This window comes from Gopherus flavomarginatus, chromosome 2, assembly GCF_025201925.1.
Source record: "Gopherus flavomarginatus isolate rGopFla2 chromosome 2, rGopFla2.mat.asm, whole genome shotgun sequence".
NCBI lineage: Eukaryota > Metazoa > Chordata > Testudines > Testudinidae > Gopherus > Gopherus flavomarginatus.
Window position 1 is genome coordinate 286,537,116 of NC_066618.1, and position 72,089 is coordinate 286,609,204.

Genomic DNA, 72,089 nt, shown 5'->3' on the forward strand with positions numbered 1-72,089 from the left:
TGATTATTTTGAAAGAGTGCTGAATGAGCAGGAATTAAGAATGTGTAAACTAAACCAGGGCATGACAGATTGCATACAGGAGGAAGAGGTTGCAGAGGCACTTGAAAAATGAAAAAGAAGAAAGCAACCTGGGCCAGATAAAGCACCAGTGAATATGGTGAAGATATTGGGATGGGAAGGCATCAAGTGTCTTACCAATTTGTTCAATTGTATTTTTAAGAAAGAGAAATTCTGGATGAGTGGCATCAAAGCTTTGTGATGTATTCTTTAAACATAAAGGAGATGTTAAACTGTGTGCTAATTATCACTCAGTTAAACTGATATCACATGCTATGGAAGTATGAGAGAAGATTATGGAAAAGTGTTTGTGGATTGGTTGAAATTTGGTTGCTATGGATTCATGGCAAGAAGGAGTACAATTGATACCATATTTGGGCTATGAACCCTCATGGAGAATTTCAGAGAAAACAGACAGCAACTGGTTATGGTCTTCAAGGATATGGAAAAGATGTACAATTATGTGCCAAGAGAACTAGTTTAGTGGAGTTTGCGATGGAGAGGTGTGCCAGAAAGAGATGTCCTTCTTATCCAGGATTTGCATGATGGAGTGACCATTGTAGTCAAAACTAAATGGGGCTACAGTAGAGAATTTCAAGTAAACATTGGCTTGAATCAGAGGTTAGAGTTGAGCTCCTTTGCTTGTGGTTGTTATGGATATAAGTGAGAATACACAAAGGAAGCAGCCTTGAAATATGCTGTTTGTTGATGAGTTAGTGATTTATGTGGAAGACTCTGAGACTTGCAAGCCAACTTTTAACAGTGGCAATATAGTTTTGAGCAATCTGGGCTTAGAGAAAGTTGATAAAACAGAATATATGACAACTGAGCAAGGAGGACTCCGCCACAAAGGATATGATAGGCAGAGAGTTTAGAAGACTGAAAAGATTTAAATACCTAGAATCAGTAGTTGCTGACAATGGTACCCTCCTGAGTGATGCCTGGCATCATACTAAAGCTGTGTGATGCAGATGGCAGGAGTTGACCCCAGTTCTGTGATATAAAGATGAAAACAAAGTTCAAAGGTTGAGTGTATAACACTGTAATTTGACCCATCTTAATGTATAGAACAGAAACTGGCCAGTCACAAGAAAGGAAATAAGTATGCTCTCCACCATGGAAATGAAGATGTGAAGCTGTTCAGTGGTTGGACACTCTGTGATAGGGCCTTTACAACCTCATTTCATTTCCTAGGTGGGTTGCTCCAACTGAAGACCAGCTGAGGGAGTCTAGGTGGTGTTGGTATAAGTATATCCAGCAGAGACCTGAGAGATGGCTCTTTCAATGACTGTGGCCAGAAGATGACCAAGAGGGAGACCAAAGACTTGACTTGTGGGCTGGATATCAGCTGCCCTCAGAGACCAATCTTCATGGCAGCCTGGTGTACTGTCATGAGTTTTGGAAGAAGGCTATAAAAGTTGCTAACCCTGAATAGGGAAGTAGCAAGAAAGAACAAGAGACTAGAGACCAGAATACAGATGTGGTATTTGGATCTGTCTGAGTTAACAGCCAAAGAAAGAATAACTTATCACCATGGATGGGAATTATATGAATCTGAGAAATTTGGACCCTGTTTCTAGATATATTTGGATGACAATGTTGAGATGGCTCAAAGAATGCCAGACTTCCATCCCACTTAGTCCCTCCTCTTCTTCCCTTTCTCTCCTCTGTTCCTCTTCATTCTTCTTCTCCCCATTCATGTATGCCTTCTCCTATTTTATTATTGCTATTCTCATTCTAATATGTTTGATCTATGTAGTGTTGTCTGATCTTGCCGCTTTGATGTGTGTAGTGAAATTGCATTTATCTTTGAAAATTCGTAGCGATCGAGGGAGGTCCCAGATGATTGGAAAAAGGCAAATATAGTGCCCATATTTTAAAAAGGGAAGAAAGTGAACCTGAGGAACTACAGACCACTCAGCCTCACTTCAGTCCCTGGAAAATCATGTAGCAGGTCCTCAAGGAATCGATTTTGAAGCACTTTGAGGAAAGGAAGGTGATCAGAAACAGTCAGCATGGATTCACCAAGGGCAAGTCATGCCTGACCAACCTGTTGCCTTCTATGATGAGATAACTGGCTCTGTGGATATGGGAAAAGCAGTGGATATGATATATCTTGACTTTAGCAAAGCTTTTGATACGGTCTCCCACAGTATTCTTGCTAGCAAGTTAAAGAAGTATGGGCTGGATGAATGTACTATAGAGTGGATAGAAAGCTGGCAAGATTGTCGAGCTCAACAGGTATCAATGGCTCGATGTCTAGTTGGCAGCTGGTATCAAGCGGAGTGCCCCAGGGGTCTATCGTGGGGCTGATTTTGTTCAACATCTTTATCAATGATCTGGCTGATGGGATTAATTGCACCCTCAGCAAGTTCACAGATGCTGAGGGGGAGAGGTAGATATGCTGGAGGGTAAGGATAAGGTCCAGAGTGTCCTAGACAAATTGGAGGATTGGGCCAAAAGAAATCCGATGAGGTTCAACAAGGACAAGTACAGAGTCCTGCACTTAGGAAGGAAGAATCTCGTGCACTGCTACAGGCTGGGGACCAACTAGCTAAGCAGCAGTTCTGCAGAAAAGGACCTGGCAATTACTGTGAACGAGAAGCTAGATATGAGTCAGCAGTGTGCCCTTGTTTCCAAGAAGGCCAATGGCATATTGGGCTGTATTAGTATGAGAATTGCCAGCAGATCGAGGGAAGTGATTATTCCCCTCTATTTGGTACTGGTGAGGCCACACCTGGAATACTGTGTCCAGTTTTGGTCCGCCCACTACAGAAGGGATGTGGACAAGTTGGAGAGATTCCAGAGGAGGGCAATGAAAATGTTTAGGGGGCTGGGGTACATGATTTATGAGGAGAGGCTGAGGGAAATGGGGTTATTTAGTCAGCAGAAAAGAAGATTGAGGGAGGATTTGATAGCAGCTTCAGCTACCTGAAGGGGGAGTCCAAAGAGGATGGAGCTAGGCTGTTCTCAGTGGTGGTAGATGACAGAACAAGAAGCAATGGTCTCAAGTTGCAGTGGGGGAGATCTAAGTTGGATATTAGGAAACACTATTTCACTAGGAGGGTGGTGAAGCACTGGAATGGGTTACCTAGGGAGGTGGTGGAATCTCCATCCTTAGAGGTTTTTAAGGCCCGGCTTTACAAAGCCCTGGCTGGGATGATTTAGTTGGTGTTGGTCCTATTTTGAGCAGGGGGTTGGACTAGATACCTCCTGAGGTCCCTTCCAACCCTGATATTCTATGATTGGAGGTCAAAGACTCAAAATGCATTCCTCATTCTCCATCCTTAAAGGAAAACCTCATGTTGCTAGTGACCCTGTCAGCTTGTTTTCTGAGAGAAGAAGCTATAAGAATGGAAGGAAAGATCCTTCATCTCTGGACTGTTTGGATTCTAACAGGGCAGAATAACTGAAAGAGAAGATGGAGATCCCCAGAGTTATTAGGGGTAGCCCTGAGAGACTTTTGGAAACTGACAGCTTACTACATCTTACTAGATTTGGAATTATAGACTTTGACTCACCTGTATTTATATATTTTACCTGCTTTAACCTCTCAATAACTCTCACTTCCCCCTTTTTAGCTAATAAACCTTTAGTTAGTTTACCATAGAATTGGCTGCCAGCATTGTCTGTGGTGTAAGACCTAGGGTACCAATTGATCTGGGCCAGGGGACTGGGCTCCTGGGTATAGGAGCAACCTAAATGTGATGTGATTTTTTTTTTCTGCCCTGTTTTCTGACAGTCTGCCCTGAGGTAGGCTCAGGGTTGTGAGCAACTCCCAACAGCATGACACTCAGTGTGACAACATGTTGTTCCCCCTATGTGCTGACAAGCTGTGAGTGCTTCCTGAGGGAGAATTCCTCCTGAACCTCCCCAGAGCTGTGAGCTGTGCCTTTAAAGGTACAATTAAAAGTGTATACTTACTAGTTCATAACACTTTCTAGGTCAGTTTCTGCTTTTCCTAAGGGCTCACCAAATTTAAAGACCTTGAATGAGAAAATAAAGCAGAAACAGGGCATGAATATACTAACGTAGCCTCTGCCTGTTGCAAGCTGAAAGCCAGGGCCTGAGTGGGGAGAGCCTGATTTCTACTTTCAGATTAATTAAACAGTAGGAAAGAAGCTACGTTTGTAAATATCTGATTATCAGCACATTCAAAGTAGAAACATGCAAATATATAGAATTATGAGCATCAGTCTGCATCCCTGCACTGCCCTGAGTCCTCTGGTCTCTTCTGGAATCTCTGAGCAGACTTGTCCATCCCAACTGGGGCCATCTGCTATTTCAAAATGGCGTGAGTTCTCAAACTCAAAGCCACTCTCTGGTTTTTAAGCCTCACAATAACCCTGAGAGGTAACTCTATATTATCCTCATTTTGTAGATGGGGAAAGTAAGGCAGAGCTGGTTACGTGGCTATCCCAAGCCCACAAGAAGGGCCAGGCATTCTGGGCCACCTCTGTCCCTTGAAAGGCCAAAGCATAGAATTTAAGCCAAATTCAGCAGGGGTCCTGATAAGCCAGTGGTAAGGGTCTTGTAAAAACCAAGCTGAAGTTTCTGAGATGCCCTTATCACTAATTCAGTGTAAGCGCCTCTGATTTAGATAACTGGATAGTATAGTTCTTAGTGATTTGTTTCATTTCAGATCCCTATAGTGTAAATAACCTCTGTCCAAGCATTGTCAGCAGAAATGCACTTTTCTTGCTTAATACAATATAGTTCTCTTTAAAATGGATATTTTCTTCTCACTAGTGAAATACACAGTGCCGTCTGTGCAATAGGAGGTCTCTTCCTCAAGCTAAATAGTATCAGCTGGCCTGATATTTTGTAGAACAGGAGGTTCCTTGTTTAATTTTCTATAGAATCAAATCCCTTTCAAGTTGTGCAGTAATTTTCACCAAGTCGAAGTGGGTGTAAAGTGCTACCATCCTGGTTTAGATGTACTGCTTGTCAGAATGTGAGTGACTTCACCAGCAGCAGGGCAGTGAAGAAGCTAAAGACAGAAATTACCCATTATGTTACCCATTCTATTCCACAGCTAGTGCAGGATTGATTCCCTGTTGAACACCTGCCAGTGCTCTGTCCAGGCAACTTTTAGACTTGCCACATAATGGAGTGAAGCTTATATACTTTCTTTTGGGGGCTTATAAAGAGGCTAATAGATCTTGGTGTCAGGAAGCTTTGCTTGAAATCAGCCTAAACTTTCCCTTTCTTATTACATCACATTACTCCCAGTTAAACCTTGTTGTAACATTAGGAAACATTCCTCTCCCTCTGTGGTGTGTACACCATTCAGATATCTGTAGCCAGTTATATTCCTGCAGTCATCACTTAGCCTCCTACACATAACTTAACTCTTCTAATCTTCCTTCTTGGTCAGTCTCTCCAGCCATTTGTGTTGGTCTTCTCTGAAATCTCTCCAATATGTCAACATTTTTTCATGACCAGAACTGAATGCAACACTCCCAGATACTTTTACTGCCATGCCATATACTGTGGACAATGTCTACACTGTTACGGTGATGTCCTCTTAGTGCAATCCTGGCTCTCGATCATTTTAATTGCTAGTCCAGCATTTTGCAAACTCAGAGCTAACTTTCTGTCTGCTACCAGGCTTTTCCCTCTCCTATTAAATATCTGCATTGCATCCACTCCTCTAAATATCATTGGCTGTACTTTTCCAAGCAGGATTTCACAGCACTTATCAAAAGTTTTCTACCTAAAATGTTATAGATTGAAATTTGGATTTTCAATTAATGACAATGTAATGACCAATGTCACGGGAGCCAGCAAATAGAGCCAAAATGGGGGAGTTTGAGTGAAGATCTGTTGAAGGGTTCAGCCCCTATTTCAGAGGAGCAGTGAATGAGTTTTTGAGAGTGTTTGTTTGCTGGTTTGTTCTCTGTTTTTCAGTTGGGAAAGTCTGGTGGGGGCAGTGTGTTGTGAGAGAAGCAGTGCCTTTGACCACAGCTGTCCCTTGATTGGGGGCAGGTTTTCCTAGACAGCAAGCCTGTAAAAGCTGCCAACTGGTCAGCCAGCAGCATAGGAGCCAGCAAACAGAGCTGAAAACAGGAGAGTCTGGGGAAGAGTGAGTATGATGTGTGTGTGTTTTTAATTCCTTATTGACAGGCGTGCAGGAGGGAAGGCTATGACAGCTAGCAAGGCAGTAGTGGTAGTGACCCAAGAATGGAAGAAACAATGAAGGTGACTGGATGTGGAAACTGTGAGATATATGTTATTCTGGAGAGGGGACCCAAAAGGTGCTTTGTTTATATGAAGTGCTACCTGAGAGAGAAGGTCCAGTGTTTGGAGATGCAGCTAGAAACTATGGCTGAGTTTCAAAGGGGGTTTTGAGTGGATGATGGAGGAAAGAAGAAGGCTGAAGGGAAACCTCAAGACTTGGAGATAGATGCTGGACCAGAGAACTGTGAGCATACACTGCTAGATGAAGAAGACATAGGAAAAGACTGTCTAGCAAAGGAGAAATAGAGCTGATGAACAACTTCACTCAGTTGGAAAAAGAAGGGGAGAGGCAGGCAGTAAAATAACATTAGATTTTTCTAAATAAATATTTTCCCATCTCTGAACATTGTTATTTATATCGCACATGCCCCAACCAAGATCATTGTGTGAGGTGCTGTACAAGTAAGACCTTGTCCATATTGTACGCAATTTAAAGCTGAATAACCAAGACAGACAGAGGAGGGAATGAAGACATGTGGTGTTCTTTCTAGGCATGGAGCGCTTGTATTTAACAGCCAAGATATCTCTATTTAAAGGTTATAGAGCCCAGCAATGAGTACCTGGTGTAAGCTCCAGCCAGTTACTGTCTCGTCTGCCCCCTGCAGTCCCCCAACCCAGCTCCCCAAATGGAGGATGATCTTTGGTATCTGCAGTCACATCCCACACAGGATCATAGTTTGACAGTGCTGATAGTCCTTCAATTCCCTTCCCACAATTCCCCCCCAAAGGACAGACCATTTATCCTGCAACTGACAGGGAAATAATCTAGAGTGTCTCAGCACAAAGAACTATGATATAGTACAGAAGCGGGAGTGCAGAAACAGTGAAGATGCAGTCACGCAGGTAGGGCTTTGCTATGAGGATGCTCTCACCTGGACTAGACAAATGCAGGTGCCAATCACTCAGATTAACTGTACCATGTAGACACAGCATTAGACTATAAAGGAAGGAAATAGAGAAGTGATAGCAGTGTGCATGACGCCCCAGTGTTTTCCATCAGTACAAAACTAGAGAAAAGCAACAGTTAGAGAAGTAGCATAGGTGAAAGGACTGTTGGGTTTAGCCATTGAATTGGGTTGGTCACTTAATCTTTCCATGCCTCATTATTCACATTGCTAAAATGGACACAATATATATCTTACTCATGGGTTTCAGAATCACTCAGGAGGTTTCAGAATCACTCAGAGTTGGCACAACTCTGCTCCCATTAAATTCAATGGGTATGCCTTCAGTGTTTAATGGTAGTTATCCTGTTTGGGGCAGAAGGGATGGATAGCATTGGCTTGCTAAACCCAGGGTTGTGAGTTCAGTCCTTCAGGAAGCAGACTTGGGGATTTAGTTGGGGATTGGCCTTGCTTTGAGCAGGGGGTTGGACTAGATGACCTCTTGAGGTCCTTTCCAACCCTGATATTCTATGATCCAGACTAGTAGGACTCCCTTCAAGTTAGCTTATGGAGAATACGTCCATCAATGGTTATTAGCCAAGATGAACAGGCATGCAACTCCATCCTCTGGGTGCCCCTAGACTCTGATTGCCAGAAGTTGGGACTGGACAAGAAGGGATGAAGCACTCAATTGCTCTTTTCTGTTCATTCACTCTGAAGCATCTGGCATTGGCCACTGTCGGAAGACAGGCTGCTAGGCTAGATGGACCATCCTCTGACCCAGTATGCTCATTCTTATGTTCTTAGTATAAGAGAGAGGAACAATAGTACAGAATAACAGTCAAGTTGCTGCAATGTGCTGCATCCACACAGGCACTGCATTAATTTGTGTGTGGCTCTAAACTTCTGGGGCACATCCCATCATTCTTCTCACCCCAATAAACTGAGCCACTCTATGAATTCCTTCACAGCCAATGGTGGGAGAACTGAAGGGAGTTTTATCTTTGACTTCAGTGGGAGAAGACTTAGGTCAATGCTGAGCCCTTGTGAAATCTCAGCCTTACTGTTTATAAGGGGCTAACACTTGTTATATTCTCATGGCCTCTGAGTCATTGCTCATATCACCTGTGATATTCTAATTTCTGATTTTGGTGCAGATCACATAGGAATTGAGCAGCTTTTTCAGGCATTTGCAAACCATGGTGTTGTTACCAATGCTTATCCTGCCCACCCACAGATTATTTTCTTGATAAAAAACCAGAAACATCTTTTTTTAAAAGTGTGCTCTCTTAACTAGGTTTTATAATCTTTGCCACCGAAGCACCCACATAATATGTTGCATGCTGCTGCCATCACCTCTAAAACAGATCTTTGATCCTGTATTTTTCTACCTTCCATTTCTGGGAAATCTAGGTCCCAAATCAGAGCCAAGAAAAAACAAATTGCTTTGCAGTTGTTGACATTGTTATTGTGTCAGATGTTCTATAGACGTAAGAGTTGTGTTGATGATGCATCTCCATACAGTGCCTTGCACCACGAGGCCTTTTTCCTTGGCTAGTACAGGCAAGGCTGTAATGCAAATAAGATTTTTAGCAACTGTTTTACCCGTGGAAGAAAGTCCAGAGATTTCAGGGGGATAATACAGTATATGAAAGGTTTTGACACTTGCCAGCCAGGTGTTTGCTGGGGTCAGTGGCAGTTCTCGGCATCGTTTTAGATGCACCACAAAGTCTTCTTAGCTTCACATACACACATTTAATGAGCATACTTTTGAAAGTATCCCTCTGTTCTTTATAGTGTCTACCAGCTTGTTCAGTATAGTGTGGGTGCCTTGCTAAAGTCCTGCTTCTTTTTTTGGAGTCCCCTAAGTGGAGACCAACTGAGGCCTTGAAGTCTCTGCCCAGTTTGGAATAGTTAGCTGAAAGAAGAAAACTTTATGCAGCTAAATTAGTAGATGTGAATTGAATGGTGCTTGGAACTGGGAGGAAGGTAAACTTGTTTTACCATTATTTTGTTTTCTCAGCTTCCCGAATGGAGATGTGCTGAAGGGAACTGGGGGGAGGAGGAGAGGGTTTATAAATGCAGAACTGGTTGTAGGATTAGAGATTTAGGAGGAGAAAGTTTAGTTGTATTCTGGGCACCCTATCTTCTAAGGTTGATTTTATTGAATATAGGAGATGGAAACTCACAGTATTTGCATTTATCAAAATGCTGATTCCGCCACCAAGCTGCACTCTGTCTTTATAGCTATCCACAACTCTTGGCTGTCTTTGGATGTTATTATAGTGGCAGAAGAATTCAGCCCTGCTGAATGATTTTTACAGTTGTAAGCAATTCTTTTATAAGAGGATATGCTGAATGTGACAGTGTTAGAAGTGAAAGAGGGACTGACCCTGCTGTCTTGTTCCCAGAGTAACTCCACTGACATCAATGGAAATACACCAGTGAGAAGATCAAAATCAGGTGCAGAATGTTGAAACTACTATTTATATGGTCCAGTTTCATTTTAAAGCCCAAATATTCAGTCCATTCTGGGACATGGTGAAACGGATGTAATAAGAGTTGTGATGATTTATAGGACCCCTGGCTCAATAGAAGCACTTTTCTTATGGCACTGTAAATCCACGCGTATATGCAGTGATTCAGTTGCTGGCATATCTGCTTCCAAAATAACATGGGGAAGTATGCATTTCAATTCCCTGAACCATTCCATACTGGGATAATATTTTGAAAAATAATTTGAAGTAATGGATGGAAGGTAATTTTGGTAAATTGCTGGTACTTTATGTGGCTGATACAAAATGTATATCACCAGAGAAGCACTGGAGATGGCAATCACATGGGGAAGAATGATCTGGGTTCTTGCATTTCTGCAGTGATAGATACAATGTTTCTTTCATTGCTTAACTTATAAGAACAGATGTCTCTCCCAACAGAGTCACAGACTGTTCCCCCCCCACTTTTTTTTCACGGTGAAGTCACATTGTGCTTTTATACTGAGATCTTGATGTAAGGCCCTCTGTAGTTTTTAGCTTGATATAACTAATAGAGGTAAGGGGGTATAGGGTTGACATTGGTTAGCTCCATGGAGGTAAAACCTACCTATGCCTTCTCTTCAATAGGATTTTAGCTCTACGTATTTCTCACCGCGAACACATACCTCCTTTTGGAGTGAAGACCAAACCACAGTACACGATACACATTGGTACAGCACTGAATTTTTGAAAAACTCATCAGCTTCAGATGTAGAATAAAGTTTATGGACTTGATTCTCCACTTCCTTGCATCCTTGTTTCATCATTTAAATCTGTGCAGAGTGACGACAATGTAGGCGTGCAAAGCACAGCCAGATCCAAACTGTAGCATTTCACATTCTCTTTGGGGAAATATAAGTGACACTGCAAAAAGTAAGGGAGTAGAGAATCAGACCCTTGTGTGCCTGCACACGTATGTGTCTGTGTTGAGTTTTCACCAAGTCAGCAGCTTATTGACCATTAAGATGGCTAAACCTATTCTCTATCAAAGTGAACACATAAATGAAATCTCTTTCATTACAGGATTCAGAGCCATCAAGTAAAGTTCTTTTTATGATTCTGTAAATATCTAGCTGCTGCTACAATCCTAAATGAACCCCCTTGTAAGGTACTCTTGGGTTAATATAAAACATCTCCTTCGCCTTCTCATGCACATGCAAAATTTCCCACTGTTCCTCTGGCACTGAGCTGTTCTCCTCCAGCAAGGTGAAGAAAGATGTAATTAACAGGCAATTCTTACATTACCTTAGGAAAGAGTTTGCTCTGAGTCGGAAGTTGCCGTTACTTAGATGAATTGATCGAAGCCATGTATTGTAGATTCTGCATCAGCTTTATTCCAGTAACGGAAACATTTAGCAGGCTGGAATGATTTGCATAATCTTTGATGCCTGATTGAACAATGAAAATTGTTAAAACAAAGTGACACATTCTGATCTCACTTCCACCAGTGCAAATCCAGAACAACTCCATTGATATCAATGAGTTTATTCTGGATTTATACCAGTATAAAGGATATCAGAGTCTATCCCAAAAGAGGATTTAGTGAAAGGAAAGATCATTGTCAACTTTAAATTTATGCCCACTGTGATGAATTATTGGCACAAACAACAACCACTTAACTTCCAGTTGTCATCTCATAACGCAAATATTAATGGATTTCTTATCCTAACATCTATGTGAAGAAGGTCAGTGTTATTCCAATTTTATAGACAAGGAACTGAGCAGAGAGAAGCAAATGCAAAGATTAACAAGTGTCCATTATGCATCTAAACCTTGCATAGGATGAAAAATTAAAATGAATATTACTCACATGCCTGAGATTTTTGTTACGTGGATGTGAGGTGTAACCTTCCACTTTGAACAAAAACCCAGAGACTTAAAATGTAGACATCTTTCCTTCAGGATGACTGACGTAATGTGTAGAGCAGAGATAAGTTGGCGCCACTAAATCCAGATCTAAATTCAAACTCATTTTCTTCTGGTCTATGCTACAAAATTATGACAGCATAACTATGTCAAGTAGGAATGTGAAAAAAAATCATACCCCATGGTAGACATAACTGTGCTGGCAAAATCTCCAGTGTAGATGCAGTTATGCAGACAGAAGAGTGCTTCTGCTGGCATAGCTAGTGGTGTTCAGGGATGTGGGAAATCTCCTGCTTCCATTGCCATATTCTGAGTTTACACTGGGCGGCTACACTGGCAAAGCTATACCAATATAACAATGCTGGCATAGGCTTTGTAGTGTAGACATGGCCTTTACATTCCAAGGACGGTCTTATGGGAAAGGATCCAGGACTTGTGCTGGGCAAATAACAGATTTTTCAATTCACTGGCAATTCTAATGATTTTTTTATATAAATATTTTTGGAAGTCAAACAAAAAATAAACATTTCTGAAAATATCCAGCAAATCAAAAAGTCAAAACCATTGCATTCTGAGTCAAATGAAGCATTTTTGTTCAGCAAATCTAAATTTTGAATTTTCAACCATTTAAAAACACTTTTGTTTTTAATAAAATGAAAGGAAATTTTGAAAAGAAAAAGGTAATCTCAAACCAAAAAAAATCAAAGCATCTTATTTTCAAAGTATCAAAACGAAACATTTAAATTTTTTTCATTTTTTTTTTAGAGTTTTTTTCTCCCCAACCAAAATAATCTGTCAAAATCTACACAAGTTCACAAAGTGTGTTGGTGTTGCTGAATCCACATTTTCACCAAAACATTTAATTCAGCTACATTCAGGAGATCTGGGTTCAGTAATCAGGCCCACCACAGGCTCCCAGTGTGACTTTAGAACATAAGCATGGCTATAGAGGGTCAGAAAAATGGTCCATCTAGCCCAGTATCCTATCCTCCGATAGTGTACAGTGCCAGGAGTCCCTTAGTCATTTTCTTTCTAAAATGAACACTCCCAGTCTTAATCTCTCCTCATACAGAAGCTGACACCTCTAATCATTATTGTTGCCCTCCTCTCTATTTTCTTTAATTGTTATATAAATATAATTTCAGGGTGACCAAAACTCCATGCAGTATTGATGGTGTGGGTGTACCATAGATTTATACAGTAGGATTATATAAAGCCTAATGTTTCTTAACATTCTGTTAGCTATTGCACATTGAACTGATATTTTCAGAGAACTATCCACAATGACTCCCAGATCTCTTTCTTGAGTGGTAACAGCTAATTTAGACCCCTTCATTTTATATGGATAGTTGAGATTATGTTTTCCAATGTGCATTACTTTGCATTTATCAATATTGAACTTCATCTGCCATTTTGTTGCCTGGTCACCTAGTTTTGTGAGATTCTTTTGTAGCTCTTCGCAGTCTGCTTGCGACTTAACTATCTTGAGTAGTTTTGTATCATCTGCAAATTTTGCCACCTGGCTGTTTACCCCTTTTTCCAGATCATTTATGAATATGTTAAACAGGATTGGTCCCATTACAGACCCCTGGGGGACACCACTACTTACTTCTCTCCATTCCGAAAACTGATAGTTTATTCTTACCCTTTGTTTCCTATCTTTTAACCAGTGACCGACCCATCAGAGGACCTTCCCTCTTATCCTCTGGCAGCTTACTTTTTTTAAGAGCCTTTGGTGAGGAACCTTGTCAAAGGCTTTCTGAAATTCCAACTATAGTCTATTAAACTGAATCACCTTGTCCACATGCTTGTTGACTCCCTGAAAGAATTGTAATACATTGCTGAGGCTGATTTCCCTTTACAAAAGCCATGTTGACTGTTCCCAAATATACTGTGTTCAAATGTGTCTCATAATTCTGTTCTTTTCTATAGTTTCTATAGTTGCTTGAACTGAAGTTAGGCTTACAGCCTGTAATTGGCAGGACTGCCTGTAGAGCTTGTTTAAAAATTGGCATTACATTAGCCATTCACCAGTCACCTGGTACAGAGGCTGATTTAAGCAATCAGTTACACATCACAGTTAGTAATTCTGTAATTTCATATTTGAAATCCATGGTTGCCTTTTTTGGTCCTCTGACTGTTTTTTTATATTTTGGTGTACATAAAGTTTCAGCTTCTTTTATGGTATTTTAAACAAGTTTCCAAGAAATTTGCAGGAATTTCACTCTCGTGACTTTACCATTTTAATTTCTGTTGAACTAGTCTCCTTATTTTAGTGCAGTTCCCCTGTTTGAAATTAAATGCTACTGTGGTGGGTTTCTTTGGTATTTCCCCCCATACCAGAATATTACATTTAATTATTTTGGCCACTATTACTGAGCGCTTCAGCTATATGCTCCTCTTGGACCAGATCTTATGCTCCACTTAGGACTAAATCAAGAATTTACCCCTTGTGGATTCCAGGACTAGCTGCTCGAAAATGCAATCATTAATAGTGTCTAGAAAAATGTATCTCTGCATCCCATCCTGAGGTGACATGTTTCCAGTCAATATGGGGAGAGTTGAAATCCCACATTTCTATATGGTTTTCTGTTTTTATAGCCTCATGGATCTCCCTGAGCATTTCACAATCACTGTCATTAGCCTGATCAGGTGGCCTGTAGTATATTTCTACTGCTATACTCTTATTAGTGAACTATGGAACTTCTATCCATAGAGATTGTATAGTAAGATTTTTACTATATTTGACTATGCTTTTCTTTCACAAATAGTGCCACTCTCCCACCAGGACAACCTACTCTGTCTATCCTATATATTCCCCCCCACACACACACACACAAAAGGATGTTAAATGTAATTATATTTTGTACATTAATCTATGTACTTATGAAGGTACCAATCATGTAAGTAAAAGATGATGGCATGTAAACAGAGTTTTTGCAGCAAAATGAACTACAGTTTATTAGTAGCAGAAACCACAGAGACCACTTTCTTTGTATAAGGGTTTGGCATGGAGTCCAGTTATGACAACAGGTCTTTACTCTGTGTTATCTATAGCACCTGGGGTCCAGAGTGTAATCTACTTGCGGCACTCAGAAATAAATAAACTCTTACTGACAGTGCTTGTGGATTATTATAGGATTGTTTTAGAATAATTTTGTTTTGGAAGGAGGTGAGGGGAGTCATCTGAAGTGTCTTGCAGACTTGCTAAAAAAAGCCAGAAAGTGTCTCTTATCCTTCTCCTTTCAGAGAGTGGACATAGTTGTAAGCAGCTGCTCAAAAAGTCAAATACTAGTTAGAATTCTCTTAGAAAATTTTAAAAAATACATAAGGAGGGGGAAGTTCCCCTCTCAAATAATTTGGCCTTAATGACAACATATATAGATGTATTTTACTGTGACCATAGCTTTGTAAAGGAATGACCCTGTTTTTTACTGTGGCAGAGGGAAATTCTTCTGTAGAACACAAAAATAGGTAAAAAAAGAAGTAATCCCTTAAACTACCTTTTCAAATTCTTTCTTTTACATGTATTAAATTATGGTGCTGGAATCTAGATAGTTCTGCAAATAAGCCTATCAACAACATCGGATGTTTTTCTAAAAGATCTGCTCTAGGAATTACTTTGGGAAAGTTGTTGGCTTGTGTTATACAAGAGGCCAGACTAGAGGATCACAATGGTCCCTTCTGATCTTGGAATCTATGAACTAGAGCTAGTCAAAAAATGTTCAACACTTTTTTTCCCAATTGAAACTGAAGTGTTTCATGGAAATGTATCAATTTCAACAGAGAAACAGTCACCCCCTAGGAAATCCAGTAGCCTGAGGGTTTGGTCACTCTCTCTCAATTTGTCCTACTGGAGCTGGTACAATTTGCGTAAATAATTACCTAGTGATTGGGGCAGAGAAAGAGTGAGCCCAGTTCTGTAGTCCAGGGAGTAGGGCACTTATGTGGGATGTAGGAGATCCAGATTCAAGTCCCGACTCCAAATCAGGCAGAACAGGAACTTGAGTCTCCCACACTGCAAAAATGGTATTTCTAGAAGTGTAAATGATGAGTGATAGTAGCACGAGTCTTTTGGCCAGCTGCCAAGCAGAAAAAGTAATTGTTATGTGAGTGTGATGGGTTTGGCCACAGAGACCCCCCTGGGACAGTCACCTGATGTACTGAAACTACCTCTGAGCCTGTTTTCTTTGCCAGCCTGGGACTTCAGAACCCTGTCTTGTTGAGCCAGACACACTAGCCCACTGCAACACAGACCCAGGGTCCAAACCATGCCCCACAAAGCTGCAGACTAAACTGAAAACAGCTCAGCAAGTACTCCTGTCTCCAGCACCCAGACAACCAGCTCCCCATTGGATCCAAACCCCAAATAAATCTGTTTTACTCTGTATAAAGCTTATACAGGGTAAACTCATAAATTGTTTACTCTCTATAACACTGATAGAGAGATATGCACAGTCATTTGCTCCCCCAGGTATTAATCACTTACTTTGGGTTAATTAATAAACAAAAGTGATTTTATTAAGTATTAAAAGTAGGATTTAAGTGGTTCCAAGTAATAACAGACAGAACAAAGTAAGTTACCAAGCAAAATAAAACACGCAAGTCTAAGCCTAATACATTAAGCAATTGAATACAAGTAAATCTCACCCTTAGAAATGTTCCAATAAGATTCTTTCACAGAGTAGACTCCTTCCTTGTCTGGGTCCAATCCTTTCCCCTGGTACAATCCTTGTTAGTTTCATCTCAAGTAGTAACTAGGGGATTGCTCATGACAGGTCCCTCATTGTTCTGTTCCATCCACTTTGATAGCTTTGGCACAAGGTGGGAATCCTTTGTCTCTCTCTGGGTCCCACCCCTCCTTCTACATGAAAAAGCACCAGGTTAAAGATGGAGTCCAATATCATGTGACATTCTTCCAGGACTGGCAGACACCTATGCAGAGGAGGCTTGCAGGTAAACAGAGCCACCTACAGTCAATTGTTCTAGTCAATAGGAGCCATCAAGATTCTAAACCACCATTAATGGCCCACACTTTGCATAATTACAATAGGACTTCAGAGTTATACTTCATATTTCTAGTTTTAGATACAAGAATGATACATACATACAAATAGGATGACCACATTCAGTAGATTATAAACTTTGTAATGATACCTTACAAAAGATTTTTGCATGAATCATATTCCAGTTATGTTGTATTCACACTCATTAGCATATTTCCATAAAACATTCGGAGTGCAATGTCACAGTGTGGTCCATCTTTTGTAGGCCCAAGAGCATCATATTGTTCGGAGCTTGACAACTTGGGAAATGGGGAAGTTGGAACTGACCTGGAACATAGACCTCTCAGTGTCCACTGGTCAGAAACCCCAACTTTGCAAACCACTGCTTTTTGGAGGCTTCATCTCTTTCTTCCTAATTTCAGAGATCTGACTCTGTTTTGTGACGTCAGCCTAATGAGCTGGATGTGGTATGGTACGTGTGTTGCTTATAGAGCCATTTCCTCTTTATCTCATTAACTATAATTTTATCATAAATGATAAGACTTTTAGTCATGTTCCTAAGAATAACGAAGGGTAATTAAGTAATCATAGACCGTAAACGTTTATTACTCATAGACCATAAAGGTTTATTAATGCAAACAAGTCAAAACAAACCAATGGGAAGGTCAAGTATGTGTACTTACCTGGAGGTTTTATTTAATATCCCAAGTATGGTCCTGAAATAAAGCCATAGAGCTGAACACTCCTAAAATTTGGGATGGGAGAATGTGTTTCAAAATCCAGATCTGGATGTAAATATCTCACATGTATCCTATGTCTGTAATGGAATGACTGAAAAATCTAGATCAGGACAATCCCAAACTATTAGCACGGTTACAGCAGTGCTTATAGACTCCAACCAAGACTGTGCTTTCATTGTGCTAGGTACTGTACGTACATATGCACTGTCCCAAAAAGCTCACTGTGGATAGTTCTCTGAACACATCTTTTTCAATGTGCAACAGCAGTCAAAAAGCTATCAGAATGCTAGCGAACATTAGGAAAAGGATAGATAATACAACAGAAAGTAGCATAGTGCCTCTGTATAAATCCATTGTATGCCCACATCTTGAACATTGCATGCAGTTCTGGTCACCCCATCTCAAAAAAGATATATTAAAACTGGAGAGGGTGCAGAAAAGAGCAACAAAAATTATTAGGGGTGTGGAACAGCTTCCATATAAGGAGAGATTAGAAAGACTGGGACTGTTCAATTTAGAAAAGAGACAGCTGAGAAGGGATATGCTAGAGGTCTATAAAATCATGACTGATGTGGAGAAAGTGAATAAGGAAATGTTATTTACCTCTTGACATAACACAAGAACTTGAGGTCACCTGATGACATTAATATGCAACAGGTTTAAAACAAACAAAAGGAAGTTCTTCTCACAACGCACTGTTAACCTGTGAAACTCATTCCCATGGGGTGTTGCAAAAGCCAAAACTATGAATGGGTTAAAAAAAGAATTAGATACATTCATGAAGGATAGGTCCACCAATGGCTATTAGGCAAGATGGTCATGAATGCAACCCCATACTTTGGTGTCCCTAAACTTTTGACTGCCAGATGCTAAGACTGTCCAATAGGGAATGGATGACTTGATAATTATCCACGTCTGTTCTTTCCTTCTGACGTATCTGACATTGTCTACTGTCAGCAGAAAGGATACTGCGCTAGATGGAGCATTTGTCTGACCCAGTGTGGCCATTCTTATGTTCTTATTATATTGTGGACTACAGGTATGGCAAGGAAGGGGAAGGGAAGTTTGTGTGTTAGATGCTATTGCTTAGCTGTCAGGATTTAGGGGAAAATGGTTAATGGATGCATTAATAGCATTAAAGGAAAACAAACTTGAAACAGTACATAATGGTCTTGCAAATACAGAAATGGGCAAATCAGTTCCTATAGAATAAATGGCCTGAATAAAAAGCATTTTTCTAGCTATGAAAATATTTGGTTCTTGTCCCTCACCTTCTCTCCGACCTGTGAGTCCTGCTCCCCCACCCTCACCCCACAATTTTTTCTTTTTACTGCTGCCTGTGAACTTTCTTGTTTTAGCCAGGACCAGAAAAGGAAGTGCCTGAAATACCATGGATGAGGTATTTCTGGAACAGCTGGAAGCAAGAACTGCTGTAGATTTATTCCAAGCGACTTCCCTCATGAGATTTCCAGTCCAACTTTTCACTCTGAAGTGATTCAGAGAGTCTGAAAAAGCATCTGAGCTGCCGGGTGCTCGTCTGAACAGAGCTGAGTCTCCAAATCGTGGAAGGTTTGTGCATCACTAATCATGTCCTCTTACAGTTCAGTCACAGTGTGATGAGGGCTGAAGTCTTCCCTAAAGATGCGTACTGTGCCAGAGGAGCAAAAGCCCAGGCCTACTAATCAAGGCCAGGTCTTTTACATGACAACCTGCCAGCCACTAAGCTAGCTTCTTTCTTTAAGTTTAAGAAAGAAAAGGATCTGTATGCATAATTATTCCAGCTCGGTCCAAACCAAAACCTGGGATCCAAGCAGCCACAAAGTACCTCTAACTTTGAACCCCCAAGCCCCTGCCACTAGATAAGACTGAAATTCCTACAGAGTAAGGCGGGCAGGAGTTACTGTGTAGATTAGACAGGAGAGCCACACATGACAGAATGAAGGGCCACCCACCTAATTAGTGAAGCTGTGCAGGCATGGCTCCACTAATTAGGTGGAGAAGATGCACATGTAAGGTGAGGTGGTGGCCTTGGGGGGACCAGGGGGTAGGTGGGAGGGGGCATTGGGGTGAGAAGAGGGGGTGGGGGGAATTTGGGATGTGCAGGGCTGCGGCAAACAGAGAAAGAGGCAATTTTCCCCAGCTCCAGGACTGTGGCTACTGGGGAGAGACCCTCCCTCCTTCCCAGCCCCAGCTGAGGGGCTTCCATGATGGGGGAGAGACCCTCCCTCCTTCCCAGCCCCAGCTTAAGGGCTGCCATGGTGGGACAGAGACACCCCCCTCCCTTCCCAGTCCCAGCCCAGGAGCTGCCGTGGCGGGGGAGAGAGGGCACATCCATCGCATTAGAAAGGTAAGACTTCTGATATTAAAATATGAGTTGTGTGCTTTTATTTGTAGAACAAAAAACAATAATTTTTTTTATATAGCGCTTTTATCCAAAGCACTTTACAATAGTTAGCTAATGGTACAAACAATATTTGGAAAGATTGTTAAGTGCTCTGCCGACACCGTCAACAATTTTCAAGTGGTCCGTGGAAAAAAAAAGTTTGCAAACCACTGATCTAGATAGTCTAATCATAACAAAATCTTTAATCTCTTTCCTTTTCAGTAGAACTCTGATGGTCGTAGTTTACCTAGACATATCAGAGCACAAAGTGTCTTTTCAATCTAACACTACCCTGTTTTATTATCCTGTTAGAATTCACAGTAAACAATTTAACTACAATTGTGAGTGCTCCATATCATGAACTAATATTTCTGACAGAGTAAAGTTTGTATTGCCCTGGCCTATATTACTATTGAATGACTGACACGCCCCAGATAACTGCAGAGAAATTAGATGTATATTTCAAACTATGACAGGAGCAAACTCTATGAAAGTAGAAATTAACCCAGTAGTGCTTAGGGGCATCAATCAGAGCCACATTGTGCTAGGTGCTGTACAAATACTTAAAAAATGGTCCCTGCCCCTGAAGAGCTTACAAGTAGCAAATCATCCTTTTCTTTACTATTGAATAGTACTTAGTTATGAGTTAAAAAAAAATCAAGGATCAGCCTAGTGATGGCTATTAAAGATTTAGAGAAGAGTGTGGAGAGCATGTAGGATCTTGAAGAAGATAATGTTCACACAACAGGTTAATAAAATTTGCAGGCAATAGTAAATTAGGAGTAGATGACACAGCCACTAACACAGACTTGGTAAATTAGGTTAATAAAGCACAAATAAAAATCATTCCAATGCTGCACAACCAACAAGGTGAGACAGGAAACAGGCCAGCTGGTACAAAAAATGGCAATTCTTATGGTGTTTGTACTAACCCATCTGTAATTCATTCTGCTAAACGAGTTTCTTCCCCGCCCCTCTCTTTTATCTATTTTGTTAGATTATTATGTAAAGTTTATTATACAAATCAACTATAAATTATCTGTATATCACATGTGGCAAACTCTCACTGCTAGTACAATGCAAATGTAGAAGCTAAGGATTTTTCCATGTTTAGCGGCAATGCACTGCTACTTTGGAGTTTGGAAACAAGGTTAATGGAAGATCCCAAGTTTTAGGAGCAGGAAGAGAAGAATTTTGGCCCTTCTTTCACTGTGAAATGCTGATTGCTGCGGTGTATAGCACAATGATGATCACTTAGACCACGGTGGTCACAGAATTATTACAATATTTGATGTCATAAAGATGGAGAAAATGGAAAGGAAAGAGAGCAAAGGTATTAGATTACTGCAACATGGCCAAGTTAATAATATAGCTCAACCTTTAATGTCAACATTTCTTGACTTTTAAAAATGTTACTCATGCACGCCATATGTTATATTAACACAGGTAATTCCTACCACTCCCACCTCTATCTGCCACTGCTTTGATAATCAGGATCGCATACAACTTCAGTCAATCTCCAACCATACTCAAAGGTTATTGGGATTTTATATTACACAGATGCAGCACAGCAACAATACAACATAGCTCACAGGACGTGTATTAGTTCACATTCACTTACTAAGAGTTTAAATATTATAATTGAGCACAGTTCCAATCTTACTAATCAGAAATCATGCATACAGCATGGAAAATTTATATATAAGCCATGCAAATGTGTCCAAGTGCTGCTCACTTTGCTCATGTAATAAGTCCCAAGGCGTTACTCACCTGAGTAAAAGAAAAAGAATTTGGCTTTTAAAGCAAGACAGTTTCCCTGCCTTGAAGATCTTGCAGTCTATGTACATTTCTCTGTATAACTTCTATTTGGAAACTCCAGGAGAGAAAGGAGAACCAAAGTAAAACTACAATCTATTAAAGTTATTTATGCTCCATTTGATGGAGATAGGAAGGATTCTTTTCTGCATGTCATTCAGGTAACTGAGTCTAGACAGGAATGAATGAGTTATTTGGACTGCTGGGTCACATTCTCCCTTAAGTTCTGTTTAGTAGAGGAGTTAACTTCGCTTTGTTCCAGATATAATGTCTGTTGCTTTGCAGGCACACACAAAAGCAGGCTCAGAGAGCCGACTAAGGTTGGCTGAAGGATGCAACCTTATTCTGGATAATCAATTTTCTTTACAAAGAGGCATCTACAAGGTTGTGAAATGCTGTGACTGTAATGAGCTGTCATGTCACAGCAAGTTAAATATAGTTCAGGAATTGGGAGGTTGTCCTGGGGAGCTGGTAGCTGGAGCCCAAGAGATTCCCTCTCTGGGGACATTGCAAACACTACGTGTTTATACTACAAACTGATATGTGAGGACATGAAACAGTGTTGTACTGTATACAGGGTATTATGACCCATCAAAGCATGTGCCTTCTCCATGGGATCCTTTGCAGGGTAACTGCATTGATTAACATGAAGATCTCTCTGCCTTGTATGTAAACAGGAGAAACAGTTTCTATGGTGATAGATGCAATATGATAAGCAAATGGAGGTAAAGATAAGGAACTGAGGCACAGAGAGATTGTGACTTACCCAAAATCAAACCTGAGAGTTGAACCCAGCTTGCCTGGGTCCCAGCCCTATGTGTTCACCAGAAGACCTTCCCTCTTTGCTGCTATGTGTATTTGCAGTGCCTAGCACGGTGGGGCTCTGATCTCACTTGGCCTCTCTAGGTGGTGTACTAATGATGAATACTATTGAAGTTAAAGGAAGTTTTGAATGAGTGAGGACTGAAGTATTTAGCCCTCTGCCACCAGGGTCTTAAACTTACTCGTACCCTACTGACGAGAAGGGACGCTAAGCCACTGCAGTATCTTCCAAAAAAGAAAAGGGAGCTTTTAATTATAGTAATGTTTTCTCCCAGAGACTCGCAGAGATATTTCAGACACTGAGATATCAATACAGGCAGCTTCTAGGCTAGTTCCTTAATCCCGAGTGATCGAGGGAGTGCAGCATGTTTCACAAGCTTTTCCAAGGAAGCCTGGAGGGTAGTGTTCACTGGAGTTCAAATTTGAATCACCAAGATAACATAATGGCAAAACAATTTCAGTGCAAGTCTAAAGGGATGACATGACGATGTCGTGACAAGGGCAAAGTGATGCCCCTGCAGATCTGAGGACAGGACCACCCTGTGTTGAGAGGATGGGAAAATCTCTCAGTGGAAGCTGGAGTTTAAAAAAGAAAGAAAACTCAAGTCACTTAAATACTTAAATACTAAATACTAAATGTCATATTTTCAGCTAGGCCCAAAGAGCCTAGAAGCATCTCAGGAAGGAAGTATGTAGGAGTCCTTTGTGCTTTCTAATCCTAAATTTGGGATCAGCCGACTCCCTGCATGGATAAGAGCAAGCCATGCCATTCCCAGGAACTAGGGTTGTGCAGTGCAGCGAGAGCTGTGCGCTCCTAGTGGGTTGCCGGTTTCTAGCAACTTTGTGATAACGATAAGACATTTTAACTGCTTGCACAATGTCCTGGGTTCCTAAGCCAGGCAAGGGGCAATTAGATAAGAATACAACAAAAATAGAAACTAATACTATCAATATAGTGCCATGAATAAATACCATGCTGCACCGAAGCGTATCTTGTGCCAAACTGATAACAAGCCTGCTCCTGTTCTGAAGAATTTACAGCTTAAAGATCAGAGCAGCATGGTATTGCACAGGACAAATGAGGGAAGCATTTGGGAACAGTATCTGGACTATTTCACAGAACAGGTGGATTCCTTGGAAATGTTTGTAGCCAGGGGACTCTGTGAATGTTAACCAGGAGCTTTTTTCTTAGGGAGACACAAAAGGAGGAAGAATTATGGGCCAGAGTCATACCTAATGTAAATCAGCATAGGTCCATTGGCTTCTGTGGTTCTCACTCAGTGGGTGGAGCTGCACTGATTTGCACGCTTTGGGGATCTATGCTGGAAATAGACTGGGGTGACAATGGGGATTGCTCAGTTGAGTGAAATGTAAGGAATGGGACAGCAAGTAGGAGGAACAAAGAGCAGCTATAACCTACTGGCCGTATTGTGTCCCAGATCAACAAAGAAGAGGACTCTGTTACATCCCCCATTACAGAAGCTGACTGTTTATCTCAAGCTGTGGAGGTCCCTGTTCCAATCGCCAGTGTCAACCAAGATGGCAGCCATCACCTAGGTATAGACCGGGGGTGGAGATAAAATATAACACTAGTCTACAATTTTTGAGAAGTCGTCTGCTTCAGAGATAAAATGTGATATTTATTATGTATTTTGATGTGCTGAATTCAAATATGACAATTAAAACAACTGATTGGCTACTGTTTCTAAGATATTTAAGTTTTTACATTTTATGTCTATGTATATTGTGCAGATAGTAGAGTTTTAATCATAAATTGTAAACCTAGGTCTTTTCATGTGTTTATGGTTGCTTTACATGATAATATTGCACCTGTCCTGTTTATGTAACACTTTAAAAATCAGCAAAAGGGTTATAGAAATAAAATTTATTATGAAACAAAAGGCAAAAAACTATTATGTACATAGTTTAGTCCTATTCAGTGTCTACTCGGCGCTTCTTGGCTTGTCTCTTGTATTCATTAAATGGAGCATCTCTTGTCACTGTCCAGCAGTAGTCTGCAAGCATTGATGGGCTCCATTTGCCCTGATAGCCTGCCAGGAGATTCCACTGCTGTAGTCCGGAGCCCAACAGCTCTGCCTTACTCTTGGGTAGTTCCAAATCCCTGAGAAGATCATTCAGTTCACCTTGTGTTATGAGGTGTGGTTCAGAGGAGGAGGATGGGAGAAAATGTGGGTCCTGTGACATTGATAGTTCAGGACCAGAAGTTTCATCCTCTTCATCTTCCTCGTCTGACTCAAGTGAGAATGATTCTGGTGCATCAGGAACCGGCAGTCCTTCTCCGTGGGGTACTGGGCGTATAGCTGATGGAATGTTTGGATAATGCACAGTCCACTTTTTCTTCTTTGACACACCTTTCCCAACTGGAGGCATCATGCAGAAGTAACAATTGCTGGTATGATCTGTTGGCTCTCTCCAAATCACTGGCACTGCAAAAGGCATAGATTTCCTTTTCCTGTTCAACCAATGGCCAAGATTTGTTGCACAAGTGTTGCAGCATATGTGTGGGGCCCACCTCTTGTCCTGATCTCCAATTTACAGCCAAAATAAAGGTGATAGGCTTTCTTAACCATAGTGGTTATACTGCCCTTTTGTGATGCAAAAGTCACTTCACCACAAACATAGCAGAAGTTATCTGCACTGTTCACACAAGTACGAGGCATCTCTGCTCACTTTGGCTAAACAGAAATGTGTCCCTTTGCAAAATTAAACACTGACAAAGAAGAGAGCACGACACTGTATGATTTCTAGAGCTGATATAGGGCAATTTGTTCAGCAGAGTGATGTAAGCTTCGTTATGATTGCATCATCCATGACTTCTAGGAATAACATGATGCAATTCATATTGTGTATGACACAACACCAGCTTCAGATTGCATCATTCATTGTTTTGCCTAAAAAGCAAGTACTGTCCAAACCCAGTCATAGATTTATTCATTGATCCAGTCAAAGATGTATTTTAGTCATTTCTGGCTTAAATTGAGATCCCTTCTCTTTATAACTCACTTATCCTCCGCCATTCCCAAGTCAAGGGTCATATATGCTGACCCAATAGCATATCTTGAAAACTAGAGCCAATCAACAATTTTAAGCATCATTTTTGTTCTCAGTGACCCAGAATTAGTAAAGTTGGACTACATTTATTTCAGAAGGATTTTGGCTGTAGAGCAGTGTAATTAGCCATAATTGCAGCTCTGCTCTGTCAGCTTTGGTGCATCTTTGGTTGCAGCACAGCACTAATTCCATTCTGAACAGAGGCTGAGTGCATTCTGCATAGCTTGGAAACATACAGATTCATGTTGCTGGGTTTTTTATTTATTTTTTAAATAATTGACATTGACATTATAGTGCAGTAGAAGAATCCTGAATAGAGCAGCCCAGAGAGCTGAGTGGGAAATGGCTTTCCTAACCCACAAAACTTTTTGATGTTGCAAAAATGTTCCCACTCTGCAGCATGATGAACCTGAGACCTTGAGAACTTTTAGAGATTAGGAGCCCAGAACAGCCAATAGCCTGTTCAGGGAATTCACATGGGAGGTGGGAGACGTATGTTCAAGGCCCTGCTCCGCTAGTCTCCCATATTGCCCCGCAGAGTGATTTGACAACAGGCAAGGGTATATTCTGGGATGAATCTCTCTCATTCTCTCCTGTTGGAACTGTTCCACATTGTGTAAATAATTAAATATTCATTGGAGCAGGGACTTGCACCTGGGTCTCCCACATCCTAAGTGAGCGTCCTAAGCTGCAGGTTATTCTATAGTAGGCTTTTGATTTTAACCAGAAATTCCATCCTGGACCGGAGAAATTCTTCCTGATGAATGTTTAATTGAGACTGGTACATTCATATGAAAAATTTAACAAATCAGGCTTTTCTCACCAAAAAAAAGAAAAGTTTCATCAAAAAATTCCTGACCAGCAATATTCATAAGCAATCTTATGGTAGCAAGCTAATGTACAGGAACAATGGATTGAAAAGCTAGATCAAGAGACAGACTTGCATTTTGGCATCCATTTGATTATTATAAGTAGGATCCTACCAAATTCACAGCAATGGAAAACATGCCACTGACACAATAATCCAGGGTTTGGCCGATTGCAGCTCTCAGTGGCTGCAGTTCGCTGCTCCAGGCCAATGGTGGCTATGGGAAGTGGTGCAGGCTGAGAGATGTGCTGGCCGCCACTTCCCACAGCCACCATTGGCTTGGAGAGGTGAACCGTGGCCAGTGGAAGCCGCGATCGGCTGCACTTGTGGATGTGGCAAGTAATCAAACCAGCCCGGCCTGCCAGGGTGCTTACCTTGGTGGGCTGCGTGCCAAAGGTTGCCGATCCCTGCAATAAGCCCTCCCCCATTAAATCTAGCTATTGGAGGGTGAGGAGAAAGGCTAGGAGGCTCCCCAGCCTGGGTCTCTTACCATTTCCTGGGCTTCAGCTGCTAGTCTCCAAGCTGGGGAGGGATGGGACTTACTCTTTCCCTGCACAGCTGCTGTCAGGTGGAGATCAGAGACACTTCTGGATACTTCCCCCTGCTACAGGACACTCCAGGAGGTTCCTGAAGGTGGAGGTGGATCTGTACTGCAGGGAGCACTCCAGCCGGGGTCTCGTAGGTGCTAGCCCTAACCGGAGTGGGGAGAGATAGGACTTGCTCTTCCCTTGCACAGCTGCTCTCAGAGGGAGATCAGACCCGTCTCCACATACCTCCCCCTGCTGCAGGAAACTCTGGACTAGCAGCTAGGAGCCCCTAGCTGGGGTGCTCCTAGCAGCATGGGGGAGATCAGACCCACCTCCAGGAACGTCCTGCAGCTGCAGGAAGCTCTGTGGCTGCTACCTTCAGATCTGGGCTCTGAAAGCAGCACAGAAATGTGGGTGGCAATCAATCACGCAGCCTCCCTACAACACCTTTGCAATCCCCCCCAACCCGTTTATGGGTTGGGACCCCCATGGTTACACCACCATGAAATCTCAGATGTAAACATCTGAATTCATGAAATTGACCAATTTTCAAATCCTATGGCCGTGAAATTGACCAGAATGCACTGTGGATTTGGTTGGGCCCTAATTATAAGAGCTATGTGTAAACTTGAAAGCTTGTCTCTCTCACCAATGAAAGTTGTTCCAATAAACAATATTACCTCACACACATAGTCTCTCTAATATCACAGGGCCAACACAGCTACAACAACACTGCATAAGTTAAAAAAATAAGTTTGAAATTCTGAATTCCCACGGTGATTGTTAATTTGTTTGGGGTTAATGCATGTATATATACAGTGCACTGTCCTTTCACTGGAAGGAGAGATGAACTGAGGCCAAAGCACCTGCCTTAGGGATGGATGTCACTTACTAAATGTTCAGTCATCATCAGTTTGTGCTTTGTCTGCTAAACGTACTGACAGTAGCTTCCCTGGTTCACAATAGCTTTGTCAAGTTGAAGATTTATGAAAGAGTCAGCATTTTGTTCCTTATTCACTGCATCACTTTGTCACACTGTGTAATGCAACATAACAAACTGATTTGCTGAAGTGATGTCTGCTGACCACTGAAAGCAACATGCAGTGTGCATTTAAGGGGCCCAATCATGCTACCGCTAAACCAATGGCAAAACTCCCATTTACTTCAATGAGAACAAGACTGAGCCCATAATTGTTGCCTAGGAGAGAGGTGCTTTCAATCTCATTTGTCTTCCCAAAGAGAAATGATAATGTCAATATGAGTGAATTTATCACTTGCTCTTATCAAAGCTTTATGACAGGTTGGGATGAACTCTTTAGGCCCTCTCCCCTTCCTGGATAAAAGCACCATGATTAAACCCGGTATGGAAGCAGAGGAATTGCCATCCCAGTAGTCCAGTCTCTAACAGTGAGTACTACCAGTTCCTTCTGAGGAAGGTGCAAGAACCCTGACAATGGTCCATTATAGAGCTGTTCAGAAAATGGTAGTTTGTGTGAAAATTTTTAAAAGCAATGCCAATTTTACATTTTTTTCCTCATAATATTTCTATGAAAAAAGCAAGCATTTTTTAGGTTTTAGAAAATCAAAAGCTGTTTAATTTTTGCTTTTCATCAAAAAATGGAAAATTTCATGAGAGGCTTTTCCACAAAAAAAATATTTTTTAAAAAAGGACCATTTTTCATCAGTTTTTTGACTGAATATTTTTGACTTGCTCTGTTGTGGAATAAATTCCTCTGGGGAAATTATTTCTACCCCCCCCTCCCTCCCATCCACCCGCCCTGGTCAGTAGCTCTCAAGCACGGAGGGATGTAGAAGCACTACCACCACCTGGAGGGAGAAGAGAAGTTGTTTTGGTAGAGGAGGAGGAGGAGGAGGGTATAGGGCACCAGTTTGGGGCAGGAAGACAGGTTCTTCTAGGACAAGTGAGGCAGCTGCTAGAGCTGCATTAGAATTACAACCACTGCCTCACTCATTTGCCCTTGCAAAAGTGTTATTTTTAATTGGAAACAGCTCTTCTGAATCTCCTCATCCAGTTAATTATACAGGCCCATTGTCATGAGCTAGCAGCCGGCATAATGTATTCACGGTGCATTGTGTGCACTCCAGCTTCACGCTTAGTTCAGTACTTTCTTTGGATGTGGATTGTAATTGTAATGGTGTATTAAGTACCCTGTCTGTTCAGATGAATAGATAAGGAATGTAAGTGATGAAAATGAGGGCACTTGTGAGATATACCAGTAGTGATCTTTCCATGTTAAAGTCGATGCTTTGTCTTGAGATGCTGTTAAGGAAGGTACCTGCCTGTGACTGCTGATTCTGCATCAAAGGAGAAGGAGGGAATTGGAGAAGAGAAAAAGAGGGGGTGTTGAATGTTCAGCCCAACAGGACATGAGTGACACTCCCTCTCTGACAGATGCTGAAATTGCTTGCAACTTGGTTCACTCCAGGGAGACTTTTCTACCTACCTTGTTCCCTTTTTAGCCACTCTCATGCAGTTTGATTTCTGGTTACTGTCAGTGTAGCAGTGAAAGGAGGCAGGCTTTTCTATTGTATAGTGAGAGTGTTGCTCTGTCTATGATGTGCCAATTTTGTGGATAAACAGAGAGGACTTATGGGCAAAATGTGGGTGCCCTTAAGTTGAGCCAAGTTCAAAAGTCAGGCCTTTGATCTAGGCACCTAAATTTGGAATTCTGCACCTCTGAACTCCCCTAGGAGCTGCTGATACTTAGCACCTGTGAATAGCAGGTCACTTATGGAGATGCCTAACTTTAGGCACCCAGGTTTGACAATTTGACCTGAGTCTCCAGAGCAGTCAGCCAGGGCTCCTTAACAAGCATTAAATTCACACACAGTTGAACAAAGAAACTCATGCAACTGGCTGTTTTCACTCTATTTTGCAGTGGTCCATAGCCACGTCCTCTCCAGGCCATTGATTAAATATGCAGAGTAGAGCCTTGCTAGTTTCTCACTCTGCTCATTGGCAAACCTGATCATGTTCATCCTCTCAAAAAGGCAGCATCAACAGAGATTAAACAGCAAAGTGCTGCAGTGCATGCTTATCATAATTTAAAAAAAACAAACTTAACTTGCTTTCCTTAGCAAAAAAATATAGCACAATACATTTACCTCCAGCTCTGGAGTCTGCTTCAGATCTTAATATAACAAAGCATTTAAACAAAGGTTAAAATCGACAATAAACTTCATGATCAGTTTGTGTTGTAGCTGTCACCTTCCTATATCTTTTCTTTTCCCATCCCTTGCTGTGTGATACACACCAGGGTCCAGGCAGTGCAACCTAGTGGTGAGAACAGGCATCTGGCCTTGGGCTCAGGGTGGAATCAGAGCACAGAACTGGAGGCATAAGTCAAGGGACAGGCCAACGGTCAGAAGCAGGAGTTCTGAGGAAAATAGGGACTAGGGTTGAAACAAGGGCCTGCACAGAAAGCAGGTCTGGTGCAGCGCAGGCATGGAACACCTTGCGCTGCTCTAGTTACAAGGCTTAAATAGCCATCTGTTGGCTCTTTTGTCCACCCAGGGAGCACAGGCACTTAGCGAGGGTTTATTGGGCCCAGCTGAGCTCATTGGGTCACCAGGCAACTGCACACCGAGCTAGCAGAGTTCCTGACACTGTCTTAGCTAATTGCTCGGATGTTTCCAAATGCATTTCAATGCTTTTTATTACGTAATGCCCCTAGAAAGCTCAACTATTCCTTCTATGGCTAGATCTATAGTCCACTGGCACCAGCAGAAACACTCACATTGACTTCAATGCGCTTTGGATCAGGTTCTCAAGACCCTTTTGAAAACTCATCTCTGCCAGGATGCTCCCAACAAAGCAATTGAGCATTTTCATTATCTTGTATCGTTTCCTTCTAGACATTGAAAACCTGATATACCTGATCCATCATGAAGTGCATACATAGATAAACTATAGTAGCTGCATTAATAGCATCTCTCATCTTTCCATGCCATGTCTCTTCTTTGCTCCTTGCCACCCCGCTACTCATTTTGTTAAATTTGGAGTGTACTCTTTTGGGCCGGGATCTTTTATTTCTTCATGTGCTACGAAGCACCTAACGCACTGCTGCATGCTATAGAATAATAAGGGGTGCTACAAGCAGTGAAGTGTATCTGGGGGCTCTGGATGAGTTCCCATCGAAGTCAGTGTCGGATGTTACTCTTGGCTGGTTTGATCAGGCAGGGAACTGCCACTTGTGAGGAAGTTAGGCTGGAGGACTGCAAGGGAGTGGAGGAGCTGTTCAAAAAAATGAGGAGAAACTCATAAATGTTTCTCTCCATGGAAATGTTTAATAAAAGGCAAAATATTGATATGATCTAAAGAGAAGGAAGGCAGGTATGTTAGCCCTAGAATGATAAAGGCCCTTTTTCCTATAAGCTGAGAAGGGGTTATCTCAGATCAGTTAGGGACATCTGAGTCCAATTAAGAGCTGCCTGAGATCTTTAAAAACCCCTCCTTGAGTCGGGGAGGGAAGTAACGTTCTGGGTAGCAGGGAGACGGGCTTCTCCAGGATGAGAAGCTGGTCTCCATGCTACAGGGAGAAACAACAAAAGCTGAGGCCCTGTTTAGTGGAAGGTACAGATGCCCTGGGGCTAGTAACAGGACAACATCCACCCATCTCTCGAGGAAGGGGTACGGGAAGTATCTTTTGGTTTCAGTTTATAAATGTGTTTCTTTTTGTTTGGTGGAGGATGGGGGGTGCCCAATTCTCAAGGCAGAACCAGTTTCTTATGCTGCCTTCTCCTCCCCCAGAATTCCATGCCTCCCCTCCCAGTGGGGTGCACCTCCCAGTTTGAGAACCTCTGCTCTAAGGTACTTGCGGTTGGGTGGTGGTGGTGTTGGGTGTTTTTTGGTTTTTTTGCCTGTTGATATATCTCTAAAATAGAAACAAAATTTTTAAAGGTTGAAAATAGAAAGCATAAATATTGTTTGCTTGTAAACAAAAAGAAAGATTATATCCATAGGGTTCAAAATTCTGAATTTTCACTATGATCTTTATGTTAAAGATGAAGATATATTAAACTTAGGATTTGCATGAATTGAAACAAGCTTGTCAGCTCTTTCACATGGTAGCCTGTTTCTTGACTGGGCGTATATTTCCAAACACTGACCAGTTTCTTTCACATGCTGCCGAAAATGGAGGAATCTGAAGCAGAAGAGAAGCAAGAGGAATCTGATATTGTATTGTGCAAAGGCATTACCATCATATTGTAGCAGCAATATGCTTAGCAGATTCTCAGTTTGCACTCCTGGAAGAGGTTCTGTATTCTGCAACTTTTGTAAGTACTTTGCAACATCTAGTCCTAAGAGTGTTGCTTGTTTGGTAATCCAGTCAAATGCTGTAACAATGCTATCATCACTAACATTGCTATCTTTGAACCTTGGATCTAAGAGGTTTGCAACAGCATGTATTGGTCTGCAGCAAAATTCTTCCCATCTACAAATAAAGTCCTTCACTTTTACATCATCCTGACTCAAGTGGAGATGCACTAAGATTCTCAAAAACAATTGACTCTGCTCAATTTATGGCCAAGATAATGTCTGACAAATGCTGTCTGATATAGATAGCGAGTTGCTTCTGCAAATCACTGTAGAATCTTCAGAGTTTTGCAGGTGAACCCAAAAGATATCCTCAAAGTAGAGCGTGCCTTACACTTTTAACTACTTTAGATCTTCCATTATCATGATTTCTTGAAAAACTGCTTCATTTTTAATAAACCTTCAAATGACATCACTACACTTCTCCATCTTGTTTTGCTAGAAAGTTTCAGGGTTTCCATTTTAGTCTTACCATACTTTTCTTCCCACTGCTTCTTAAAGGCTGCAGATACAATATGAGTAGTTTTCACATGTTTTACAACTCCTTTTGCTCTTTTATAGATCTTTTCCAGTGTGCCCAACTTCATGAAATCTGAAATTTGAAGCACTTAGGCCATGGGAAGTGCATCCTATTGCAATAACACGTCCATTATGATTTCTTGTGCTGCTTTCCTTTACTGCATTGTGAGTCTACAAAGGAAATACTTTCCCACTTCCAGCCTTTTCTAGTACTCATTTCACTACTAATACACTCTGCTATATGGATTTCTCTCCTGTATTAATGCTCTTGTGTGTTTGATTCTGCCTCAACCAGTTTTTAACATCTTTTTAATAACTTATCCCTGTACATTTGTCCACCCATCTGTAATAACCTTATCCCAGATTTGGACCTTAGCGTCCAAAATATGGGGGTTAGCATGAAAACCTCCAAGCTTAGTTACCTGCTTGGACCTGGTACCTGCTGCCACCACCCAAAAAATTAGAGTGTTTTGGGGCACTCTGGTCCCCCTGAAAAACCTTCCCTGGGGACCCCAAGACCCAAATCCCTTGAGTCTCACAACAAAGGGAAATAATCCTTTTTCCCTTCCCCCCTCCAGGTGCTCCTGGAGAGATACACAGACACAAGCTCTGTGAATCCAAACAGAGTGAATCTCCCTCTCTGTTCCCAATCCTGGAAACAAAAAGTACTTTCCTATTCCCCCAGAGGGAATGCAAAATCAGGCTAGCAATCCAACACACAGATCTCCCCGATTCCTTCCTCCCACCAATTCCCTGGTGAGTACAGACTCAATTTCCCTGAAGTAAAGAAAAACTTCAACAGGTCTTAAAAGAAAGCTTTATATAAAAAGAAAGAAAAATACATACAAATGTTCTCTCTGTATTTAGATGATACAATACAGGGTTGATTGCTTAAAAGAATATTGAATAAACAGCCTTATTCAAAAAGAATACAAATCAAAGCACTCCAGCACTTATATTCATGCAAATACCAAAGAAAAGAAACCATATAACTTACTATCTGATCTCCTTGTCCTTACACTTAGAAACAGAAGATTAGAAAGTAGAACTACTTCTCCAAAGCTCAGAGAAAGCAGGCAGACGACAAAAGACTCAGACACTCAAATCCCTCCACCCAAAGTTGAAAAAATCCGGTTTCCTGATTGGTCCTCTGGTCAGGTGCTTCAGGTGAAAGAGACATTAACCCTTAGCTATCTGTTTATGACACCATCTTTAAATACTTCCAGAGAAAATGCTTTGAGTTTGTTTGTTTTTTTGCAGAGTTTGCATTACACCAGGGATAGGCAACTTCTGGCATGCGTGCCGTGCACGGCACGCTAGCTGATTTTCAGTGGCACTTACGCTGCCGGGATCCTGGCCACTCGTCCAGAGTGCTCTGCATTTTAATTTAATTTTAAATGAAGCTTCTAAAGATTTTTAAAACCTTATTTACTTTACATACAATAGTCTAGTTACATATTATAGACTTATAGAAAGAGACCTTCTAAAACATTAAAATGTATTACGGGCACACAAAACCTTAAATTAGAGTGAATAAATGAAGGCTTGGCACACCACTTCTGAAAGGTTGCTGACCCCTGCATTACATGTTCATATTCTGACTGCAGAAGAGGTTTGTTCAGAGAATGTCTTCAGGGTGCTTCTTCCCCCGTCCAAGGTGACCATACATCCAATTTTGGCCAGAACAGTCTCCTTGTCAGTCCTTTCCCAGCCATCCTGATTTTTTTGGCAAAAGTGGGCATTTGTCCCTTTTGCTCTTGCGAAGTGCTGATCAGCCACACCACCTGCATGGCAGGGAGGCAGAGTTCAGGTGAGAAGCAACAGCAAGCTGTATCAGGGGGCCAGGCAGCAGGGCTTAGGCAAGGAGCTATGCCAGCCCCATGTGGGGAGCAGGCTGGGTTTGGATGAGAGCCCTGTGTGGGGCTGGTGGAGGAACAACAGGGCTCAGGCCAGTGGTTTGGGCCAGCCCCACATGTCGGGGAGGGAAGGTGGCAGGGCTCGGGTGAGTGCTTGGGCCAGCCCCATGTGGTGTCCTGTTTTCACTCTGGGAAATTCCATCACCCTGCCCCCTCTCTTCTCTCCCCCGCATTGTCTCCACACCAAACTCCACTTGCAGGCCAGAAGTCCCCAGAGGCAGGCAGGCAGAAATCCACAAGTAAGAGTCGCTGTACTCAATTCTGTTCTCTAGTAAAGATGGCAGCCTCCTCTAGTGACTGGGAGCTGTAATAATATGCCCCAGGGGGTTACATAGATATATATGGTATCTAGGGCCTGCAGCATATATGAATTGTAATTGCCTAAAGCCATAAGTTTTGAAATAAAATAACTTCATTTGGCACTTATGTTATTAGAAAACATCTTTAAGGACTGAAGTGCAGCAGTAATAAAATCATTTTGAACATTTTTCTAATTTTTTTCATTGTTCATTCTGAAAGAAAATATTCCACGGAAATGTTTCTCTTTAATTTTGCCCAAAATTCCCAATTTTTTAGTACTGGGGACTCAGGAAAAAACACTTCTTTCCTCTTACAGTTTTCAGGTTTTTCCTGGACCCTCACAGTTGTAGCCTGAGCTAGGGCACTCAAGAAGACACTGGAAGAAAGAAACACTAAAAGCCTGCCTTATCTTTACACTTGGTATGCCTGGATTTTGCTCAGGCTGTTGTGACATCGGTGTTTCACCAGTCGGTCAATAAACTTTGTTGGTTTTACGTTTTTATTTTGTTTTGAATGTGACCCTCCATGCATACAATAGCAAATGGCTAACAACCAGGATGCTTACATGTCCCACAAACAGAAAGAAGATTATTATTTTAGATGAGGATGCACAGTGGCTACCAGATTTGATTGATGTGCACCCGTTCTCCAAACACAATGATGGTTTTAGGTACATCTCGATAGATGCTCTGTCTAAATATGGCTGGGTCTTAATCACCATTGCAGCAGTTTCTAAATCCACATATTCAGGATTTCTGTCTCTCTTTGTACAGGGTTATCATTAGGCTTTTTTTTGAGACTGAGTCACCCCTTCCAGCATCCCCACTGGACCCTGGGTCATAAGGGTCAGACAGCGTATCATTAGATTGTACTGAAAACTGTGTTAAAATAATAAGTATAGCTTCAAGTTGCAAGGGGGTTCCTGGTCCTGCTTTCAGGCTATGAGGCTTTGTAGGGAAGCATGAGATCTGGCTCTTCATCCATCAGTCTGGAAAAAAGCCAATCTTGAAAAAAGGTGGGTTGACTTGTGCCTCTCTGCTTTAGGTAGCAGTCTGTCATCTGTTTCTGTAACTGGTTGTCATATGTTACATTTATGGAGTCTAAGAAATAAAGTAGTGTTTGTTGCACTGTCTTAGGATGAGTATTTATTTTTCTGACTCTCTGTATATATGCCATGGACATATCACAGACCGTTACATCCTGAATGTTGGCTAACTCTTTGGGCCAAAGGGGCAACATGATATGTTACTGTCAGCTGCATGAGATCTCCAGCATGTGTCTGTGACTGAAATCTCCCAGGATTAGGCAAATTTTCTTTCCATGCATTACAGACTGGTGCTGAAGGAGCAACTCCTCCTGTTCTCTAGTTTGATACTGTAACGGACCCCCTCCAGTATCCCTTCCTGGGCTTTCCCAGTTAGTATGTCAATCCATATGCATATAAAAGCCTGTGCTTCTGAATTACCCAAACTCTGAAACAGGGTATTAGTGTCTCTAATGTAGAATGCTGCCCCACCCCCATCTTTTACCCACTCTGTCCTGCCTAAACAGGTTATAACCGGAGATTTTTAATACTCCAGTCATGTCAATCAACCCACTAGGCTTTGTCGGAGGCTTTCCAGTCCCATCTCCCTGCTCATTAGGCAGGAAGGTCAGGGTGTGTGTGTATGTGTGAATGAATGTGGTCCTCAGAACACTTATCTGAGTGTCAGCCTGCTCATAAATGAGCTTAGAAGGATTAGATTTTTATTGGTAAATGTTGGTAAACATCAATTTCACTACATACATATGCCGACTAAAAGATATTTCCATGAAAAATTGAAATTTATGGATAAGCTCTCAGACAAAGTAAGAAAAATGCTGCTTATGTTTGATTTAAGGATGTTTACCTGGTATATTTTGACATGTGATGTTGACAATTTGTGTTTTAACTGTTTGACTCTTAACATCTACTGTCATTAAATAACACTTGTCTGACCTTCCCCCAGTGTCTGACACCACCCTAGAAATTCCTGTAACTGTGAAAATTTAAATGCTTAAAAATAAGCTTTGATATTATCTGTGAAAATGGTTAAAAAGTAAACATCAAATACTGCCAACCCTGCTCACAGACTAAGGCACAAAGATCTATAGAAAAGCCTTGCCTGGTCTATCAAATACTATCTTGCATGTTAGGGAATTAGTATGTGGTGGAACTGGGCTGCGACTCACTGTCTCTAAGCCTCAAAATACTTCAAAGAGGATCCAGTGCCTCTCACAGTGGGAGTTTGGATTAAATGCAAGTGGGGCCCTCTCATTTTAGCAGCTGTCTTCCTAAACTGGAAATAGTTCAAAAGTAAGATTCTCCTTGGGAACATCATGATGCCAAGGTTTGTTAGATCCTGGGTTATCTGAGTTCTTAGGGTGGAGAAGGTTAGTAAAACTCAGCAGCTGCGTTTGAAGTTCACAGCAGAATGTGTTACTCTTTGCATGCATTTCTCCTACTAGTGAGTGAACGAGCTGAGTTTATTCAGACCTAATCTTCCTCGCTCCTCCCCTTCCTTCTTTCAGACTAGTTTTATGGAGCATTGAGCAGAATAAGTTTATATAGAAGAAGAAATCAATCCAAAGCTGAAAGGAATTTGATCTTGTTTTGAGATTTGTATATAAAAACGCAAGCCCTGATGTACATAATTATTCTGACAAAACTCCCATTGTAGATAGACAGAAGATTGCTACTGTCCCTGTAGCTGAAGTTGTTCTTATGCTGACCTCCTCCTGTCGGTGTATGACTAGGTGCCCGTACCTGGCAAGATATGTTGATGTAACTTTTAAGTATAGTCTAGCAATTCCCACAGTTTTTGCTAGCAGGATCCCGTTTTAGTGAATTATTTTCTTGTGGGACCCCAGACAGCATGGAGGATACCATTTTGAAGAACAAAATGGCATTCGTTACAGAGCTTGACCTCATACATATGGTGCATATGTAATGCCGACAAATCCTGGTTGGTGGGATCAAACTGGGGACCCCCGAAGCTCGGTGAATGAGTCTCTAAAGCATGAGGTTAAAGCCAACTGTCTGTTAGCTAAGGCTGTAGAGCAGACTCATTAATTTCTCTCTAAGTGGTCTTGGTGCCACTAGATGGGACAGAGCACCACACCCAGGTGGCTTGTGGGTTACACATACAAGGTCATGCTGTGCAGAGGATGCCACTTTGTAGCACAAAAGGGCATCCTCCATGCATTGTGACCTCGCACACACTGTATATGTGAGGTCATGCTTTGCAGAGCAAAATGGCCTCCTCCACAAACTAGAGTTGCCATGACTCCATTGGCTAATAGCACACCCCGTTTGGGAAGCAACCCACAGTTCAGAAACTGCTGATGTAGACTAACTCTATGTCATTTGCCTACAATCATACAGGAAATTTCTGGCAGAGAGAGAATTGATCTTGGGTCTCTTAAGTCCTAGGATAGTGTTCTAAACACTGGACCATGCTTCCTTTTAGATGGTGTTGTCATCTGGATTGGGGTCTGTCATAAACGGATAGTTAAGGGTTAATAGAACAGGATACTTCATGTCCCTTTTTCCTGTAAAGGGTTAACAAGATCAGTGAGCCTGGCTGTCACCTGACCAGAGGACCAATCAGGGGACAGGATACTTTCAAATCTTGAGGGAGGGAAGTTTTTGTGTGTGCTGTTAGTGTTTGGTTGTTGTTCTCTCTGGGTTCTGAGAGTGACCAGATGTGCAACCAGGTTTCTCTCCAATCTCCCTGATACAGGTTCTTATAGATTCAAAATAGTAAGTACTAGGTGATAAGGTGAGTTAGGCTTATGTTTGTTTTCTTTATTTGCAAATGTGTATTTGGCTGGAAGGAGTTCAAATGTGTATTTGGCTGGAAGGATTTTAATTTGTACTTGTATACTTAGGCTGAGAGGGTATTCCCAGCGTCTATAGCTGAAAGACCCTGTAACATATTCCATCTTAAATTTACAAAGATAACTTTCACTGTTTTTCCTTCTTTAATTAAAAGCTTTTCTTGTTTAAGAACCTGATTGTCTTTTTATTCTGGTGAGACCCCAGGGGACTGGGTCTGGATCCATCAGGGAATTGGTGGGGAGAAAGGAGAGAAGGGGGAGAGAAAAGTTAATTTCTCTCTGTGTTAGGATTACTTTCTCTCTCAGGGAGAGGCTGGGAGGGGGAGAGAGAAGGAGAGGGGAAGGTGGATTTTCCGCTCTGTTTTAAGATGCAAGGAGTTTGAATCACAGTGATCTTCCAGGGTAACCCAGGGAGGGGAAGCCTGGGAGAGGCAACGGTGAGGGAAAGGGTTTACTTTCTTTGTTGTTAAGATCCAGAGGATTTGGGTCTTGGGGGTCACCGGTCAAGGTTTTGGGGGGACCAGAGTGTACCAGGCACTGGAATTCCTGGTTGGTGGCAGCGCTACAAGTACTAAGCTGGGAATTGAGCTTAGAGGAATTCATGCTGGTACCCCATCTTTTGGACGCTAAGGTTCAGAGTGGGGAATTATACCATGACAGGGTCTCTGGGTGCTAATGCAATATAAATAATAATCAGACAGAATTTTCATTAGATAATCTTTAAAAAGATGCTTATGTGACTTGCCCAGGGCCACACAGCAGGTCAGGTGATAGAACCCAGAGCTACTGGTTTCCAGTCATGTGCTCTGATCACTGCCTGCTTCACACACTTACTGGAAAACTCACAAAAGCTGATTAGAGTGAGATTTCCAACTCAATTTCTAGACCCTGGAGGCTCAGAAAAGCATCCAAGCCTTGGAATACTTATCCAAACCAAACAGATCTTACAAATGTCTTCACATTCACTCGACATTATTTTCATTAGCTGGATGGCTCTCAATGGCATGAAAGCAACACAGAAGCTTTAAGTCACACAGGGTATCTATCGTTATGGATGGATAGCAAGTGTGCTTTGTACAGCTGTAGGCCTTTTTATCCAAAAAAACCACAAAGCATTGGCAATAACTGGTTAAGCCTTGTAACACCCCAACAAGCTAGGCAAATCATATGTGGAGATTGTTCTCCCATCACATTAGGAATCCACTGCAGCTCCTGTTTAATAGCACATGACAACGCTAGAGAATATCAAATGCCCCCGAACTTCGTGTTCACTGCATTAAAGTTGCCTAGTGGTGCCTTGTGCACTTCCAGAATGACAAGTTCAGCTACAGGGTACGTCCAGACTACCTGCCGTATCGGCTGGTAATGATCGATTTATCGGGGATATATATCAATCCCTGAACGCACTCCCCATCGACTCTGGAACTCCACCAGAGTGAGCAGCGGTAGCAGAGTCGGCGGGGGAGCTGCGGACGTCCATCCCATGAGATGAGAACAGGAGGTAAGTAGGAATAAAATAATTCTACTTCGTATCTTACATCGACCCCCCCCCCCCGCTGCAGTGTAGACCAGGCCACAGTCACACCTCTGAAAACCAGGAACTGCAGAGTTAAGGTACATGCCATCTCTGCTGGAGACCAACTGAAACTGCAAGAGATATTTAGGAAGGCTAAATGTAATCACTCAATCTGGAAACTGCCAGGACATAGAGGTTATGCAGTCTTTACTAAAAGATGCTATAGGGTCTTTAATGACCATGGTGTCCAGGACTTTAGTTTGATCTCTTGTCTGAAAATTCCAATTCCCTCATGCAGTGGTATTACTTTAGAAGTGACTTGGAGAGAAAGATATCTTTTAAAACATTAGCACTAACTCAGAAAGTACCTAGAGGTCTCTTGACTATCTCCTTCCCACTACTGACTCAGCCCACTTTGTGAAATGTGATAAGATCATACCACAATGTGATATATTTGTCTGCCATGACTTCTGATAGTGGGAGGTTGCATGTCCTAATGGACAGAACACTGAACTGGGATTCTGGGGTTCTGTTCTCAGCTCTGCTGCTATTTTCCTGAGTGGCCCTTGGCAAATCACATCAAATCATGCTGTGCCTCAGTTTTCCCATCTGCAAAATAGGCATAATGATACTTGCTCCCATTTTGTGATACTATTGTGAGATCTGTGAATGGAAGATTAAAATAAGAGATAGTCAAGATTCTTATTATTACTTATTTCCCATCTGTAGATTATCTAATAATACTGAATTTGCATCATCAAACCTCTTGAGAGTCTGCTAAAAAGAGTACATCTGATGATCCAATGACAAAGATAAACAGTCATCTCAATAAAATAAATAGAAGAAAAATAGTCCCTTCAATTTAGTTACTTTTCTGATAGTGTCTACCAAAATTTTGTGCAGGACTTGGCTATAAAAGTGATAAGCCCCATACAAATATTACTTGTGGGTATGTAGTCTATATAGGTAGAATGGGGAAACAGCTAACATGATTGATGAACATATAAACATAGGAATATTGAATAGAGTGATATTACCTTTCTATACAGCATTGGTGAGACCAATGCCAGCCTACTGTGTTCATTTTGGTATCTACAATTTGAAAAGGATGTAGAAAAATTGGGGAGAGTTCACAGAACAGCTACAAGAATGATTCAAGGTCTGGAAAACATGCCTTACAATGAGAGATGTAAGTAACTCAATATATTTAGTTTGTCAAAGAAACGGTTAAGAGGCAATTAACTAATTTTAAAGTACCAACACAGGAGAAAGATACTTGATACACTGCAGGGTTCTTTAACCTTTAATAGACCAAAGCATAACAAGATCCAATGGCTGGAAGCTTAAGTTAGAAAAAAATCAAGCTGTAAATAAGATGCAATTTTTTTAACAATGAGGGTAGTCAGCCATTGGAACAGCATACCAAGAGAAGTGTTACATTCATCTCACTGAGAAGTTTATTAAATTGAGATTGGATGTCTTTCTGAAAGATGTGCTCCAGTGCAACCACAGCTTATTGGGCTCAAGAGTTTTCTTTAAGTTGGAGGGAAGAATGATTTACTCTACTGCAGGAATTACTGGGTGAAATTATATATGCTGTGTTATACAGGGGATCAGACTAGGAGTAAAATTTTCAAAAGCCAGCAAGTCCCATTTTCAGAAGTGGTTTAGGAGCCTAAATCTCATTGAAAGTCAAAAGTTTAAGAGCCTAAGACACTTAGGTGCTTTTGAACATTTTAATCTAGATGATCATTATGCTCCCTTCTGGGATTAAATTCTGTGGGTTTGTTTGCACACAGACACTCAGAAAAATTAATTCAAATTAACTAAAGGTATGAATTTCAAGCGGATTACTTAAACCACATTAAACCTCTGTGTGGATGCTCTTATTCAGACTAAGTGTATGTCTACACTTAAAATGCTACAGATGCTCCTCTGCAGCTGCATTGCAGTAGTCCTTCAGTGCAGATGCTATCTACGCTGATGGGAGAGATTCTCCCATTGGCATAGTTAATCCACCTACCTGAGATTTAAGGTACTTAAGTGATCTTAACTGCCCCACTTGGGGGTGTGGATTTTTCACACTCCTGACTGATGTAGTTATGTTACCGAAATTTCCACTGTAGACCAGACCTTAGTGTCCTCCTTAAATCTGCATCCACACAGGGGTTTAATGCAGTTTAACTAATCCACTGTGAAATTAATTCAGATTAACTGTCCTGAGGATTTGTCTACACTTAAAAGGCTTAGCAGTGCAACTGCACCACTGTATTGCTTCAGTAAAGTGGCCATCTACGCCAATGGGAGGGCTTCTCCTGTTTGGTGTGGGTACTCCACCTCCTCAAGAGGCAGTAGCTAAGTCAATGGGAGAATTCTCCTGTCGACCTAGCACTATCTACATTGGCCTTTCCATACCCCTGAGCAGCGTAGTTATATCAACCTAATTTCCTAGTGTAGACCAGGCCTGAGTGTCATCATGTAGACAAGTCCTGTGAAAAATTACATTTTGAGAATACCAGCATTGGAGAGAGCACAAGTAAGGAATAAGACCGACAACCATGCAGTTGCTGGCAAGAGAGTCATCTCCCTAATTTGCTATGATTGTTATGACACTGTTACATTAATAGTTTCATTATACACTGTCAGAGAGAATTGCTTAGATTTTACAGTGAGAAAGAAGTTAGTCTGCATCCTATAGGAATCAGTCACTCAGGTCATTCTTGAAAAAATGGAGCGACATCTAGTTCAGACATTTGTATAGGCTACATATGAAATAATGGAAAGAATAGGCAGTGTGCATTACAGTTACATAAGAGCTTAAGTGCACAGGTGGAACACAACGTGCCAGAAAGAAAAACACAAAAAAACCCACCCTCTTTCAAATAACACTCTATTTTTTATTTTCACTATAATTTCCTATGTACTGGCACTTCTTTCTGCCATTCAAATACCAGCAAGCTGTACGCGGAAATGCACCCAGGAATTTTATTTCTTTTCAACTGCAGCTTGATAAATACATAGTTTGTCTTGCACAGGTTTGACTGCCATGTCAAAACAATTTGAAAATGTGACAGAGATAAGCCAGAATTATACCACCTCTTTTGGCTTGCTGATACACTGACGTCTAGGCCAGGAAGTTCCTGCACGTTGTAATGTATGTCACAACATAGATTTTCCCAATGTTTGTGTGAAGGGCCTTTGTTGTTGATTGGCTGTATAGCACCTGTATATTTAAAAGGTGGTGGTAAGCTGAAAGGTGATTTTTAAAAATGGCATCATGAATCCCATGGATCTCAATGGTGACACATCAGACTTGGCTAATTTACAAATTCAGGTGATTATTTCAGACCTAAAAATGCAGCATACTGAGCCTGAGAGCTGAAAGCCAGACTGTGCTCTGTCCTTCTCACATGTTATCATCACCAGTCAGAGATTATAAATGCCGAATCCTGCTCTCAGTTATAGCTGTGCAGGCCCTTTGTTTCCTGTTGGGTTGCATAGGCATAACTGTATAATCATCCCCTTCCTTTCATTCACACTTTGGTTCATAGTAACATTTGCCCCCAATCATACACTAATCTCATCTCTTTCTAGGAAGTCCTGTTTCCTCACTTTTGCTTTGATTTCCAGTATCTCCTGTGCAACAGCAGCAGCAGCAGCCAGTACTTTACATGTTCTGCATGTTGCTTAGTAACAACATCATTTTCCATTCACGCCACTCGCACAGCTGTGGCTGCACTCTATTTTTAGTGCACTAGTTTGATCAGCGCTAGCCTGGGTGTGACTCCTTTAACTGGGAATTACACCCCAGTTCGAACTGTAGACCAGTGGCTCTTAACCTTTCCAGACTACTATACCCCTTTCAGGAATCTGACTTGTCTTCTCAACCCCCAAGTTTCCCTCACTTAAAAACTACTTACTTCCAAAACCAGACGTGAAAATACAAAATTGCCGACTTTCTTATTTTTACCATATGATTATAAAATAAATCAATTGGAATATAAATATTGTACTTACATTTCAGTGTACAGAGCAGTATAAACAAGTCATTGTATGAAATTTTAGTTTGTATTAACTTCGCTAGTGCTTTTTACGTAGTCTCTTGTAAAACTAGGCAAATATCTAGATGAATTGACGTACCCCCTGGAAGACCTCTGATTACCCTCAGGGGTACACGTACCCCTGGTTGAGAGCTGCTGCGGTAGACATACCCTTAAAGGTGCAATGCACTGAAAAGACAAGGCATCACAATGTAGTAGTGACATGCACCACAAAAGGGAAATCAGTTATGCATTAGTTTTCGATGAGCCCCTCAGTAAAACATATACCACCTTATATAAGCATGAGTGGAACCAGTTTTGCAGGGAAAACAGCAAACCCAAACCTAGCCCTCCTGAACATAACCAAAATGTTGGGGTTAGATAAAGTACCCTGGTGCCCAGCTGCATATTTGTATTCCAGTTCCTCCTCTTTTTTCCTTGCTAAAGTCCGTTGGCTAAAGCCCCTCGCCTGATCGAGTGATCCCATCACTGTATCCCCTACGCTTCTCTTCTTCTCCCCAAAATTCCTTGCCTCGCTCTAACTCCCAATTACTTCTCCCTTGGAACACAGGATTTCCCATGCTGGACCTAGACTATTGTTCTAAAGTCCAGTATCATGTGGCCAACAATGGTCAATACATGCTGGGAATGATTTTTGAAGCCACAAATGGTGGTAAAGTGCCCAACTCCTATGGAAAGTCAACGAGAGCTCTGAGTGTCCAGCTGCCCTCTGATCATTTCCCCTGGTGCCTGCAAAGCACATAAACACATCCACTTAATGAAACTTGCCGATTGCATAATGGAGTTCAACGGAGCTTGTAGGACATCACCATGATATTTGATTACCCTTTTCTTAGCATGCGTAATCACAAACATTAATGGATATTGAACTAACCAGGCTCTTTATAAATCCAGTCATAGTATTTGACTCAATGACCCACTGAGACAATGGATTGGAGAGGCTTGACTATCCCTTGTGAAAAGAGGTATTTCCTTTTAATTTGTTCTAAATTTACCAGCTATTCATTTAATTGACTATGCCCTGTCCCATAATGTGAGAATGGGATCAAAGGACAAACTTCACTCGCTAAGAACTTTTGCTGATATTCCAGTTGTGGGATAGGAGGTTTCTAGCTGGAATATAGAAGTACTACACTACGTCTAGATAAATTCCAGACTGAGACATATTACTGATCCTTGCTTTTATAGAGACCTGCAGCATCTTAGAGTAAACAGAATACTTTCATTAAAAAAGCATTAAAAATGCAAGAAGAAAAGCAACAAGGCAATCTGCAAAATCTCTTCAATACCTGTATTCAATTCAAGTAGTATGGGGAACAAGCAGGATGAACTGGAAGTCATGGTATATAAAGAAAATTATGACTTAATTGGCATTACAGAGACTTGGTGGGACAACTTCCATGACTGATGTACCAGCACTGAGGGATATAGCTTGTTCCAGAAGGATAGATATGGGGGGAAAGGATGTATACACTTGTTCTGAGGTCCAACAGACCTACTGAGAGTCTCTGGATGAGGATAAAAAGGGAAAAGAATAGTAGTGATATTATGGTGGGGGTCTATTTTAGACCACCAACTCAGGAAAAGGAAGTGGATGAGTTATTCTATGAGCAGGTAACAATATTAGCTAACACACATTAGGTTTTTAACTTCCTTGACATCTGTTGGAAGAGTATTACAGCAAAACATAATATGTCCTGCAAGTTCTTAGCAGGTGTAGTGAACAACATTCTGATTCAGTAAATTCAGAAAATAACTAAGGGGTCATCCATTTTGGATCTGGTTTTAACCAAAAGGGATTAATTATTTGCAAACGTGAAGGTGGTCGGGACTTGGGAGGAAGTTATCATGATCTGATAGAATTCAAGGAGAGAGCTAAAATTCAGAAGGATCTTGATAAATTGGAGAACTGGGTGATAGACAACAAAATGAAATTCGACAAATGTAAAGTGCTGCACTTAGGGAAGAAAAATCAAATGCACAAATGCAGAACGGGGGATAACTGGCTTGGAAGTGGCACTGCTGAGAAGGATTTGGGAGTTGTGGTGGATCACAACCTCAACATGAGTCAGCAATGTGATGCTGTTGCGAAAATAGGAAATGTAATTTTAGGTTTCATTAATAAAGGTATAGCTTGCAACTAACGAGAGATACGCTCTACTCGGCACTGGTTTAGGCCTCATCTGCAGTTCTGTGGCCAATTTTGGTCACTAACATATAGAAAGGATGTTGAGAAACTGCAAAGGATTCATAGGTGAGCAACAAAGATGATCAAAGGGATGGAATGAAGCCGTGTGAGCAAAGGCTGAAGGAACTGAGTATAATAGTTTGGAAAAGATGAGATTAAGGGGGGACATGATAGCAGTCTTCAAATACTTGAAAGGCTGCCATAAAAAAGATGGAGAAAAAGTTGTTCTCTCTTGCCACAGAAGGCAGGACAAGAGGCAATGGGTTCAAACTCCAGCACAGCAGATTTAGATTAAATCTCTGGAAAAACTTCCTAAGAACACTACGACAATGGAACAGACTGTCTAGGGAGGTTCTGGAAGGCTGGATAGACATCTGCTTTGGATGGTTTAGACACAACAAATCCTGCATCTTGTCAGAGGGTTAGATTAGATGACCCTTGAGGTCCTTTCTAACCTTATGGTTCTATGATTCTAAATTCTCTAGACCAGATCCTGCTCTCACTGAAATCAGTGGAAGCGCTGATGTTGAAGTCAATGGTAGTACCATCAGGTACCTAATATAGGAAGCAACAGATAGAACAGGGGTTCTCAAACTTCATTGTACTGCGACCCTCTTCTGACAAAAAAAATCACTTCATAACCCCAGTATGGGGGGGCAAAGCCTTAGCCTACCTGAATCCCACCACCCCAGGCCAGGGTCCCCAAGCTCTACTGCCCCTGGCTGGGTGTGTGTATGTGGAAGCCAAAGTCCAAAGGCTTTGCTTTCAACCCTGGGTGGTGGGGTTTGGTCTTTGGCTTTGGCCCCCAGCAAGCCCTGGCGACCTCATTAAAACAGAGTCACAATCCACTTCAGTTTCATGAGCCACAATTGAGAACTGCTGGGATAGAAGAATATTATGCAGATCATTAACATTAACTAGCAGTAATTTTGGCCTATGTAGAAGTCCAACTGACATTTCTCACTGATGATACTAACCTATTTGCCACAAGTCATGGTTTTCTAGTGCTGGACTATGCAAACTATAGTAATGTTTAGCCAGAGGGATCTCCAGACTCATCAAACTCTAAGAGTTGAGTAGATGTCCCCACCTATGGCTGGGTCGCATGACCTTAATGCGGAACCCAAGACACCAGCCGTAAAATGTTTGATTCTCCTGCAGAAAAAAGGAGAATATGGGTTGATTAAGTCTGACTTCAGTGCTACTTTAGTCTGTGGTTTATTCAATTTATATTGGCCTCTCTATGGTGAATACATTACTCTCCTTGCATCACAGGGGTGTCCATTCACGTACAACCCCTTGGCATCCTTTATGTTGTGAAAAATACTTATGCTGAGGCCAATTACACTCCTTTACATGATTCAAAGAGTGTTGACAGGAAATAAGTAATGTCTAATCAAAAATAGGGCATTTCCCAGCAGCACGCTTTGTCATTCTACTGCCAGGAACGTCCTGCTTCTGGGTCCTCCCCTTTGCCCTACTATTAAGGATTTATTTTATTTCATTTATTTTCCCAAACTAGGACCATTAAGGAACTGCAGTTCATCTTTTAGATAAATTTCAAAACAGCTGCTCAGCATTTCACACTAATGATCCAGCACCTACCGAATGGCATAGAGAGAAACAGAATATTGGTTCTTGTGCTGCTGACTGCGATGAAGTAAAATATGAATAATTATCAACAGAGCACTATTTAATGGATTTGTTTATCTGGTAAACAGCATCAGATATGTCTGAGCCTGTAGATTGTTTACGAATTGTTATGGCATTCATTAGCCAACAATTGAAACTTTTGCTCTTTGAGCTTTGTGATTGGCCGCCTACATCACATGCTGTATATTTTTCTATTTCCTAATTGGATGATTTAATCTTTACAAATGACTTCCACTTCTGATGAATGGTACTTTGGTTACTAGTGTGTGTGCATAGTGGATAATAGCACTGTACATATTAGCTGAAATTGTGTTTCTAAAAGGGAAAACTGTTAGCAAATTGGTTTTAGATTATTTGACCAGTTCTAATGAGCATTGACTGGTTGCACTCATATCTGCCTCTGTCAAGAGTGGCAAAATACATTAGAAGTGATGTATTTGTACTACGGAGGTAAAATTTTGTTTACACTATTGTTAGACTCGCTGACAGGTGTAGATATGTGAAGTGCTTTGATACGGGAATCAAACTCAGCTATTCAGCAGCATCTTTTGTTCTTGACTAAAGAACTAAAATAAATGTGCCAAACATTTTAGAGTAAGAAAAGGATAAAAAATGGGGTAGGGAGATGTATTCACTTTTTCCTTTTTTGTTTTGCTAGATTTTTTTTTGACTGAATCATTATGTCAAACAACAAACACACAAAGTACATAATGACCCTTTGGTTTGTACACCTACTACAGAAGGTTATGAAGCAATGCTGTGCTAACTGGAAGCTAAAGGGAAAAATCAGAAAATAACTTCTGTACTTTTGTCTATCAGCAGGGGGAGAAGCTCGGGGAACAATCAGGTTTCCAGTTAGTTGTCCCAAATACTTATCTTTCCATTTCTTAAAACTCACTGATAGCTGGGGTACAACGAGGTGCCAAGAATAACAACAAGGTCTTCATACACTTACCTCTTTTAAAGGCTATTTAAAAAAAAAGGACTTATTTTTGGCATGGCAAGACAATCAATTGTTGGCGTATGGTAGTCACATAGGGAAACCAGATGTCAAGGCATTCTTCCCTCTTGCTGTCACTAACTCCTTCTTAGCTAAAGTGTCCTGAATTCTTATTATCTAGCAAGTAGCTATTCCTTCTTTAGTACACAACGTAGTACACCTAGCTGCTGCAATTATAATTGTACAAGATCATTCCACAACTTGAAGCATCATCAGGAGCTCGTAGTAGGAAAACTCCTAACTCGCAAGGGAGAGAGACTTATGCAGTTGCAGCAATATTCAAGAAGGCCAATTACAGAGACCTTATGATAAAATTATGAGTATTTGAAAACATGGAACTGAGCAATCACAGTAAAGCTACAGTTGGTCAGATAGCTGTGCATATAAAGAGAGATGCAGTGGTCAGATATGTAAAGCTAGATAATGTCCCAAAATCTGCAAACAGTTACAGGCATTTCAGTCAGGGGGGAGACAATGGTGCTCACTTGCTCAAGGGCTTTAGTAGATCAGAACATACTTATGCAGCTGATTGGCTGAAGGACTGTTTGAGTTCTGATGGAACAGCCTGTGTGGTCTACTACTGAAGTTAGCAGAGCTCCCTAGGTCTACATGAAGAATAGCTGATTGGCTGTGAGCTCCACAGATCCATTCATTTTGGATTTTTTTCTTTTCAATAATATTTTCTGTTAAAAACAAAACACCCTAGAAAATTGCTGTTTTACTGTAGTGCAACTAAAGCAAAAATATTTATTTTAAAATAAAGGAATGGAAAAAAAAAGGCATGAAAAAGCACACAAAAATTAAGGTTCCAACACCAAATTTCACCTCCTTGTACATATGTTCTGTTTTATAGTCATGTGTGTGTGTGTCTCCGTGTGTGTGTTGATTAGCTGAATATATCACTTTTCATGTGTCCTGTAGCAGCCTGCATGGAACTTGCAGGGAGGAGCCTGGGTTGCATGAGGGAAGATTTTGGAGAAGTTACCTGGAAGCCAGTCTGTGCACATGGCTTGGGATGCTAAACTGCAGCTGGCGTAGCTCTGTAAATAGTCGCTTTATTAAAGAGCCAGTTTAGTTTAATAAGAATAAAATGTTTATAAATTACTGTATAGGTGCCATTTGGCTTCAGTTGAGGTCCATCATATTTTCGCTACTAGAGAGGCGCTCTGATAGAGGGGCACCGTTGCCAACTTTCATGACTTTCACAATAAGCCAAAAATAATAGAATAACAAGGTTGGAAGGGACATCATGAGGTCATCTAATCCAACCCCTGCTCAAAGCAGGACCAATCCCCAGACAGTTTTTTTTTACCCAGTTCCCTAAATGGCCCTCTCAAGGATTTAAGTCACAACCCTGGGTTTAGCAGGCCAGTGCCCAAACCACTGAGCTATCTCTCCCCCGCAGCTAATCAAGCTAATCCCATTTCAAAACAAGGCCAAAACAAGCCAGTCCCTAAGAACCCCAACACTCTATGTGACTAGATCCCCCTGGCAAGCAGTCTGGGACTGTGGTCAGCCCACTGTGCACCCCTGTTCCCCCCTCCCCGCCCCGTTTTGCCCCCGCCACCCCCTTGGCCGTTCTTGCTGGGAGCCAATCAAACAAAAGAAACAAGCTACAACAAGCTACAAGCCAAAAACTAGCCAACAAGCAACACAAACCAATTAAGCCAATAACAAGCCCTATTCTGCATTTTTGTCACTGATTTGGCATGTCTAGCTGCAGGGAAAAGGGTACATACTTGCACATGTGGTGCAGGAATTAGGTGGTTTGGAGAGGAAATTATTAAAGAGGTTAATTTTATGACAACATGCTTGTTTCCTACAGATCCTCTGACATGCTTACTTAATGCTCCAGTAAAGGATCTACATTTTAAACAGAATGATAAGTTACGTTCTTTTTCATTATCAGCAGCTAGACCAGTTGCGGGTGACCTGCAGCCCGCAGGCCCTACGCAGCCCATCAGGATAATCTGCTGACAGGCTGCCAGACAGTATGTTTACATTTTCATGGCCTCCTGCAGCTCCCAATGGCCACGGTTCACCATTCCCAACCAATGGGAGCTGCAGGTTGTCCACCACTGAGCTCTACCGGGTATTGCATATTATTGGGAAAATGTGACTCTTCCTCTTATGGAATTGTGATATAGTAAAATATGGACTTCCTTGTAATGGAATAGCTTTCACGTCAGGTGAAGGGACAAAACAAGGATAGGTATTTGGAAATTTGGTCAGCCTTTTTAGCCTACTCAGAGGAGGAGAGCTCCCCAGCCAGCTAGCCAGAATTGTTAGCTAGGTTCTTTAATATTCATGTATGGGGTTAACGTTTCATTGTAACTTTGTCTTAATAAACAGGTTAAAAAAAATGAAAAAGAATGGAGTTCTCTCTTATTACCCAGCACATGGTACAGGAAACATGCCACAAAACATTCAGGACATGCTACACAACTAAACAAATGCTCCTATACTGGAACCTTAACTTTCAGATTTCCTGGGGGGCGGTTTCAGGGAAGAAGGGCTGTTTTGTGAATTTACGCTTTGCAGTGGTACAAACTTTTTTCCATTTGATTAAAGTGCAGTCTTTAATTACAGATGGTTCGTAATTTAGTAGGGGCTGAGTGCCACTGTTACAGCAGTTCGTCGTGATTCACTTGAATTTTTTACTGCCAATTGAAGAAGATGCTGCACTTTGCCAGACATTTTTAATGCTCACTATGCTGCTTCCAGTGCAAAGTTTCAGGGAGCAAACCTCCCACTCAGGTAAAGTCCTCTATCTTTGCTGGCGATGGAGGACACAGAAAAAGTGCTTGCAGGCATAGGTGCAGGAACTAGGAGTGCTGCAGCTCTCCCTGACTTGAAGTGGTTTCCATTATATCCTGGGTTTACAGTTTGGTTAAATGGCTCTCAGCACCTCCACTATAAAAATTATTCCAGACCTCTGTTTCTAGGTGCTAATTAACCTACTAAGTACCACATACAGGATTGGATTGAGCTGAAGGTTGCCAGCTTTGACTGAAGCTTCCATGAGATTCCCCCTCCCCAACCCCCCAATATGACGTAATGTCATTTCTTTAAAATTGCCTATTAAAATCTCCTGGATTGCTTTCAATAGTCACCAAGAGATCGATGCTGATTCCGGGAAATCTGTGTGGGTCTCAGAAGATTCTCACAAGGCCAAGGTTATCTGCCTACAAGCCCCATGCCTCTGCACTGGCTCTGTGCCCCAGGCATTCTCTCACATATCCATACATGCCGCTTGTTGGCAGGAGGAATCCAATGAAAGAGCACTGCCAGGGATGTCCCCTGGGCATAGCAGCCTCTAGGACCCACCTTAAAGGGGAATCCCCAACAGATATAAAATATATAAAATAGATTTTAGATCCTGTGGAAAATACGACTTGTGGTCAGATGTTTGGCTGTGTGTGTGCGTGTACTCCCTGTGTGCTGTCCCAGCTCTGCACAGACAGTTGGCACAACAGACCTTGAGCGAACCGCCCAATGACCACAAGATCCATTAAGGTACGAAGGTACCCAGCCAAGTTTATTGTTGACTAATCATGGTAATAGCACCTGACAGACTCTACAAGGATACTAAGACATGTATGCCCATGACAACGGATGCAGCTCAGTGAATGGAGGACTGTCCATTTCCCCCTCAGCTGGCCAAAGATATGCCCTCTGAGATACATCTTTATACCCTGATACAACAAGTTATGTATTGTCATCCTGACCTTATCTTTTAGGCAGGGTCAGTGTATTTCTCGTCTCCTTGGGGAATGTTTTTGTACCATCCTTGATATCGGGATGTCCTTAGTGGTGCTGGAACAATTTTTATAGTGAGGGCGCTGAGAGCCATTGAGCCAAACTGTAAACCCTGTATATAACTGAAACCACTTCAAGCCACGGGATGCTGCAGCGGCCCTAGTTCCAGCACCCATGGATGTTCTGGTACCACTTGATATCGGGAAGTGTTGATGTGAGTACTCTGTGCTTAGCCCTTAGGAATGTGTATTCTGCAATATCAGCCCTGTTCTTTCCAGATTCTGTGAGCAGGTCCTGCCTCAGACCAGGCCTCTGATACAAGGGCTTATGTTTCAGGCTCTCTTCCTACTACACGACTAAATCCAAATAAGTGTTTCTGTACAAATTACATAAATTCTCTAGTGCCTACATTGATTAATTGTGTTCGTCAAAGTGCTTTAGCCTTAGCAGGTTTGCTTCTGTGTGATTAAATCTCTTAGTGCTGTCAGCTGCCTCTGCTAAGGCATTGCGCAGCCCATGAATTATTCTCCAACAATTCACTTGCATTCATTAACTAAACCTTCATCCCTCCTCACTCAGCCTTGCTCACCGTTATTTATGATGATTTTCTGTCACATTGTCCTATCTTCTGACAGAAGCACAGTTCAACATCCTCCTTTAGAGCCAAGTCCCTAAAGGCCACTCTGCTCTAAAATGTTTGGCATCCACTGCACATCAAACTTCCTCTGATCTGGGGACTAAGGTTCAAAATCTATTTCTGAATGTGGTTCTTCTGTAGTAGGAGACATTGCATTCCTAGCATCAGCAGGCTAACTGGAGTATTCTGAATGTGTTGCCTGAGGCAGAGACAGGTCTAACTGCTGTTAAGTCTTCCGAAGAAGCACTTCGGAGCTGTCAGTAAGCTAGTCCCAGATTTGGACCTTAGCGTCCAAAATATGGGGGTTAGCATGAAAACCTCCAAGCTTAGTTACCAGCTTGGACCTGGTACTGCTGCCACCACCCAAAAAATTAGAGTGTTTTGGGGCACTCTGGTCCCCCCAAAAACCTTCCCTGGGGACCCCAAGATCCAAATCCCTTGAGTCTCACAACAAAGGGAAATAAACCTTTTCCCTTCCCCCCTCTCCAGGTGTTCCTGGAGAGATACACAGAAGCAACCTCAGTGAATCTAAACAGAGGGATTCCACCCTCCCCGTTCCCAGCCTGGAGAACAGAATTACCGAGAGTCAATCTCTCTTCCCCCTGACCCAGAGGGAATGCAAAGTCAGGCTAGTACATCTAACACACACAGGTTTTCCCCTGACTTCTTCCTCCCACCAATTCCCTGGTGAGCTGCAGACCCAATTCCCTGGAATTCCTCACTAAAGAAAAACTCCAACAGGTCTTAAAAGAAAGCTTTATATAAAAAAGAAAGAAAAATACATACAAATGGTCTCTCTGTATTAAGGTGACAAATACAGGGTCAATTGCTTAAAAGAATTATGAATAAACAGCCTTATTCAAAAAGAATACAATTTAAAGCACTCCAGCAACTATAGACATGTAAATACAAAACAAAAAACCAACGTTGTACTCACAACTTTGAAACAGAAGATTAGAAAGCAGGAAATAGAAAAATCCTTCTCTAGCTGAGAGAGATTCAGGCAGAAGACAAAGAACTCAGACACAAACTTCCCTCCACCCAGAGTTGAAAAAAGTCTGGTTTCCTGATTGGTCCTCTGGTCAGGTGTTTCAGGATACTTTTTTTTCTCAGGTGAAAGAGACATTAACCCTTAGCTATCTGTTTATGACAGGAGCACTAAAAGCCCAAAAGCATTTCAGGAAACTGCAAAACACGCCCATTGAGCTGATATTTGTTATATATTTGCAAAACACGCCCATTGAGCTGATATTTGTTATATATTTGAGCTTATTCCTTAAATTTCCCCTTCCCTGGTGATCTAAAGGAAATGACATTGACATGTGTAGAAAAAGAAGAGTCATGAGTGTGAGCCAAAACAGCAAAATGAGGCCTCTTCACAGTCAGAAATGAACTGTGATCTGCCAGTTAGTTCGCTTTTCAACCGGGTAGCGGTCACACTTCAGGATCTTGCTTAAATGTAAATGATTCCTGTCAGTTCTAATTTCTTTGGGCCACATCGTTTGTGGATAGTCTCTCCATGACTCGTGTTGACTTTTTTGAAGGGCATCACACTGCGGCCTATTTGTTGTAAAACGGGAAGACCAGGAACTCTGAGGAACAAAACAGCAAAGAATAGAGGAGTTTGAAAATCTCCTGGCACTTGACTAGTGCCAAAGAAATATTCTTAAAGCAAATATGCCAAAATCAGAGATGGTTACACTCCACTGACTTCTATGGTCCTGAGGCAGGGATGGATTTAACACTTTATAGTAGGGGTACTGGGAGCCATTGAACCAAACTCTGAACCCCGTATATGATGGAAACCACTTCAAGCTAGGAGGTGCAGCACCTCTAGTCCCAGCACCTATGCTGAGTTGGGTGAGAGAAACATGGGGATGGGGGTGGCTGAGTTGGGGTGCAGGGACACATGGGGATGAGGGAAGAGAGGTGGCTGAGTGGAGGTGCAGGGATATATGGGCACAGGTACAGATATGCCTGACTGAATGGGAGAAGTTTTGAGTCAGCCAGGGTCTGCAGGGGGAAGGCTCCCCAACTCCCTAACAATCCCTCCCTCCTCCAACACCCTTCTGATCCACTCCGAGGTTCCTTCTAGCAATTACTTCCCTCTCCCTAAACTCCTCCACTACCCTGATTCCCTCAAGACTTTGTGTTGCTTCTCACGGGTGCGGGAAATACATTTCTGTATTATAGTTTAAATGAATTATTACTTTAAGTTCTGTAGTAATATAACTAGTAAGGAATCTATTTGTCAAAAAACATTTCCTGAATCTTTTTTGTTTGTTGCAGATCATATTTGCTGACAGGTATTTTGAAATAAATTACCAAAATAATTGAAACTGGCGTGATTATATTGTTATTTTGACAGATAAAATATGCAGAATTTTGCAGAACTTTAAAATATTGTGCGCAGAATTTTTAAATTTTTGGCACAGAAGTCCCCAATGAGTAAAGTGTGCTGTTTTCATGCAAGCATCCATAGTTATGAACAAAGGAATAAAAATAGAAAAACTGAGATATAGCTAGAGAATAATTTGAGTGCAACAGAAAGACCGGTTGGAGTGTTCAGTTTTGTGCAACCACTGTAATATTTTTTGGGGAGGGGAGGCAGGTTGTCACAGTTTCACAACCGTATTTTTGTATTTTACAAATAATTTCCCACATTATCTAGATCTGTTTTTCAGAGGAGATTAAAGTCCACCATCTACCCCACTTGCTTGTATATTTCTAACTAAATAAAAGCTTGTGCTATGCAAACAATAAAGGTTCTTATCTGGAAAATATTTATTGCCATGCTCCTGGGACACCAAGTAGAGTAATATAAAAGCATGTGTCACAGCTTAGAAAACAGTTATTGCCTTAATCTCTAGAACTTCATGCTACAGCAACTAGATCTTGAACATCAAATCCTGAATTCAGTTACAAATCTTAGCAACTGTGATTTTAAGTAGGTTCTGAATTCACAAAAGCAAGTTCTCCCATTCACAGATTCTAAACGGAATGTTTTGCAAAATTTTCCATGAGGTGTTAGTGTTCTTTAAACAAACCCCTATGTTTCCGAAGTGGTTGATGTCCAAAAGTCAATAAAATCTATAGGAGGTATGTGCCTTAAATGCCCCTCCCTCCCGGCCTTGAAAATATAGCAGAATGAGTCTACATTTAAAGGTTTGGCCCATTACAGTCAATTGCAGATTTATGATTGATTTCAATAGGTATTGGATCAATCCCTAAGGAACTAGTTTCCAAAGCAAAGCAAAAATAGACAGACATAAAAGACATAATTTTGGGGCCAAATCCTGAGGTCCTTATTTAGTTTTTACTTCAACAAAATTTGCACTAAAATAAGCAGGAGTTGTTCCTAAGAAAAGACAAAGTAAAAGTGGAGGGTTCATTGACTTTTAAACATATCTTCCCATTGAAATCAATGTTGCATTTTTTGATGTAAAAGCACACAAAGGGGCAGGGAGCTGAAAGCCTGCAAACAGTGTTCCTGTCTCTCTGAGTCCTCCACAAGCAGAGGTCAGACACAATTGTTGGTCGCTTGGCATCATCTCCAGTACTGGCTTCTATCAGAGTAGCGTTAGATGGCCCTTAAGTATGATATGGCCCTGGGTAAGGTTGTAGGATTCGGTTCACTGGTTTCTTTACTGCTTCTAAGTTGGTCACTTTTATTCTATCCTTTTGTTTTGTTTCTTTATCCCCTTAACTTTTTAATTAGACTGCTCTAATACAACAAGCACATGTTATGAAGCTTGTTTTTCTGCTGGATAGGCAAACATTACAAATATCAAAACATAACACAATGGCAAATACCCAGATGCCCTATATCCGTAGTGATTCATTTATAATGCATTAAAGTTCCACGGCTTTAGGCTAACATAACTGTTCAAACATATTAGGCATCATGCTTGAGATAGCTCCATCTTGGGAGCAGAGACACATTTTGGAAAGTCATATGTTCCAGGAGTTTCAAAAGCATAGAATCAATAGAAGCATAGAATATCAGGGTCAGAAGGGACCTCATGAGATCATCTAGTCCAACCCCTTGCTAAAAGCAGGACCAATCCCCAGCAAAATGTACTGTCATGACCATTTGAATAGGTAATCCAAGATGTAGGCATTCTTGAGGCAAGTTTAATTTTAGTCTCCCAATTGTTTTATCATGTTTATAGCTCAAATTTCCTGAGTGATTTGAAGAGCTCAAACTGGGTTTTTTGGATTCTGCTGAGTAATTTGCCAGAATGTTTGCATTTGTTTTAATGTATGTGATAAAAACAATGAGTGAAAAAGTGAACAAATCTTTGCCATTGACACTATTTTGGGGAAGATAAGAATTTTGTTTAGTTACAATTGTAGCTTGCTCAATTTAGTGGAAATCTTTAACAAGACAGGAAAATGAGCGGACCTAGGCAAAGCTCAACTCTGATAAACCATTCACAGTAAAACTGATTACTGACTTGTTTACTCAGTTCAAACGTTTTAAGTTTGGCAGCCCCTCAGCCAATCAGAAGCAGCTGACAGGTGAGTTCTGAAGGACTTAGCTGTGGATTTTGTGCTGGGAGGTAGTGGGGCTCCGTGAGTGGTGCATTTGGTGTCTGTGGGCTGTTTCTTTGACTGTTTGCTCTCTGTGTACAGACAGTGTAGTTGGGTCATGGTCTGTCTGTGGTACGGGAGGCTCTAATCTTTGGCGCTTTGATCAGATCTGCTGTTTGAAGTCTCTAAATGGTTAATGGCTCCCTGGTAGTGAGCTAAGCAGAGACACTTGTTATAAAAAGTCACTTGCCAGGTGAACTTGAGAGCCATGAACAGAGGCAGCTAGCAGGATAATTTATAATGACTATCAGAATCATAGAATTGTAGGACTGAAAGGGATCACAAGAGGTCTTCTAGTCCAGTCCCCTGCACTCAAGGCAGGACTAAATATTATCTAGACCATCCGTGGCAGGTGTTTGTCCAACCTGCTCTTAAAAATCTCTGATGATGGAGATTCCACAACCTCCCTAGGCAATTTATTCCAGTGCTTAACCACCCGGACAGTTAAGAAGTTTTCCCTAATGTGCAACCAAAACCGCCCTTGCTGCAATTTAAGCCCATTGCTTCTTGTCCTATTATCATAAGCTAAGGAAAACAATTTTCTCCCTCCTCCTTATAACAATCTTTTATGTCCTTGAAAACTAGTATCATGTCCCCTTTCAGTCTTCAGTTCTCAAGACTAAACAAAACCAATTTTTTCAATCTTCTTTCATAGTTTATGTTCTCTAGACCTTTAATCATTTGTGGTGTTCATCTCTGGACTTTCTCCAATTTGTCCACATCTTTCTTGAAATGTGCCACCCAGAACTAGACACAATACTTCAGCTGAGGTCTAATCAGCTTGAAGTAGAGCGGAAGAATTACTTCTGGTGTCTGCTTACAACACTCCTGCTAATACATCCCAAAACAATGTTTGCTTTTTTTGCAACAGCGTTACACTATTCACTCATATTTAGCTTGTGGTCCACTACAAGCCCCAGATCCCTTTCTGCAGTACTTCTTCCCAGGGCTGTCCAGAGGGGGAGGGCAAGTGGGGCAATTTGCCCCAGGTCCCCACAAGAGTTTTTTAGGGTCCCCGGAGCTTCTTCCGCTCCGGGTCTTCGACAGCAATTCAGCAGTGGGGGGTCCTTCCACCCTGGGGCCTGCTGCCGAAGTCCCCAGGCCCCCTGAATCCTCTGGTCAACTGAACCTGAGCTCTGAGTGTGACGCAGTAATTAATCACTGGACCAGCTTTCAAGGGTCATGGTGGATTCTCCATCACTGATCATTTTAAAATCAAAGTGGTCAATGTTCTGCACATTGCATTAAATGAAAAGCTGTTTTTCCCCCAATTGACACTCCATGTTTGATAAGAGGTTCTGATCCAGAATCACTAACTCAAGGAAACTTCCGACTGACCTCTGTGCTGAGGGCCAAAGATTGGAGGCTGAAGTTAGGAAAAGCCATCCAGAGTTCTTGCTTACAAATGACACTGAAAAGAATTCAATACAGGCCCAAGCTGTACTGGCTGAAGACTGTAGAAATTCATGGAAAAGCAAAACATGTCATGGAGATGTGACAATTTTAATTGGAGTTGATTTTAAAATGAAAAATTGAGGGGAAAAGGCATTTTGAGAAGGTTGAAACACTCTATTTTGACCTTGTTGGAATGGAATGTTTCAGTTTTGATTCAATACACAATTTAAACGAAGTCTAAATCAGAACAAAACATTCTGATTTTATCAAAACAAAAGGTTTCGATAGACCTGAAACAATTTATTTTTTCAGAATTTTGTGGGTAATTTTGAATTGTTGGTTTTGTTCAATTTCAGAATGGAAGTTTGTTTCCAACTCTTGGAATTCCCCAGAAAACAAAGCAAAAAAAATGCAGGTCCTGCCTGTCTCTGATTTAGGCTTTAGAATAAATTAATTTCTGCTGCCTTTTTGTCCCTCTTGTGTTTGCTCTCTATGATAGTCCAGCAAATGAGCTTACTTGCAGGAATGTTAAGAGAATATTAATGGAAAATGAACTTTAAATATACTTACTATATGCAATAAGGAATAGCAGTGTCCTAAGTGCTGACCTTAAAACAGAATAGGATACATTCTGTCCATCTGAGTATTCATATTAAGACTCTTCAGCATAGGGAAATAATCTTCTTAGGGCATGTCTACACTTATCTCCAGAGCGATCGATCCAGCAGGGGTCAATTTATCGTGTCTAGTGAAGATGTGATAAATCGACTGCTAAGTGCTCACCCGTCAACTCCAGTACTCCACTGGAGTGAGAAGTGTAGATAGAGTCGATGGGGGAGCATAAGCAGTCGACCTACCACAGTGAAGACACCATGGTAAGTAGCTCTAAGTACGTTGACTTCAGCTATGATATTTTCATAGCTGAAGTTGCGTAACTTAGACCGACTTAGCTTGCCCACCTCCCCCAGTGTAGACCAGGCCTTAGTGAAACTGATTCAGCAGAAATTGAGGAGCTGAAGGCAAAAGGACAATTACAGCTAGTTACATCTTGGTCTTAGTCTCAATCGAACTTGCACAGTCAGCAGTGCTCATTGCTACAGCCTTTTCTCTTTCTTCCTCTGTTGATTTGAAAGTGGGAGATGTTTGGGAGGGAAAGTACTACTGCAGTTCCTCAAGGACTGGTCTTGGGACCAGTCTTATTTAACATTTTCATTAATGACCTCGGTCCAAAAAGTGGGAGTGTGCTAATGCAGATGACACAAAGTTGGGAGGCATTGCCAATATAGAAGAGGACTGGAATATCATGCAAGAAGTTTTGGATAACCTTGAAAACTGAAATAATAGAAATGGGATGAAAATTCATATTGCAAAGTGCAAGGGATGAACAACAAGGTTTTTTGCTAGAAGCTGAGAATTTATCAGTTGGAAATGAAAGAGAAGGAGAAAGATATGGTTATATTAGTTGATCACAGGATAACTGAGCCTCCAACATGATATGGCTGTGAAAAAGGTGAAGTATTTCCAATTGAGACACGGAAGTGTTGTTAACATTGTACAAAGCCTGGGTGAGACCTCATCTGGAATACTGTTGCAATTCTGGTCTTCGGTGTTTAAGAAAGATGAATTCAAAGTGTAATGGGTGAAGAGAAGGGCTAGTAGGAAGATCAGAGGGATAGAGAAACTACCCAACAAGATCTTGGCTTGTTTAGCTTAGCAAAATGAAGGCGGAAGATATGATTGCTTTCTATAAATACATCAGAGGGAGAAATACCAGGAAGGGAGAAATTATTTAAGTTAAGGGCCATGTTAGCACAAGAACAAATGGATATAAATTGAACACCGACAAGTTTAGGCTTGAAATTAAATGAAGGTTTCTAACCATCAGAGGATTTAAGTTGTAAAACAACCTTCCAAGAGGAGTAGTGGGATCAAAAACCCTAACTTGTTTCAAGTTTATAGAGTGGATGGTATGATGAAATTACCTATGGCATATGGCCCATCTGTAGCTAAGCTTTTAGTAAATATTTCCAACAGTTGGAGATGGGACACCAGTTGGGAGGGGGGGACTCTGAGTTACTACCAAGAATTCTTTCACAGGTTTCTGGCTAATGGGTCTTACTCATATGCTCAAGGTCTAACTGATTTGCCATATTTGGGGTCAGGAAGGAATTTTGCCTCGAGTCAGATTGGCAGAGACCCTGGAGGTTTTTCACCTTCCTCTGCACCATGGGGCATGGATCACTTGCTGGTTTGAACTAGAGTAAATGGTGGAGTCCCTTGTGGAGATTAATGGAAGGAGGAGGCACATGTCAGAGCCCTAAGGAGGCTCACATCAGGGCCCTAGTAGGGCTCTGGGTGATCACTACTTACCACCACCCAACACAGATGTAATGAGGTTGAGCAGTGTCTGCAAAAGAAAAACTAAACAACTAATTATTCCTCAAGAAAGGTTTTTAATGACTTACGACTATAATGGCAACACAGACAGAATAAGAAAAACAGAATTAAAGACCAGCACTGAGTGAAGATTAATACAAATGGCAAATTATTCTGGAGACAAGCACAAGTGCAAGTAATATTATGCATTAACTACCTATTTCTTTAAGAGCACATATAAAGGATCAATAATATTGAAAATAGTTACCAGCACATGCAACACTACTATTAAAGGTGTTTTGTTCAGGCTAGACAATGGGAGCTGATCACTCCTGGTTATGGGAGGTGTTCCTTGGAGGGAGCTCACAGTGCAGTTAGGGAGCTTTACTATTTTGGATATCAATAAAGGATTTATTACTAGAATTGGTCTGATAACTACTGAGCTGGGTGTGTGCAAGCGTGGGTTCATGAACAGCTGGAGCAGAGGTCCCCCATGATGCAGTGCTTCCCTGCTTTTCTGGTCCCAGAGTTCAGTGCGGTTCTTGCCTTGGAATCTCTGTTCTCCATTCTCTGTGCTAATGCAGATGCCTCCTTGTCCCACCTTTGATGCACATGAGGCCAGGGAAGTTTCCTTAATCCTGTCACCCTTATCCCAGGGGTTTAGGTGTGTCTCCCACTGCCTTTTCATTGCTTTTTGTAAGTCTTTATTCTGATCAGTTTTGGTTCAAGCAGAGGGTGGGGGTGGGGAGGGGGCAGGTCTTTTGGGAATCAGACAGGTTGGGTACTGTGCCCTGGTTCTCCAAGAACACAGAACTGCTAGGTAACAGGAGATAAACGTGATAAGCTCTTCAGGCCCCTATCAGCTATATATGTCTATTTTTCTAAGTGCCTACTATCCCAGCCAGCATTAATTGGTACTTCCACTGGCAAACTCAGTGAATGAGGTAAAAGTAGAAGGGCCTGGAGGCTGAGCTATCTTGTCAGCCCTAGAGGTGTTTTTTCTGGTTATTATTGAGGTACAGCAGCAGGAAACAGAGTTGGGAGGAGTTATATCCTGGAGCCAGCAAAGAAGGAGATAGACAGACAGATGCAGAGGGAGCCGATGGAAACACAGCTGTCTGCTGTGCTGGGTTTATTGTTCTGACAGCAAAACTAAAACTAACATAAAAGTGAAGCTTTGCACTGGGGAAAGCGGGAAAGCACTGAATCCTCTGAACATTTAAGGAGACAGGACATCACAGAAGGCAGGCACTATCCCATTGTAATGTATTTCTGTGGATAAGGACTTCATTGTTCCTCCCAGCCATGATTCTCTGCCTTCCCTGGAGCTAACATAGTGCTTGGCTATGTGAAAGAATGCTGTTGGGAGAGTATTCTGGAGACAGGCTGCCTTATAGCAGCAGTCATACTCAGGTGTACTTAATTATATTAATTTAAACAGAACAGTGGTTCCCAAACTTTAACAACCTGTGAACCCCTTTGTCATGGTATAATTCCCCACTCTGAACCTTAGCATCCAAAAGATGGGGTACCAGCATGAATTCCTCCAAGCTTAATTACCAGCTTAGTACTTGTAGCGCTGCCACCAACCAGGAATTCCAGTGCTTGGTACACTCTGGTCCCCCCAAAACCTTGCCTGGGAACCCCCAAGACCCAGACCCTCTGGATCTTAACACAAGGAAAGTAAACCCTTTCCCTCACCGTTGCCTCTCCCAGGCTTCCCCTCCCTGGGTTACCCTGGAAGATCACTGTGATTCAAACTCCTTGAATCTTGAAACAGAGAGGAAAATCCACCTTCCCCTCTCCTTCTCTCTCCCCCTCGCAGACTCTTCCTGAGAGAGAAAGTAATCCTAACACAGAGAGAAATAACCTTTCTCTCCCCCTTCCCTCCTTTCTCCCCACCAATTCTCTGGTGGATCCAGACCCAGTCCCCTGGTGTCTCACCAGAATAAAGAAACAATCAGGCTCTTAAACAAGAAAAGCTTTTAATTAAAGAAAGAAAAAACAGTAAAAATTATCTTTGTAAATTTAAGATGGAATATGTTACAGGGTCTTTCAGCTATAGACACTGGGAATACCCTCCCAGCCTAAGTATACAAGTACAAATAAAAATCCTTCCAGCCAAATACACCTTTGAACTCCTTCCAGCCAAATACACATTTGAAAATAAAGAAAACAACCATAAGCCTAACTCGCCTTATCTACCTAGTACTCACTATTCTGGACATATAAGAGCCTGTATCAGGGAGATTGGAGAGAAACCTGGTTGCGCGTCTGGTCCTTCTGAGCCCCCAGAGAGAACAACAACCAAACACTAACAGCACACACACAAACTTCCCTCCCTCAAGATTTGAAAGTATCCTGTCCCCTGATTGGTCCTCTGGTCAGGTGACAGCCAGGCTCACTGATTTTGTTAACCCTTTACAGGCAAAAGAGATATGAAGTATTTCTGTTCTATTAATTCTTACTTATCTGTTTATGACACCCTTTCACTAAAATGTCAAGTCTCACGAATCCCCTCCTAAAAATGAATATTTCCAGGGATTTTCTCAATGATAAATAATAATTAACAATAAATAGCATGTAATAAGCATGTCATAACAACAAATTTTATATTTCTAAGATCAATGCTTTTATAATTTATACTCAGGTAAAGGATTTACAGTATTATTACGTTATGAAAATGGCAACACTCTTCCAAGGTCTAACTTTCATAGCTTGTATCACTTTGAATAAGCCTGTTATAAAACAAGGCACCTATGTTTCATCAAGGAGTATCAGATGTGAAACAGCATGACTGTATTTAGGAAGGCAACTCAGAGAGTTCCTCCTACATAAGCATTCAGGTCTTGATCAGTCCAGGCAAACAACACACATTACAACAAAGCTTAAACTTGTTCTTCATCATAATTTAAAAAACAATACTACCTGCTTATTTCATTTAAAAAACAGCAAAAAATATCCTCCTCCCTTTCCATTTCTTATAAGGAGTATTGAAGTTTAAATCTCCCCAGTGTGACAGATATGCTTAGCTCTTGGAAGTTCAGGGGCTCCGGGCTGCTGGCCACGTGCTGCCAGGGGAGCCTAGGGACAACTCTATCCGCCATTAGGGATTTTTTTCCTCGAGACCCCCTGTAACATCTTGCAAACCCCCAGGGTTCACGAACCCCAGTTTGGGAACCATTGAAACAGAAGAAGCCCAGTGAGCGAATGAGTAAGAGCTTCAGGTACTACACTCAGAAATATGGTCAGGATGGTTAGATTTACCATAATTTTGCATCTAGTTTTCCTCTCCAAATACATAGTGGCTGCATCCAGCAGAGGAAGGGGGAAAAAAAGATGGTGGTGTCACCCCAGTGACTGAAGTGTCATGAATGAGTGTTCTAAACTATAGAAGTCACATGTGAGCGCTAGATTTGGCCACAGAAGGAAATGAAGCATAAAAAAACAGTAGGTGTTACAAACAACAGCTTCCATGATATGGTTATTGGGAGGAGGAGGAAACAATCTGTATTTAAGCAGTAGGGGGATAAATCCATTGTAGGGGAATCTGGAGGTGAAAATCCCAGTGGCTGGGTAAAATCTGGGGCATGTCTACAGAAAACCATTTTTGTTCTTCATGGGACAAATTTTACCCTCTGGTGTAAATGGAGATAGACCAACTGAAGTCAATCTCTCTGCACCGATTTACTCTAGCTGAGGATCTGGCTCTGAAACTGAAAAGAAAATAGAAGTATTTGTGCATACATGCAATTGCGATTGATTAATGATTTGGCAGTTTTTAAGGTGCCATCTGACTCCTCATTGTTTTGGTGGTTACAGACTAACATGTCTACCTCTCTGTGGTAGATGTTATATATCTGTGGTATATGAACAGGCTGTGTACACAGAATTACGCTTGTAAAATATGTTTGACAAGCAATGCATAAGCTCACTCTGCCCTAGACAAAGCTATGTGTATTCGCTTGTCTGACCACCTTGGTCATCAGACAGAGATAGTGGAGGTCCATTTGCACATCAGGTAAACAAAGCATTCAAGATAACAAGCAGGGGAGAAGACAGCATGGCATCTACACCCAGCAAGAGAGCGAATCTTTGTCTGGACTTGCTTCTCAAAGAAAATATTTCAGAGACTATAAAAAGAAGGGGAGAGAACCCCATAGTTATCCTTCATCCGAGGAGACAAAAAAACCCAGTGCTTTGGCTTCTGTGTGTTGAAACCTGGCTAAGGACTAGCCAGCCATGCTAGAAGGACAGTGATGAGAAAACAACTTTGAACAAAAGGCTCTAATTTATTAAGTTGGGCTTTAGTCTTGGAAGCATATTTTTACTTTTGTTTGTTTGTAACCATTTCTATTCCAGTTCCTTTCACTTGGTATCACTTAAATGCCTGGTTTTTTGTTAACAAATTGACTCATGTTTTATTACACAACCATCTCAGTGCAGCGTTTCAGACTGAAGAGCGAAATCCTCAGCCAAACTAACAGGCTGGTGCTGTGTAGTGTCTCTTTAAATGAGCAGCAAACCTGTAAGGCAGGGGTAGGCAACCTATGGCACAGGTGCCAAAGGCGGCACGCGAGCTGATTTTCAGTGGCACTCGCACTGCCCGGGTTCTGGCCACCAGTCAGGGGGGCTCTGCATTTTAATTTAATTTTAAATGAAGTTTCTTAAACATTTTAAAAATCTGGTTTACTTTACATACAACAATAGTTTAGTTATATATTATAGACTTATAGAAAGAGACTTATAGAAAGAGGCCTTCTAAAAACGTTAAAATGTATTACTGGCACACAAAACCTTAAATTAGAGTGAAAATGAAGACTCAGCACAGCACTTCTGAAAGGTTGCCGACCCCTGCTGTAAGGTTTAATGAATGTTCCACTAAGAGGGACTGGACACTTCTGGAGAGACAGTTTTGGGGAAACCAGGGACTTCAGGGGCTGTTGGTTTCAGCTTCTAGGAGTAACCAGGCTGCAGAAGCCAGTGTGAGGCCATTGTGCTGTGAGCACGCTGCTGGGATCAGGGCTCTGAGCCAAAGCTGCACAACACAAAGGCACCCAAGTTACAGCATTTGTCTACACTACACAACTTTTAGCGACAAGGCCGTGTCGACACAGCCCTGTTGCTAAAAGTCAGCGAGTGTGAATGCTCTTTTGCAGTATTTTGTCAGCACTGTTGCTGACAAAATACTTCCAGCCTCGCAAGCCACATTCACAGTGCCGTTTGCGTTGGCAAAATTTCTGTCTTTTGCAGGGGGGCTTTTTTAAGCACCCATGAGAGACAAAAGTTTTGGCGACAACTGTGCAGTGTAGACATACCCACAGAGCAGGCACGACACAACCCCTTACTGGTCTGGATAGAGCCTCAAACCATCACATTGGTGTAGTCAAGCCAGCTTGCCCTTAGACTGAGATTTACACTTTAAGACATTGGTAAAGTAGTTGAAAGTGATTCCCAAGTGTGCCGTCTGGGAAGAGTCAAAGAAAAGTTACAGTTTTACTGTTTACTCTTTGTTTCTTTCGGAAGCAAATAGAACAAAGACAAGTGTAAAGATGAGGGAGCAGCAGAAGAGGCAGGCTGAGCAAAGGAGTGTGTGCTGAGCTCAGCAAGACGCAGTCAGAAGACCTGTGTGCACAGTGAGGTCTGTCAGCCGCTGAGCAGAAGCAATCAGAGCTAATGGCCGTGCTGCACTCGGATGCCGTGAGGCAGGATGGGGCACCTGCTCCAAACCAGGGGCCGGAAGGGCTCCCTTTTTCTCCTCCCGGGTATGCAAGAAACCGAGCAGATGGTTCCCTAGATGATCCAAGAGAGGCAGCAGCAATGGCAAGAGATAGAGAGTTAGGGAAGCAGGAGTGGAAAAAGCAGCTAGTGGAGGAGAGACGAACAGAGCTGGAGGCCAGTGTTAGAGTGAGCAGGCAGAGTGAGAGCGAAAGAAGCTTGCTGACCAAGACAGATGCAGGCAGCTTGAACAGAAGGGAGTAAAGTCCTACCCGTGGGACCCAGGAGGAAGGACATAATGCTGTGCCTGATATGGGGCTAGCAGACAAACAGATAGGGGTACGGTGGACCCATCACTCTAAGTATCTGAGTCCTGTAGTCTGAGTCCTGATGAACATGAAAGGTATTTCTGGGACTCTGACTAGGAATGGGGTTGTGTTTTTTCTTGATGTGTTATTTTCTGTAATGATAGAGTTGAGCCTGGGGACTTAGTTACAAGCCCTTCATAGGCAGACTCAGTGGGGGAAACTGAGTCAGTGTTGAGTTTTTCTTTGGCACAGCTAAAATGGGCCAGGATCTAGGAGCAGTGGCACCTTACCATTGCTAGATAAATAGTTGGGAGCCAGGACCCTTGTGGGAAAAACGGAAGTGTGTGGAAAGACACTGGCACAGCTGAGTGCAGCTGTGGGCCAGAATTCCTCTGGGAGCAGGGCAGACTTAGGGTGGTAAGTGATCTGGTTTCACACCTTTGCGGGTGACTGAACCTTTCCTGGGTGACCAAGATGAGTGTGAAGCAACCACTGTGGGAGAATGGATGTTGAGGGGGAAAAGTGCCCCTTAATCTGTGGGTTCAGGGGCACTTTGAACTGATGCCTCCAGAGTAGACAATGACTTATCCGACTGCATCATTGTCAGTGGCGTGTGTCACAGAGGCCCACTGGTTTCAGCAACTCTTCTGAGGCCTAACATACTCTCTACATCTCACACAGTGTTGTTGTGATATTTATCCAAAAAGCATCATGTAACAGTAGTATTAGAAAACTAATAACTAATTCATCATTAATATTATTGCATAAGATACTTATAGTTACCCCACAGAGAATTATACAGATGTGCTGGATAAATGTGACTGAGATGTGTTTACACCAGACGTGTCTGGGGAAGTTGATAAACAGCTTTTTCCAGACAAAGGTGTTGCCAAGGTCAGTGGGCTAATCATTTGTATCAGAGATTGCAGGAAGATCATTTCCATTGTAAAAATCACAAGAGCATGAGAAACAAGCCTTGCAACTACACCAGACAGCATGGCATCTAATTCCAGCATGGGGAAGGGCCTTCATCAGGAGATATGCTTCAGAAGACTACAGTTCTAAGGTTTACTGGACTATAAAGGAGAGCGGGAGAGCACCCTTAAATTATCCTTCGCCTGAGGAGACAAAGAAAACTAAACACTTTGGGCTCTGGGATTGGATCCTGGCTAAGGACCAGCCAGCCATGGTGCTAGAATGACTGTAGTGAGAAGACTTTGTACAAGAGGCTCTAGTTTAAGTTGAGTTTCTGTCTTAAAAGCGTATTTTCCCTTTTGTTTATTTGTAATCATTTCTATTCCGGTTCCTTCTATGTCGAAGCACTTAAACCTGTGTCCTTTGTTACTCTCCTTGCTTTACTTTCACTGTAAGCCAACTCAGGGCTTGTCTATACTATCACTTAAGTCAATGTAATGTACATGAAAAGGCCACTCCCTGAGCGACGCAAGTTAACTTGACTTAAAGTGCAGTTCACTCCATGCTATGTTGGCAAGAAACACTCTCTCCTGCCAACATAGCTTCCGCCTCTCATTGAAGTGGTGTAATCATGCCGATGGGAGAGTAGTGTACCGTCGGCATGGCACATCTTCACCGGGCACTGATATAGCACAGTAGCGTAGACTAGCCCTTAGTGCAATGATTGAAGGGTAAGCTTTCGTTCACCCCAGTTAAGCTAATAGGCTACTGTGTACTGTCTCTTTAAAGGGGCAGCAAACTTGATAACCTTTTGTGAGTGCTACAGTCAGAGGGGCTATGCACTGCAGAAAGAGCTTCTCAGGGGAGAACTCAGTACTGGAAGTGTTGTTGAGGTCCCTCTGCAAGAGGTAACTCAGCTGTGGAAACCAGGGTGTGACCGGTCAACTTCTGTGCCTCCTGTTGGTGTCCGGGCTGTGAGCCACAGCAGCATAACATTTAATGCACCCAGAGTTGCAAGGCAGGTGTTGACTGAACCCCTTACTAGCCTGGGTGAACCCAAAAGGGTCAGACCTGCCTTCCTGACTGCTTTTGTGTTTGTGCTAGTTGCCTTCTGAAAGGTCTCATGATGCTTCATCATTATGTGCAAATGCTTAGTCCTGTGAAAAACACTGCGTAAGAAAGAGTTTTAAATTACCTTTATAGTCTCCTGCTTCTCAGTTTTGGGAAGGTGTGAATAATCCTTTCTGCAAATGCCAGATATATGAAAACCCCATGAGTAGGTAGAAGTGTGACGTCCTTGTGTAACCCACACACCTCCTGGATGTGGTGCTCTGTTCCCTTTAGTGGCACCAAGACCACTAAATGATTAATGAGGCTGCTACAGCCTCAGCTGAGGGCCTGGTGGCTTTTAGTTCATGCAGTACAGGCTCATTTATTTAGCTCCAGAGGTCCCAGGTTCAATCACACCTGACAATGACCAGGGTCTGTCTATGTTACACTTGGGCTACTAGAGGTGCTCCATCTCTGGGAACTGGAAGTAATATAGTAGCCACAATATACATTTTTAAAAAACAGGCCAAATTGATTTATAGCTGGATACATAATACCAATGCGGAATAGGTTAAAGAAAGATGTGAGATTTTCCTGACGCTTCTACTGGTGTAAATCATGAGTAACACAACTGACGTCAAAAGATTTACACCAGTGTAAAATTAGTGTAAGTAGACTAGATCTTTGAACCGTGACACTGGTGCACATCTGCAGTACATTTGGGATTTTGAAAATTTAGAAAAATAGTGTGTATCCCTCAAACCCTTCAGTTAAAAAAAATTCAGAAAATGAAAAATGTCATTACATGTGGGTTTTTCCCCCTGTGGAAAAATTAGTTTGACAAAACATTTTCTGATAGAAAAAGTCTTTTAGATTGGAACCTTTCCAACCAACTCTATTGTATTATAGTGTGCTGAGCTTGTCACAGGCTCTGCACTTACAAGCAACTTCTTGTGGAGTAGAAAGGGGGAATTTTAAATTGTTGGATGCTAAGTCATTTTATTTTAAAAATTACTACAAATATTTATTTTAGAGAAACAAGAAATGGCCAGCCAACTCCTACTCATTGTTCTGCAGTGGGGGGATCCTACTATTTAGTTACAGGGGTATTTTTACATACCTTATGGGACTCCATGATTAAAACTAAACAAAATCACAACTATTAACCCCGGCTATTTTATTATCAAAGAAGGGAAAAGAAAATATTAAACAAAACAACACAGAGGATAAACTGGTTAAATCTGTTATGGCAGTGGTAATCAATCATTTTTGTCAAGGTTCAAATTTCTTGATCAAGGTATAATCAAGGTCCAGACTCCAGAGAAAATACAAAACAATAACGATAATAAGTAAATAAAAAGATTTCGGGGTCCGTTCAAAAGCATCTAGCAATCCGGATTTGGGCCCTAAACCGCCTATTGATTACTCCTGTGTTACAGTCTCTTCAGCCTATGTCTCTGTGGAGAACTTTTAACAGAGATTTTCGTATATGGGAATTTTCCATAGGAAATCCTTCAAGAGGAGGCCAGAGAGCAATGAGAAGCTTAAGTGCCAAAAGCTTGCCAGGGGATTGGTTTTGGTAAAGTATGATCTAGCTAAAATCATGTCAGCTGAGGCCCTGAACACGGACTAACAATGCATTTTAGCTAAATCATCCACCCTCCCTCGGCTCTTATTACTTCTCCAAAGCCAGTTCACCAGAGGGAAGGCTGAGAAGAACCAAATTTCTTGGACAAACCTGACAAATCTTGCTTGTGACTGCAGCACATATTACGAGAAGCTGGCACTGCAATATTATAATGTTGCTTCTTCCGTTCCCAGACAGAGCCAGATGCTGCAGAGGCAGAATTGAAAATTACGTTGGAGGGGACAGAAAAGTGAGCCCAAAATTTTCAAACCTCCCCTACGATTTGGGGTGGAGATTTTAGGTCAGATTCTTATTCTATCAGTACTGCATTCTCTCTCCATATAGCTTGAATCTCTAATTAATACAAGCAATCAGTTCTCAACACACACAAACAGGAGATGTGCGAATAGAGCCTGCAGACTTAAGGGTAACTGAGCCAGAGCCTGATCCTATAAACACCAGTGCACATGAGTAAACTTTAAAGTTAATCAAACACTTAAAGGTTTTCAGAATAAGGCCCCTTGGTTTGAGCCTGCTCCCGCTCCCAC

The 72,089-nt window shown here is 41.7% G+C and overlaps 1 non-coding gene across 1 annotated transcript; it reads right to left on the minus strand.

Annotated features, from left to right (window-relative positions):
* Positions 1–31,049: 31,049 nt before the first annotated feature.
* LOC127046046 (U5 spliceosomal RNA) lies at positions 31,050–31,167 on the minus strand. The gene has a single exon (XR_007772913.1). It is a non-coding gene; the product is annotated as a U5 spliceosomal RNA (small nuclear RNA).
* Positions 31,168–72,089: the final 40,922 nt, after the last annotated feature.